Below are 72,089 nucleotides of genomic sequence, written 5' to 3'. Positions count from 1 at the left end.
AAATAGAAGGTAAAGAAGTACTGAAGAAGAGAAACTACAAAAGAATTGACTGATGTTTCGTGATCCCATTTTTTCATTATGGTGATAAAAAACAACGCTGTTTATGTGATTTCGTCTTCAGTGATTATTCTCTCTGTGTCCATAAATGATTCGCTCATTTTAAACCATCAACAGGGGTTCCTTTTATTCTAGTGTAAAGCAAGAGTAAATGTATGGGGTAACACGTCTGTCGGAAACCACCGTTGCGGGTGCTGCTGTTGCATGATAACGCACTTCTCCATATCGCAAATGTCGTAACGCAAAAGTTATGACAACGCAAGTGGAAGCACTGTACCACACGCCCAATAGTCCTGATCCCTCTCCATGAGACTGCTACAACTTGTCTTCCTTGTAACAGGCTTTAAAGCGCCGACGATTCCTGTTGGATGAAGATGTGCATGAGGCAGTTACGGATCTTTTCACACAGCAGGACACAGTTTTTAGCAAACGGGTATTTTCAGCGTAGTGCGTCGGTGATCAAGGAAATTATGACTGATTGGCAAACCGATTCTTTGCGACCTTTGAACGGAAGCTTTTTGATCGCTCCTCATATTATGACAAGCTCTTTCGTTCTTTTTCTTTTACTGCACATGGATCGGAAAAAATTACGTTACCACATCTACACATTGATTTGGCCCTAATAAAAATTTTGTCCTCATCTATCAGAAGCGGAACTCAAAGAGGGCATTCGAAAATGATGTTCAATTCTACTTTAAATCCACAACTCCTATGAGTGAAAAGTGAGTCTTACGTATGATTTAATGAAGTGGATAAAAAATTATTAGGCAAAGACAGAGAGCAACTCTGTAATTATGTCGTAGGAAACATGTCGAATAACTTTAAGAATTCACGCTTTTGGAAGAACCTCATACTTCCTTTTTGGACAGTGGACTTGATTTTTTTTCCTCTAAATTTGTGTGAATGCAATTCTCAAGACAAGAATTGGTCAATGACTATATCTAGGCTGCTGGAATACGAAAGTGATGCGAGACCACTGCTGGTCAAAAAATAAATAAATAAATAAATGGCTCTGAGCACTATGGCACTTAACTGCTGTGGTCATCAGTCCCCTAGAACTTAGAACTACTTAAACCTAACTAACCTAAGGACATCACACACATCCATGCACGAGGCAGGATTCGAACCTGTGACCGTAGCGGTCACGCGGTTCCAGACTCTAGCGCCTAGAACCACTCGGCCAATCCGGCCGGCTACTGTTGGTCACTTCATCTGATAGGTACAGCAGGCAAGACACCAAAGAAAAAAAATATCGCATTCTTTAAAGAGAAGAGAGAAAGAAAGAAAATATAAGCCAATAGACACACAACTGACAGTTATTGACAAGTTAACGCCGTAACCAAGATTGACAAATGGTACCAATCTGATAATCCATTATTTCCATGCCTAAGAATAACTTATTTTCTGTACTTTCAGGCCGGCCGCTGTGGCCGAACGGTTCTAGGCGTTTCAGTCCGGAACCGCGCTGCTGCTACGGTTGCAGGTTCGAATCCTGCTTCGGGCATGGATGTGTATGATGTCCTTAGGTTAGTTAGGTTTAATTAGTTGTAAGTCTTAGGGGACTGATGACATGTTAAGTCCCATTGCGCTTAGATCTATTTGATTTGAAGTACTTTCAGACGTGTCGCGACTATGCGCCAACGCTACACCCCCCAAATAGCTCGGTGTAGCTCGGTGGGTGGCCTACCACGACCCCTGCAGCGGGAGAGCGGCTGGAGGAGAGCTTTCAGCAAAAGTTCAATGCAGCATCAGATGGCCCCTTCGCCGCGGTGGTCGACAGCGTCATCCTCATACAGTGCGACAACAGCTGAACGCGCGTTGACATCTCTCAGATGCTCCACGATCGAGTCATCACTCTTCTACATGAGGGGCACTGGAGAGTGACGCGCCCCTAGTGCCTCGCCCACCAACATATCTATTGGTGGGTCATGGACTCTGTCACCACGTCCACGGTCGCTGCCTGCTCTACATGCCAAAGCAAACAGACCGCCCCGGCTCGTCGTTACTTTTCGTGGCCAGATACCTCCAACTCGTGGTCCCTAGTCCATCCCAACTTTCCCGGCACCATCATCGGTGCCTTATGGCTCGTGGATGTCGATTGCTTTTGTTACCCGTGTGTTCTCCACATCATCTGCACGCACCATTAAAGTGCTGATTCTTCCCTAAAAGGCCTTCCGAAAACCCTGGCAACTGATACTGTTCCTCAGTTTACATCTTTCGAATTTATAGCCTTTTGCATAATCAGTGACATGACTTCAGCCCACACTGTGCCACATCATCCAGCCTCTAACTATGTAGCGGAATGATCTGTCCGCACTTTCAAGGTACAGATGTCCAAACCTTGTAGTCACCACCTTTCTGATGACACCCTGACCCTTTTCGTAGCCTCATAGAGGGCCACGCCACAAGACGGCTCCTCTCTGGTCAAACGTTTCGCGGACATTCTCAGCTTTCCTCTCTTTCTATTCTGCATCATGATGAACAGACACCGCTCGCTCGACATGGCAATGTGAGAACGTTTGGACGTGGTCAACCCCGCTGCCGTCTCGCCGTCGTTACAACAATCCTGGCACTCACTATGATACGGATACAGCTGTAGGATGTGTGTTACTGAAGAAGTCATGTCAAGCAAGTGCGTCCATGTCGCGATCTCCTCGTGCCGTCAGGCATGTTAACTTCTGTTTCGGACACCCTGAGGCCGGCCATGACATGGACGAACCCACTCCTCCATTGCGCCTCCAACAGAGGATGATGCCATTCCAGCCGGACCAGCTGCCGACGCATCCAGCACCGCCATCGCCGATCCCGCCGAGATAGCTTGGCTGGTGGCCTAAAACTTGGCCCCTGCAGCAGGACAGTGGCTACGGTAGAGCAATCGGCAAAGTTAAACGGCCGACACCAGATGGCCCCCTTGGCGTGGAGGTCACTGGACAAGGAAGCACGCCCACCCCCGACTTCATTGGTGGAGAATGCAGCACTACATCATGCTTCCGCAAATACATGGTGCCGCCAATAGTAATTCCGTACGCACCCGCCGCCAGCGTACTCAGGGCTGCGCTGCCGGCTCCACAAGCAGCTTTGTCGCAGTCGACGCTCGCCGGCCAGGCAGCCGATGACTGCCAGACGCTCCGCCACTCGCTCCTAAAAAATGCTTCAAATGGCTGTGAGCACTATGGGACTTAACATCTGAGGTCATCAGTTCCCTAGAACATAGAACTACTTAAACCTAACTAACCTAAGGACATCACACACACCCATGCCCGAGGCAGGATTCGAACCTGCGACCGTAGCGGTCGCGCGGTTCCAGACTGAAGCGCCTAGAACCGCTCAGCCACACCGGCCGGCCCACTCGCTCCTCATCAGCCCACTCCGCCAGCCCTCTATTCTACTGGAAGTGCGGTATCTCACCTGTCAGTGGACTTGTCTCATGCTGTCTTAGCGAACTGTATGTTTACAAAGGCATTTTAAATGTGGCCTTTAGTTTTTTGGCAGTGTCGTTCGGACTTCTTGTACACCGAGGGAGGCAATATTTTGTTGAACAGACTTAATTTTTCACTGGACGTCTTTACCAAGAGACTGCACACCGAACAGGGATTCCTATTCAAGACAGTGATCCAAGAATTAATAAATTCCAACAATTGGAAGACACTATTTTGTTTCGTTTACAAATTTCCACATGAGGAACTTTTACCAACTCCATTTTCAATTTGTATGTTTTTGGCGCAGTTATAAACGTTTACTTACTGATTTGTGCCTCAAACATTCAAAACTGAAACTTATGAATAAAAAGTTTCGGATTTACTTGTGTTCTTGTTGGAGTGTCCTCTTCATGGGACACTTCAGTTTCTGTACATAAAAATAGCCATACCTACAGCTGAAGAATGGTGTGAGTACATGACCCCTTTGGAGTATGCCTAACGTAACTGGAACTTTACATACGGAGATCGCATCAGAGCAGGCCTGGAGGCCATACACTGGTAGTTTATCACTATCTTTAAGTCTCTGGTAAAGGTCGAATCATTGGACTGAAGTCATCTTAACGACATATCGCACAGACAGCTAGTTGCAGTGTAATGACTTTAGGACAAGTGGAGACGAGGTTAACTTAACAGTAGGCACGAATCGTTCCAGGATGACTACACTACAAGATCTTAGGATTTTTAGACTTGTCTGATGAATAGATGGATGACAACAGTTGAAATCCGGACGGAGGTCACAGACACAGAACAACAGTTGGGAGCAAATTACTAGAAGCCGGATTGTGATCCCCATTTTCCGTGTGTCGTTTACCGCTGACGTTGTAGCACAGACACGCGTTGAAGAGCCAGATCGATTGAAAGATTAAGGGGCTTTCTGTGGTGTATAGTGATGAGACTCGCTTCTCTTTAAGGGGCGTCAGATCGACACCAATGTGTGCGAGTCGACTTGGTGAAAGGTAACTAGAAGCAATGTTTCTCGAGACGCACTCTTCTCCAACACCTGCAACTATGGAGTGGGGAACTATCTTTGGTCATGACAACAGGACTGAAAGGCTGTTCAATCCTTGTCAGCACGTGGCACGTATGGTAAACTCTGTTGTCCTACACTTTATAACTAGGATAATCAAGGACCGTACATTGTATTTCACATCAAAAACGCGATAATTAGTCTAGTGATTTTTTGACGGCCTGTTGGATCGCTTAATTGTTTACTCATCGAGCATGTGTGGGATGTGTTGAGAAGACGTATACCTCTATACCAGCCTTTAGCATAGGATCTTCATAAACTGATACAGCATGTTTTTCAGGCGTGAGAAGAAATTTATCAAAATGATATTCAGAGTCTGTACCCTTCCATGTCAAACGAATACTAGAGTGTATTCGTGCACGTGGCAGTCACACCTAAAATTGGTGTTGATAATGGACATCACTTCACAATCCAGTGAAAGTTTAAGCATTTAAAACCATTTATGTGATGAACATTTCCACAAAATCAGATAAAAATCGGACTGCTACTTCACGTATTGGACTTTTAAATTTCGTTACTTTATTTATACTTCAATAAAAGTCTTGGTTTACACTTAAAAATGAAACTACTTTTCTTTGCTATTATGAGTTTTGTTAATTTTCTGTTTAATGAGAAAGTCACATATGGTATAAACCTGTGCCTGACAGAGGATATGCATTCAGTGCCCAGACACACTCAGGTTCACCTATTATCTAACATTTCTCTGGTCGGCGCACGGAAGACTACTTCTGAACATTACACCAACAACATCATAGTAGTTGCCTTACAATTCTCCTCCACTACTCTTGTGGCGAAGCGTAGTAAGCACCAACATTATGGTGCTGCAATCACCCACTGTGCGGAAAGCGACCGTAACAGGGAATGTTAAGCAAGGAGTAGCCACTTCGCCTCAGTGAATGCCCATTTGATTGCCAAATACGTGATTTGAATCTCCCGACTATTGAATTAGCGGAGAAGTTAAAATGGCTCTGAGCACTATGGGACTTAACATCTGGTGTCATCAGTCCCCTAGAACTTAGAACTACTTAAACGTAACTAACATAAGGACATCACACATCCATGCTAGGCAGACTGAAGCGCCTAGAACCGCTCGGCCGGCAGCTGATAAGTAAATATAACAGTTCGTGACTTGGAGACTCTCCTGAAATGTTGCAAAAATGATTCAGAGAATTTAGACAGTAGTATCAAAGCGCTCCGCACTGTTCTTTACATACTGTTTCCCTTTCTCTCTCTCCGAATAAAAAATTTTTCTCTTAAGATCCACGCTGCTTATTTCAAAACTGATGGTAATTAGGAATACAGTTTTATTCGGTTAGTAATTAATAGCTTTATTTGGATAAAGAGAGAGAGAGAGAGACAGAGAGGAGAGAGAGAGAGAGAGAGAGAGAGAGAGAGAGAGAGAGAGAGTGAGAGACAGACAGACAGACAGAGAGATGGATGAAAAAGCAATGTGTAACTAAACTTAAAATGCTCCCTAGAACTTATTGAGAAGAAATATTAATTTTTTATTACATTTATGACATACAAGTACCCTTGTTTATTGAGTGTCATCTCCTATGTGTTTTTAACATTCTTTGTGACAGGCTTTGTTATTGCGCAGGCACAGTTTCCACTTGACATTTAACCACCTTTGGAAAAAATTAAATGTTATCTTCTAACTCTGTAAGTGACCTTTGAATTACAACCTAATGTCAGTACAAAGGCAAATGTCACGAGCGAAAATTACAATTCGAGATTTAAAAAAAACTGTAATGCACGGTACAATCCCAGGAACAACAAATATAGTATTCATTTAATGGCTGTCTGCCGAGACTAAAAGAGAAAATTTTAATTTCACCAGCAGCGACATATTCGCGTATATGAACAGTGATCCAATACTGTCAAATATTTTTTATTCCAATCTTTGATCACAATATCAATTCTTTTGACGATGACCGGTTTCAGTCAGTAATGACTATCCTCCGATCTTTTCTACACCATGTCCTGAAGTGATTAGGCCGTAATGGCATCGTCAAAACATGTAAATATACTCAGCACAGCATCGTCACATAGATCTAAAATGACGTGTGGACGACGTGGCCTATATTCTACACCTTATTTTAGATCTGTGTGACGATGCTGTGCTTAGTATATTTTTATGTTTTGACAAATGCCATTACGGCCTAATCACTCTGGACATGGTGTAGAAAAGATCTGAGGATGATCATTACAGAGAAACCTTTCATCGTCAAAATAATTGATATTGTGATCAAAGACTGGAATAAAAAACATTAGAAAATTTTAGGAATAACACATTCTCAATTTAAGCACTATGAGTTCGCGGTTAATGTTTTAGCAATAGAGTGCTAGAACAAATAAGGACGACTTACATGTACCAGAAGTAGAGATCAATGGAACCACTACGGATAATATGTGAATTTCGTAGCGGTCCAGGTGTTTAACAACTTGAAGAGCCGCTATAAAATGCGGGGTTCTGTATGCGCGCTAGACGCCAGTACTCTATACACCTGCATACACACCCCGCAAGCCACCATACGTTCTGCACTGAATCACAAGTATCACTTCTCTAAGTTTTCTCAACAGTGTTTCGTGAAAAGAACTTCGTCTTTTCTCCAGGGATTCGTGTTTGACTTTACAGAGCATTTCCGTAATACTCTGTTGATTGAACCTACTGGTAAGAGATTTAGCAGCACGCCTCTGAATTACTGCTTTGACTTCCTTTAATACGGCCTGGTGGTATCCCAAACACTCGAGAAGTACTCAAGAATGGGTCGCACTAGTGTTCTGTACTCCGTTAACCCCGCTACCAATCTTACTCGCTCGTTCCATTACATGTTGCTTTCCAGTGTTATGCCTAGATATTTAATCGACATGACTGTGTTAAACAGCACACCACTGACACTGCATTCGAACAACAGAGAGTTGTTTTTCTTATTCACCTGAATCTACATGTGCTCTCAGGTCATTATAAACAGGAAACCTGCCTGATAACCTTGAAGTCCTGACCAAAACCCAGGTAACATCTTTCATTTCTTACTGACAAGCGTCGTTAACACCAGACGTTTGCACAATAACAATTTAGGTGGTTAAGGCTAATTTTAGACAATAAGGACAGGTGGCGGATAACACTGCTTTTCAAACAGGAGTTCTACTTAGACTGTAATAAACAGATGGAATCTTCAATTCTAAACTCAAATCAGGATCACTGATTGACAGACGTAATCGCACTGAAACATGTAGCAAAGACAGTTTAAGTAGGCAGAAGGAACACGGAATAAAACCGGCAGTCGTTGCTTGAGTAACTTAAAAATATATACCACAAGAAATTTAAGACACTAGATGATGAGACGAGCGAGAGAGTTATCGTCGAATAAAGACACAAAGGCCGCGTTATCTGAGAGAAGGCAGTGGTGACCTCGTGGATCGATGGCGATCATACTTTCGAGATGTAATTATTGTTCTAGCGGAAAAGAGTTCTCGTGATTATTGAGAAATATGATGGCTCGTGGAAAATCAATAGCTTTGCTTAAGGTTCGGATCTGTCAGCACTCAGTTAAACGTGCACTGACAATCGCCTAAACTGCAGGCCATATTGTGCTGACTACAACAATTGCAGATGTGTGTGAAGACAGGATTTTATCTCACAAAGACATGGTTTTACCAGAAATGACAATCTTGGAGATAATACGTAACTTTACTAGTACCACTATGTATCGACCGGTTAATATCAGCAGAAATCATTTGTGTTCTTACATTCCTTCCGTTGCACTCGAAACACACATAAAATTAATATTCAAACCTGTGCTCTCGTTCATCAATAAAGATTTGTCATTAACTTTAGATGCCTTGCATACTTCCACAATACTACCCTGTGACACTATCTTCTTGCCCATGCATCTGATGTCAAATAAGTATTTGCTCTATGCATGCGTGCGGACACAATATTATTTGGTGTTGATACTGAACTAGTTGCATTAGCTTCTTCCGTGACGTAGCCATTCTTAAAATTATGTATCGTTGTCATAATACCCAACAGTGTTTGTGGTTAATATGAAGAGTAATATGAAATGTGAATTTAATACGAACCGTGTTCACAAACACAACAGCAAAAGTAAAAATTTCCACATACACTATGCATTTTATATACTATAAAAGTTTCCGGCAGACTTCAAGGAACTGAAATCACCAGATAGTCAGAAACAAAGCAAAGCAAACCCTTACTAGCCCGTTCTACAATTTATCAAAATATTTGTAATCAGGGATGTAAATTCTGCAGAACTCTATGTTAGTATTAATCAGTAACAAACAGTGAATAGACGTGTCTCTTAAGTCACATAAATACATTGTGTGAAGTCTTAGATAAAAGCAGCAACGGTGTGGAATAAGAGGAGCCATACTGGATTGTTCCAAAGCAGCAGTTTTTGCCCTGATACGAGGATAATCCCAAAAGCAAGGCCTCCTATTTTTTATAAGTACGTAGACCTGTTTATTTCTACAATGGTTTACATCAACTTACAGATTTAACATTTAGCTATTTTTCGACATAATCACCATTTCGGTCCATGCATTTTTGTAGACGCTGTGGCAGTTTTTGTATGCCCATGTCATACCAGCTCGCCGCCATGCTGTTCAGAAAGTTATGAACCTCTTCCTTCACCTCGTCGTCGGAGCTGAATCGCTGGGACCACAATTAACGCTGACAGGTACTTTAGACTTTGAAAAAACTCAAACGGACAATTCAGAACCGGAGAAGAGGAATGTTGAGCAAGGGCGTGCACATTCTCCATTTCTGAAAAGCATGGCGGCGAGCTGGTATGACATGGGCGCACAAAAACTGCCACGGCGTCTACAAAAATGCATCGACAGAAATGGTGATTATGTCGAAGAATAGCTAAATGTTCAAACTGTAAGTTGATGTTAACCATTGTAGAAATAAACAGGTCTATGTACTTATAAAAAAATAGGAGACCTTACTTTTGGGAATACCCTTGTATATACATACATATACAAAGAAATAAAATTAATTCTCATGATTCTGAGTGTGACTAGATTAGCACTGATGCTGTGCTTCCGGCTGTTTTGCCGAGTTGTTACAGTAAATTTCCAGGAGGTGGTGCCACACATGATTTCTGCCTTACGCTACTGGTAAAATCTAAATTTAAACTACTAGTTTTGGTCGACTGATTTTCATCACATTATTAAAAGCGTTTACAGCCTCACATTCGACTCTGTGTGATATGAAGCCGTTGACAGCGTTAACGTCGACTGTTCATGTACCATGAAAGAGAACAGTGAGTGCACTGCCTAGCACAGTCTATGTATTGACTATGTAATTTATATTAAGACGTACTAACAGCGACAAATTCATGGTTTATTGCCTGGCGTCAGTGTATGATGCATAAAAGCTTTCAAGAACCTGATGATGGTCAGTCGACAGAAACTGGTTCTTTATTTAAAGATTTTATCAGCAGGTCACGGCGGTATTCGCAACATTTTCAGATTTTGTTGTTTCACTTTTATGCATAAAATGGAAGCAACAAGTCGGCAGAACACCTAGAAGCACACCATTAATCAACCACACCGAGAAAATCAGATTATCATTAGTCATGATTTCTTGTTACTGTACTTCACAGACGCAGCCCACAATGGGTACTTCTGCCTGTTAACATGCAGCGTATGCCAAGAGAGATGGTCAATATTCATGGATGTGGCAGGAATGATCATTAGAAGCAAAAAGACCGAATAAACATAGGCTCTAAATTGCGTATTTTAAGAGCTATGATGACCTGTTCTTCTTCGGTACTGTGAAACACGTCTCTTCTGCTGAACAAATGTTCATAGCTCTTTAGGTATGCATTTTAGAGCACATCTTCAGCAGACATTTTTGCTTCATTGTTAATTTACATTGACCGTTCCTCCTGGGACTCCCTGTATAATCTGACTTGTTACACATCGGTGAAGATTCTCCTTTGTAATGGGATTCACGGGAAGATATGTACGAATGAATGAACGCAGCGTTTGTTGTATCGGAAACTCGTGTAGAGGGAAACTAAGATATCAGACTGAGATCGCGTCCATGCATCCATCCAAGACACCGGCAGTCGTCTAAGTATGGTACAGATACAAAAGCAAAGCCCTTGAAGGCACGGGTCCCAGATTCAATTTCACTTTCGTACATCCTATGAGAACAAGGAAAATTTATTTATCAGCTATTGCACTATATTTTCGTCATAAAAACATATTGCATGTCTGTTGGCCAATTCGTCGGTGGCGCTTTAAATCCAGACCTTCTTCATCAAAAATGGTGTGCACTTGACTTCAGTGCACAACAATGGACTGCCTACACGGAAAGCATGGAACTAGAACTTTAGTCGCGGCTTTATCAACTATTATTGTATGGTACGCCCTATATAGATTACTGAACAATGACCGTATTGTCAGTTCTATACGTTTACAGAGACTGAGCGGAATTCACTCCCCCATTAAATCGGCAATCCGCACAGCACCCGCACCGAGCCGCACCTGATCAGAACGGCGGGTGCCAACGAATCTGCGCTGTGATGAAAAGAGCAATAAGACATTTCATTTCACTATGGCAACAAACCAATCACACACAATTTTGTAGCAAAGATGTAGTAACAAATCTACAATTCACAATTAAGTGCCTGGCAGAGAGTTCATCGAACCCTTCTCACACTACTTCTCTACCATTCCACTCTCGAATGGCGCGTGGGAAAAATGAACACCTACATCCTTCTCTTCGAGCTCTGATTTCTCTTATTTTTATTATAATGATTATTTCTCCCTACGTTAGTGGGCGTCAACAAAATATTTACTCATTCGGTAGAGAAAGTTGGTTACTGAAATTTCGTAAATACTCGTAGATCTCGCCGCAAAGAAAATCCTTTGTTTCAGTGACTGCCACCCCAACTCGCGTATCATGTCAGTAACACTCTCACCACTATTACGCGATAATACAAAACGAGCAGCTCTTCTTTGCACTTTTTCGATGTCCTCCGTCAATCCTACCTGTTAAGGATCTCATACCGCGCAGCAATATTCTAACAGAGGACGGACAAGTGTAATGTAGGGTGTCTCTTTAGTGGGTTTGTCGCATCTTGTAAGTGTTCTGCCAACGAAGCGCAGTCCTTGTTTCGCCTTCGCCACAATATTATCTATGTGGTCTTTCCTATTTAAGTTGCTCGTAATTGTAATACCTAGGTATTTAGTCGAATTGGCAGCCCTTAACAGCCCGAAACAGTAACACAAATACTCATTTACAAACGGTATCGATGCATTACCGTGAACATGAACAAAGGAAAGTTATTTATCACGTATAATTTTAAGACTACTCACCCACTAATGTGTTCCTAATGCTTTTAGACGAAACAGGTTCAGTTTTTACTCCATGGCCAGCGGTACATAGTACGTGATCTCTTCACGAGAGTACCTTAATTGATATCTTGTGTGAGGTTATTGTATCAGCGTTTAGATTGGTCGATTTTACATTTAACTCTTTACTAAGATTGTAACGGAAAGTGCCATTTGTTTCGAATCTTTCACTATCGTCGTGTGAATTAAACACTCAGTTTTAGATGTATCAGATGAATGTATGGGAAATGTATGTGCACAATACGCTTATGAGTACTTTACATTACTGGTAACTTGTTTTATATTAATATCTATTTGCCTAAAGATAGAGATTTCTGTCATTGATATTTCCTTAAATTCCTGCCTTTTTGCAGTTTCTTCAGATTTAATATGCAGTTCATAACCAATAAATTGTAGTTAGAGTCCACATCTGCCCCTGGAAATGTCTTACAGTTAAAAACTTGGTTCCGAAATCTCTGTGTTGCGATTACATAATGACTTTGAAACCTTCCAGTGTCTCCAGGTCTCTTCCACATATACAACCTTCTTTCAAGATTCTTTAATCAAGTGTTAACTATGTTTAAAGTATGCTCTGTGCAAAATTCTGCCAGGCGGCTGCCCCTTTCATTCCTTACCCCCAGTCCATTTTCACATACTACTTTTCCCTCTCTTCCTTTTCCTACTATCTAATATCATTCCCCCATGACTATTAAATTTTCGTCTCCCTCGGCTGTCTGAAGGAAGGATATGAACAGATTCTATAACATTGTGTATAGTCTGTCTGTAAACTCAAGAGCGAGCAGCGCTTTTGGTGGGGGAAGTGGCCTTTCCCGGAAGAACCCTGCCACTGGCCTACAGGGCAACCCAAAATCAGTTGCCCGTTACCTGTCCAGCGGTGCAGTTCGGCGTGCAGTGATATACGTCGTTTCTGTTCGTGGGATCTTAGTTGCCAATCTCAGTCAGTTAACTTTGTGTACTCACTGATATACTTCAGTATCCGGAAGTGATGTATAATCGCTCTGAATTACAAGAAAATGTGCAGAATACGAACAAGAGGAGATATTTGCAGAGAACGAGCGTTCGATCGTCTCTAACGTTATTACAGCGTGTGTTAAGGAGGCTACCACAAAAGAAACTGTTAGCTAATATTATCAGTCTCCAATCGTTTATGCAAACGTCAGCCTCGCCACAGTAGGACGCATAAGGAAGGAACGCGAAAACAAGTCTCATGCTTTACTGGAATAGTCGCAAAGGAAAACTAATAATTTAGGGAGGAAACCCATCGTTATAGACAGTTGCACAAAATTGGTCATTCGACAAACGATGGAGGACTTTTACATAAACCAAAAAATAGTGCCCACATTGCGGAAATTACTTACTGGCGTGAAACAAAAAATACAGTTTCCTTGCAGAAAGATGTTTTACAGAAGACATTGCGTGAAATGGGATTTGCCTGGAAACACTTTTCAGACATGTTTACCAAAACAGCGACAAAAAAAGCAGTGCAAATCGAGCTAACACAACACACGAAATTATACATTTCTGGTTACTTTTTAAACATTCTTCGTGTTGCAAGAATTGTTAAGTTTCAATGCAGCCCTTCAAAGAAAACTTCTATCTTTTAGTAGAAACACAAAGTAAGAAAAAGCCTTAAATTCTACAGACTGATTGCACTATATCCGGTTCGTCTTACGAATAGAGGAACATACATTCATATGAATAGGCATTTGGTTCTATGTTTGTAGTAGAATCCTGACTTCCGTTCTTATGTTAATATTATTTACTCCTTAAAAGTTTTGTTTCGAAGAAGCTATCGTCTTTTGTTTTCCTTATACTCTTAACGCATTTGTCTAAAAATAAACGCAGGCGGGACGTATCTGTAGACGACGTCGCCACAGATTTAAAGCGCGCGCCGCGGCAGGGAGTGTACTACGTTGTGAAACAGCCTGTAGAAGCGGCCTGTGACGTAGCGGGGTAGGCAGAGTGGGGACTCGCACGCTCGCTCTTCAGTTTACCGACAGACTATACAGTGTACAGTAGACGAACAATTCAACGTGGCATTTCATACTCTCGTAAGGGGGCGTCTGTGAGGTAATAATGTACCTGAGAATGACTGGCTTGGCCCGAGGCCTGACAAGAACCCAATGGTAGAGCTTTGGGATGACTCAGAACATCAACTCTCTCCGGACTTCAGCGTCCAACGTCGCTACTTCCTCTGGTTTCAGCTCTCGAGGAAGAATGAGCTGTCACTCATCGACAGACATTGGGACTCCTCACTGAAATCGTCCTCATGAGAGTTCGAGCCGCCATAGGAGAGGACGGTGGACACACGCCATATTAATGTCTGAATACTTTTGATCAGATAGTGTACGTTACTGACTGTAGGTGATGGAGCGGCCGTCAGCACCGGCCTGGTTGCCTGGGTATTACACGCAGGGCGGTCCTGAGAGAAAGTGACCCCCGTGACCACGGTGTTTTAGCGCGCGTCGCGTCCCGCCTGGGGCATCTTTCAGAAGGCGGGTCACGGAGCGACCCACACACAGCACAGACGCTGCCGCGCGCCCTCAGCCTTCCAATCCTGCAGTGACTTATAATAGGCCAGACGCCCTGCAGGCACGTCTTCTGCAGAGGAGCTCAGATCCGAGGTGGCACTTGCCGTTCACCACTGCCGCGTCCGATATTACTTCTGGAGCGGTGTTTAACCTTTCTCTCACTTGCGTATCATAGAGTTTTATGCTATCGTCTTCTACATTTGTTGGCACTCACGTTATATTACACGTTTTTTAATTATTTATTGCAGTATCATTGTCTCTCTTAAAGAGCGCCTCCGATGTGAGACATTAGTGGGATACCAATCGATTAATGTAATTGATTTTAGACACGATGAACAATGAAAACAAAATAGCCGCCACGTTAGCCGAGAGCGCTAATGTGCTGCTTCGTGGTCTCGGGTAGGCGCGCCGGCCCCGGATCGAATCCGTCCGGCCGATTAACGACGACGGTCGGTGTGCCGGCCAACTTGGATGTGGTTTTTAGGCGGTTTTCCACATCCCCTAGGTGAATACCGGGCTGGTCCCCACACCCTGACACAGTTACATGGCTCGCAGACATCTCGACACTTTCGCATTATTCCATGGATTACACTCGTCGCAGACAGCTGGGGTACACTAATTCCGTCCTGGGGGGTGCGGGGTGGCGGCAGGAAGGGCATCCGGCCACCCCTTAATCTAACATTGCCAAATCCGATTAACCATGCTGACCCTGTGTACCTGCGGGACAAAGACACAAGCGAAAGAAAGAAAGAAAGAACAATGGAAACAAAATCTTGCACTAGTATTTCATCTAAGCTTGGTGCTTCTAGCGCTATGGTTTCCTCCCTTACCTTTTTCATTAGCGTCGGTGAACCGACTATCGGTAAATCTCACGTATGTGACAGGACGTAGTGAACGGTATTTCAAAAAGATTCATACCATTTCACGAGACTATGTCTTCTAAATGAATTATAGCAAAAATTTGAGATACATTTTAACTCAGGCCAATAACTAGAAAGGTCTCATTTCCAAAAGAACCATCAAATTTGACAAGGCTATATTTTAAATGTTGCACACAGTACCTTGGGATACGTCTTATAAATACGTTTAGGATCAAACACTTCACTTCAGGCACCTTTCACAAATGTACAATGTACCCTACATCGGAAGCACGACAACCTCCTCACGATAGTCAAACTCGTCCCACACATCTGCGAGCCTCTCTCGAGTTAATGCATACACTGCTTTTGCTATGTGACGTCGTACTTTACCCAAATTTGCTAGAAGGGGCGGAAGGGAGGAGGGGGGTACAGATACACGAGGTGCTTGGCACACTGTGACACAAAGTGACCTTGAATGCCTGTGGCGCAATGCGTGACCCGTGCGTCCCTTGCGTTCCAGGACAACGGTTACGACGTACAGCTGCAACTGAATTGGATATGTTTTAACGGAGAACGCATACCACCAGTTGTTGCTGTGCTGTCCTCACCTCGACTCGACGCAAGGTGCGCAGTGGACAGGCGAGTGAGCGAGCGAGCTAACGGCACCAGGGGGACCACATGAACTGAAAACGAAAAATCTGCCTATGGAAATTGATAAATTAACCGTGATACAACATTAAACTTATTTATTTATGAATAAAATAAGTTTAAAAAGAACTGATTTGTTCTACGAGGCCTGTTCAGAAAGTAAGCTCCGATTGATTGCCAAATTGAAACCACAGTGAACATCAGAAATGTTTTACTTGTAACAATTAGCTACACCTTTCAGCTACTTCTCTACGTAGTCGCCGTTCTGACTTAGACTTTTGTCATAGCGTTGTACCAACTTTTCAATAGCCTCATCATAGAAGGCAGCCGCCAGTGCTTTCCGCCAATTCTCCACGCTGGCCTACACCTCGTTGTCTGTGTCAAAATGTTGTCTTCAAAGACAGCGGTTCATGTGACCAGAGATGAAACTCAGGGGGAGACAATTGCGGACTGTATTGTGGGTAATCTAACATTTCCATTTGAAAACGATGCAGGAGCATCTTCATTGCCCCTGCAGAAAGCGGCTGAGAATTGTCTTGAAGAAGAAACAGCACGACAGTTATGTAATGTTAGCTGCATAGCTTCAGGCCAAATTTCTCACCAGGCCCTCGTACTTGGCGGCAGACACTATTTTCTAGACATCTTTACGCACTCACTGCGAGCTCAGAAATGAGAAGAGCGACGTGATGCTAACTGGGGTTATACTAGAGACACTACCCAACACATCTGTGCAAAGCTTTATCGGATTTTCATAGTCGTTTCCATTTCCCGACCGATCGGAGCTTACTTTCTGAACGCCCCTCGTACATTCAACTTTAGAGAACTCGAAAAGAGTTATTGGAACTTCAAACAAATTAAAGTGAAATTTATGTTAAAGAAAACGTAAAGCATTACAATTAGCCCTCAACAACCAACATTTTATAATTTCTTGGAACACAATGAGTCTTTTCTGGAATTGTAAGACTACCGCAAGTTACTGTAGACTATCGTAAGTAAGCGAAGACTACGGTACTTTTCCGATGTTAGGCGTGTTTCATACCTGTCGCCATTACCTCATTTCAGACACTCTTTGCGTATGCGATAGGTGTCGTAGTAGATTCCCTTAGAAATCGGAACAATGAAACGTCTAGAATCTGAGTAAGGATATATAAAGAGGCGGGTAACCTACGGGACATTTTTGTTCCATATAATTATCCTCCTGTCTATTACTTAAAAATAAAAAGTATTTATAGCAAAACTGAAACTGCCAATGTTTAATCCAGGTTTTATTCGAAAATTGTTGATTTGTAACATGAAACAGAGGAGTTTTGTACTATAAAGTAATACAATTGCTGCGCGGAGTGGCCGCGTGGTTTGAGGCGCCATTTCACGGGATTGCGCGGCCTCTGCCACCGCAGGTTCGAGTCCTCCCTCGAGCCTGTCCGCGCGCGCGCGCGCGCGCGTGTGTGTGTGTGTGTGTGTGTGTGTGTGTGTGTGTGTGTGTGTGTGTGTGTGTTTCTTAGCATAAGTTACCTTAAGTAGTGTCTAGGGACCAATGACCTCAACAGTTTTGTCCCTTAGGGATTCACACACATTTGAACATTTTAATAAAGATTTATTCGCTGCAATACTTCCTCAAATGAAAAATGTTTTTGTTATTCATAAACAATTTCACAGTCATCAATAATAAGACGAAACTATTATCTTTGATCATGATGAAGAACGTTCTATTTAGTGCAAAATAACGACAATAATTGCATTTTTTAAAAATTTTCGTACATGTTATCTATACTTGCATCAAAAGTAATGGTTTTAAATATATAAAATCGCAGAAGTTATGCGCTCAACTAATTTTTATTACTTATAAAATGCAATCTATTTTATTTAAGGATATAAAATACACTATGGACTACCTATGAACGATGCGTTCCTCTAATTATGGGCAAAACCTACAAACAAATAAAAAGAAAGAGGAGTCGCTGGATCCCAGTTGCTCTCACAGATTCGTTTATGTTCCTCTTCCTGACAGTGCTATGAATTCTTGAAATAAACCTACCTCTCATTACGTCGTTTATGTACTGTAGCAAAACTACCGAACGGTAATTTTGGTAGAGCGCAAATCTACGAAACTCAGAATAATTTTTTTGAACAGAAGTAGTCTCCCTGCAAAGATTTCTACCTCCTACAACGGTAATGAAATAAAGTTGTACATAATTTTCTTTTAACCAGACAGTCTTAATGAATTTATTGTAGAAGAGGTTGGCTAGGTTTTCTTTGCTTCATATCTATCAAGCCCGGTGTGATCATGGTCGTCGCGTCTTCTGATTAATGATTACCGTATACACATTATGTGAACATAATAGAAGACAATAACTTAATTCTATCCACTGCTATCAATGGTGCTTCCGTGCCTATTACTTTTGTAGAATAAAAAAATCCGTTTTCCGCCATAAATCGTGATTTTTATTTCAGTGCATTATGCATTTAGAGCCCTGAGTCTCATCTTCAAATGCTTGATTGGTATACATCATTTTTTCGAGTTTAGGTTAATGTGCTGTTCAGATACCGTAGCCGGCCGTTGTGACCGAGCGGCTATAGGCGCTTCAGTCTGGATCCGAGCGACCGCTAGGGTCTCAGGTTCGCATCAAAAATGTACAAATGTGTGTGAAATCTTATGGGACTTAACTGCTATGGCGATCAGTCCCTAAGCTTATACACCACTTAACCTAAATTATCCTAAGGATAAACACACACACACCCATGCCCGAGGGAGGACTCAAACCTCCGACGGGCCAAGGTTCGAATCCTGCCCCGAGCATGGATCTGTGTGATGTCCTTAGGTTAGTTAGGTTTAAGAAGTTCTAAGTTCTAGGGGACTGATGACTTCAGAAGTTAAGTCCCATAGTGCTCAGAGGCATTTGAACCATTTGAGATTGTGTAGGTATTAGCGGGCCACGAAAGTAATGTCGTTTTCTTATATCATATTCAAACAGACAAATTTGTAAGAAGTTTTTGTTATCTATCTGTGATGTAGTCACCTTCATTGGCAAAAACCTTTGCCATCTAGTTCGCATATTTTCAGCGCCGGATTGACAAAAACCAATTGTTTTTGGGAAAAGTATCGAGAGATGGCATTTTGGACATCATCCACATTTTCAAAATTTTTGCCGCCTAGAAAATCTTGTAGCGGTCTGAATAAATGGAAATCCGATGGCGCAATATCAGGCGAGCATGGTGCCTGAGGCAATGCCTCCCACCGATAATTTTATCAATTTTTTCCACTGTTCGCCATGCACAGTGCGGTCTTGCATTATCGGATTGCACAGTAACACATTTTCTCTTGACAATAGCTGGACACGGTTCTATTAATGATTGCTTTATGCGATCAAATGTCCGCTGTTCATGGCCTCGCGGTAGCATTCTCGTTTCCCGAGCACGGGGTCCCGGGTTCGATTCCCGGACAGGCCAGGGATTTTCACTTGCCCTGAGATGACTGGACGTTATTGTGTCGTCTTATTCATCCTCATTATATTTGCCGGAAGGCAACGGCAGACCACCTTAATTCGGACCTTGCCTAGTACGGCGGTGTGGGTCTCCCGCATCGTTCCCCTACACTCTGTCAAGAAGCATGGCACTTCATTTCCATTCTCCTTCCATTGGATGAAATAGTTCATAGTAAAGGCCTGCATTCACAGTTTGTCCAGGTTTCTGCACTTTAAAATGAACGAACCTACACTACACCATACTCACAACAGCACCTTTTTGGGGCGTAAACCTGTCTTACCTGTAGTTCAGGGCGGTTCATTCGGAGTTACCGTGGACTTCCACGTTTTGAATTATTAAACAGTACCCTTTTGTCATTTCCAGCGATCAAGCGACCAAAATACGCTTCCGTACTGTACCCCAAAAGCAATAAGTTGCATGCGACGGATCGGTTAGCTTTGTTTGTTTCCACCAATCTGCTACACATGTTCCTGGACTGCCGACCAGGGCGCGTTAAGAGTGTTCAACTATACCTCGATTGTCTGACACGGGTTTGCTTCCCCATCTGCCTTTAACAAGTCATATTACTGTCCTTACCAAAGTCATATTTAGCAGTTAAGTTGGACATAAACAGCAACAAAAAAATGTATAGTGCAGAGTCTTTGGCACGACTCTGAAGTTCACAGTGAGCTGATAAATAACAAACGAATACCGGTTGTGCAAGAATGACATTTTCCGTTCCACCTAGTGTGGTTACATGGTTATGAAGTACATGTATACCCTTTTCTTCTTGCAGCACATTTGTAAACACAGTTCATAGCAAGTTAAAGAACATCAAAATGTAAAGGTGCTACCTTTCTACTTTCCCACATGTACAGATGTTATTTCAAAGATATACAATGATATTACACTATTAATTATAAGTAGATGTAATTTGTAAAATGACGAAAAGTATATGAATGTAAATATTTCTACTCATACCGTATTTCCAAATCTTGTAACCACTTGCATAACTGCTTCTCAAAATGTACCACTTCTTAAAATACTGATGAAATCTTAAAAGGAGCAGATTTAGAAAAAGGTCCACGTGGGGGATAGTTATCCAGACAAAACAGAGAGCACTGCGTTCGAGGATTTCGAGAGTGTGATATAACTTGAGTGGAGGAGATATTTAGGTGTCACTGCTATAGGAGGATAGTTGAGATGCATAATTCACATGTTCGATCATTTTGTAGTTGTAGGTTATTGTGTTTTTGTTGTTTGTTTGTATGTTTGTTTTATTTTTCCTCCAGCGGTTGTACGCTATTTAGCCATCGACAACACACGTTTACATACATGTTTATGGAATTTAAGCACAAACTGTAAAGTTTTTTCACAGCTAATGTTTAACAAATGGAATGATAAACAAGCTAGTGGTGTCCCTCATGTATATAAAAGGCAATGTTCTGAGCGACTGACTGACTCACCATCGCCGAGCCCAAAACGTTAAGGATAGAAACTTGAAATCTGTAAAAGGCGTAGATCTTATGCTGTGGACATCGTGTAAGAAGGGATTGTCTGAAATTTCACTACTAAGGGGATGAAATAGGGGATGGAAGACATTTTTGAAAGTATGCCACTATTAAGGGAATTTTGAAGCTAGAGCTGCGAAAACCGTTATTTGGATTCTCTGTCAGAAAATAAAAAATACTTGTTATAGAATATTTGGAAATTCAGCTGCTAAGGGCGTAATACAGCGATTTAAAGTTTTTTAAACAAAAATTACTGAAGAACTACTAAAATATTTTTAAGGCTATATCTATTAAAACTGCTGTTTTACTTCTCGATTGTTGTTGCTGTGGTCTTCAGTCCAGAGACTGGTTTGATGCAGCTCTCCATGCTACTCTATCTTCTCGGTTAGAGATAAAAAAAACTTGTTTCAGTTTTTCTGGAAGTTCAACCCCTAAGGCAATGCAGTTGGGGATGAAAATTTTTAGAAAATATTTCGTTATATTACAAAATTCTTCAGCTAAATTTATGAAAGTAGGTATTTCACTTCTCGGTTAGACATAATGTAATATTTCTTAGGGCATGAAAGATACTGTGGAAGTATCTCCACAAGAATGAAAAACGCATGATTAACAAAAACTTTTGACTCCAGTTACCAGAATCGCCTTTTAATCAGAAGTACATCACGAAAGACAATGCGTATATGGCTTATCAGCGTGAAAACCTTAGAAGGTGTTGCAATTTGTGAACAATATAAAAATTCGATTAAATAAAAACGAAACAAAAATCCGTATAGGCCATACAGTATACGGAAGCAAAGCAGCGGGCGCTAAGTTAGTTTGTGTTATAAATTCAGATTACTTCTTAGATTTAGTAATAAGTGATACAGGTGAATGAAAATTTGAGAGCTACAGATTTTCCCTATAATACTTTTAAGGAAATTGACAGTCACTTGACACAGCAGAAAGTCTTTAGGAACCATAAGCAAAGACGCTAATTGAGAGAGGAGGTGACGCATGATCATCAAATTCCTCGGAAATTCCGATCGTTCATCGAAAAATTTGGAAAACGACAACATGACGTCGTTTAAATCAGCTTCTGACTCGTAATCACACTCACATGTAGGGGAATCTTACATGTTGATTCTGTGCAGATGTACAGGAAAACGAGGCATTGTTAAAGGGGAGTTGAACGATCGCGGAAATCTTAGATTGGTCCAAATGCATCCTCGTAAACCACGGCCTTGTAGGAATTTGAGGCTGTAGCGGCCGGTCGCAGGTTCGAATCCTGCCTCGGACATTAGATTAGATTAGATTAGTACTTGTTTTATAGATCATGAATACGACACTTCGTAATGATGTGGTACGTGTCAGATTAATAAAAGGTGTCTATACAAGATATTACATTAGACAAAATATTACATGACCCTCAATTTTTTTATTTTATTTTATTTTATTTTATTTTATTTTATTTTTTTTTTTTTTTTTGCATGTTGGGAAACTACCTACTTACTATATCCAAAAATTCATCTGATGAGTAGAAGGAGTTGCCATTAAGAAATTCTTTTAATTTCCTTTTAAATGCTATATGGCTATATCTCAGACTTTTGATGCTATTAGGTAAGTGACCAAAGACTTTTGTGGCAGCATAATTTACCCCCTTCTGAACCAAAGTTAGATTTAACCTTGAGTAGCGAAGATCATCCTTTCTCCTAGTGTTGTAGCCATGTACATTGCTATTACTTTTGAATTCGTTCGGATTGTTAACAACAAATTTCATAAGCGAATATCTGCAGGATGATCTTGGATGAGCTCCTGCAATTACTCTGATTACACGCTTTTGTGCAATGAACACTCTTTTACTCAATGATGAGTTACCCCAGAATATGACGCCATACGAAAGCAGAGAATGAAAATAGGCGTGGTAAGCTAATTTACTCAGATATATATCGCCAAAACTTGCAATGACCCTAATATCATAAGTAGCTGAACTCAAACGTTTCAGCACATCCTCAGTGTGTGTTTTCCAGTTCAACCCCAGGTGTGATAGCTATACATGTATCATCGGCAAAAAGTACCAGCTTTGCGTCGTCGTGAATATAGAATGGCAAGCCATTAATATATATTAAGAACACCAGAGGACGCAAGGCCGAACCTTGCGGCACCCCATTCTTGATTGTTCCCCAGTTTGAGAAATCACCAGTTTTTTGCGTATTATGTGAACTGTTTATTTCAACTTTCTGCACTCTTCCAGTTAGGTATGATTTAAACCATTTCAGCACTGTCCCATTCATACCACAGTACTTGAGCTTATCTAGAAGTATTCCATGATTTACTCAATCAAAAACCTTTGATAGATCATAAAAAATCCCAACGGGTGACTTCCGGTTACTCAGCGCTATTTCATTTTTCATTAGTGAAAGTATATATAGCATTTTCCGTTGAAAAACCCTTCTGGAAACCAAACTGACATTTTGTTAAAACTTTATTTTTACAAGGGTGTGAAGCTACTCTACAATACATTACTTTTTCAAGAATTTTGGATAAGGCAGTCAGAAGAGAGATTGGGCGGTAGTTGTTGACATCAGACGTATCTCCTTTTTTATGCAGTGGTATAACAATGGCATACTTCAGTCTATCTGTGAAAATACCCTGCTTCAGAGAGCTATTACATGTGTGGCTAAGAATCCCACTTATTTCTTGGGAACAAGCTTTTATTATCCTGCTGGAAATGCCATCAATCCCATGCGAGCTTTTATTCTTGAGAGAGTTTATTATCTTCCTAATTTCAGATGGAGAGGTGGATGGAATTTCAATTGTATCAAATGGTGTGGGTAAGGCCTCTTCCATTAACTGCCTTGCTTCTTCTAACGAACATTTCGATCCTATTTTCTCTACAACATTTAAAAAATGATTATTCAAAATGTTTTCAACTTTCGGCTTGTTGTTTATCAAGTTTCCATTCACTTTTATGGTGATGCCGTCATCCTGTACTCTTGGTTGTCCTGTCTCTCTTGTAATAATATTCCACATTGTTTTGATTTTGTTATTCGAGGTATTAATCTCAGACATGATGCACATGCTAAGGACTTTTTGATAGCCTTTCTTAATTTGGCACAGTAGTTTTTATAATATTTGGCTGTTCCTGGGTCATTACTCTTTCTTGTTGTTAGATACAGTTCCCTTTTGTGGTCACAAGATATTTTTATTCCTTTAGTAAGCCAAGGTTTTTTGCATAGTTTCTTATAATTAGATTTAACTACTTTCTTGGGGAAACAGTTTTCAAATTCTCTTACAAGTGTACCATGAAATAAGTTATATTTTAAATTAGCATCGGGTTCCTTGTACACCTCATCCCACTCTAACTGCTGAAGATTTTCTCTGAAATTTCAATTGTTGAGTCATTAATTGAACGCACAACTTTGGAGGACAGTTTTGAATTATTGAATGGAGCTATGTCATATACTGTATCTAGCTGAGCATCATCATCAGAAAGCCCATTCTCAACAGGACAAGAATTTATGTTTTTAAACCTATCTTAATCTATAAAAGTGTTATCTATCAATGTGCTGCTGTCCTGTACTGCCTGAGTGGGAAAATTAATGACAGGTGTCAAATTGAAAGAACCGAGCAAGACTTCCAGGTCATTCTTCCTATTACACTCTTTCAATGAATCAACATTGAAGTACCCACAAATAATAATTTGCTTTTCCCTATCTGATAGATAGCACAACAAGGCATCCAAGTTTTCCAGGAACAAATGAAAGTATCCTGAAGGGGACCTATATACTGTTACAATTATAAAAGAGCCCTCCTTCAGTTTAAGTTGACAGGCACATGCTTCTATATGATGCTCTAGACAAAACTTTTTTTGCATGGATGTGTGTGATGTCCTTAGGTTAGTTAGGATTAAGTAGTTCTATGTTCTAGGGGACTGATGACCTCAGAAGTTAAGTCCCATAGTGCTCAGAGCCATTTGCTGTAGCGGCGCATAATATCCACCTTTTTATGTTGGTACACATTCCACATCTCCTGGCATTGCTGTTTTCCGTGGCACTTGACTTCACGTAAGTAGTCTGTGTACGGCAATTTGGAATCGAGAGCAGTTCCTGTATATGCAGCTTGCTCCGCTGACACATCAACTTCATGCTCTCTTGATGTTGGTTAGATGGTAGATGGAGCTCTTACGTAAGATACAGGAAAAGTGCTAGGAAGAGTGCTAGTGTGCGTATAGCAAACATCACAAAAAAAAAAACACGAAATGAACAGCCTGGCTGGCTAGAGATATGACTCCACTGTTGCAGCAACAAGAGATGGGGCTCTTACGTCAGATATAGGAAAAGTGCTAGGAAGACTGCTAGTGTGCGTATAGCAAAGATCACCAAAAAAAAACACGAAATGAACAGCCTGGCTGGCTAGAAATATGACTCCACTGTTGAAGCAACAATCAATAATTGCACTGCATAAATCATGACAAATGCAACGAACAATATACGTTTCAGGAATCAGATGTTCCTATCAGTATAAAAATTGCATCTTAAATCACGCCTTATCTCATTCACGTCTTTCTTCTTCGGAAAGCGGAAAATTTAGTGGGCGACAGCCCCTTGACAACTGACACTTTGTTCAGGTCCAGTGCGAAATTCGTTTGACGTAGAGCGCCGCAGCACGAACGACGACCTCTAGGCTTTCGAAACTATCCAGTCCGCAGAAGGTGGAATTCCAGTACAAAGTGAAGTATAACGAAACATATTTCCAAAAATATTCATTTAGCGAGTTCCACTGTATCACCTTCTTTAAAAGGCAGATTGTGATTGTCTGCCGGCCGGTGTGGTCTTGCGGTTCTAGGCGCTTCAGTTTGGAACCGCGTGACCACTACGGTCGCAGGTTCTAATCCTGCCTCGGGCATGGATGTGTGTGATGTCCTTATGTTAGTTAGGTTTAAGTAGTTCTAAGTTCTAGGGGACTGATGATCACAGATGTTAAGTCCCATAGTGCTCAGAGCCATTTGAACCATTGTGATTGTCTTGTTCAGAAACTTAGACAATAGACAACAGCATCGGACTGACAGTTTTGGGTAATTCCCAGTATTCTCCAGGGCATACGTCTAGTGGCATAGACTGATGGGCAACTTTCAACAATAAAGGTAATCAATGTAGGCATTCCACGAGTAACAGTTCTGGCATCACAAAAATTGTTTAGCATTTTTGTAAACGACATGCTCCGAAATGTTTTTTGTCACTGATAACGCTGTGCTTACAATTAAGACCTTCTTCATTAATCACCACGTCGTCGGAGGCACGTTAAACTCTTCCCCCACCCCCCTTTTCTTTTAGGAGGAGTAGCCAGAGCTTAACCTGTTATCTTTATGGCGTAATATAAACCCAGAACAACAAATGTCATAAAAAGGGGCATCGAACCGGGAAATTTACTGGCCCGTTTAGGGGCATACTAACAGTTCATCACGACATTAAAATCTTTCAAAATTCACCATATCAATAAGGCTACCTATTAACTGCAATAACGAAGACGCAGGTATGTCCAGGAACAAGTACTCTAGTTATTAAGCAAAGAGCTCAGTGTTTAAGCCAGTGTGAAACAGTACATTGGCAAACCAGTCCGTCATTGTTAATGGGTGTTTTCTGTTTTTATGGATGACACGAGCAGGGAAACAAGAGAGCGAGAAAGAAAGACAGGGAAACCGTGTGATTGAACATAGCCTACTCCTCCAAAAAAAAAAAAAGGGGGGGGGGGGAAGAGTATAACGTGCCTTTGACTACGTGGTGATTAATGACGAAGGTCATGTTCGGTTTGGGTGAAAGTAATTGAATTGAGCGGTTTCCCCTTCAAAGAAACGAAACCGACCTTTGCCTTTAGTGACTTAGAGAAAGCACGGGAAACCTCATTTCAGTATGTACTCGCCCTGAATAAGACCAAAGGGAGAGCAGAACGTCCATTTTCGATGGTCGGGTAAACGTCAGCTGGAGAGCTCACTCCTTCACTTCAGCAGACAGCGTGGAGGGCGTAACGGACTAACCTAGCACATAGTCTCAGCAGAACATTCTCTTCCCCTTGCTGGCAAAATTTCTGTCACTAAAAGAATTCGAAACGTCTGCATCCCGGTCGAGCGCCATCGATCTCGCTTTTAGCAAAAATCTGTTCTTCCGCTATGTAATACTTTCACCTAGATACGTTATGTTAAAGTTATGTTAATTTACTAAATAAATTTAATGCATATGTCGATTAAACAAACGAGGACGGCTATTCTGCACAACAGAGTAAATCATTTTCGACTTATCGGGTACGAGTGTAATGCAATTTCTCTGACTGTGTAGTCACAAACAGGAAAGCAGTATTACAAAGGGAGAAGACGACTTCTTCATAAGTGGTTTTTAACCCAAGTACTACCAGCGGAAAATTTTTATATCGTAAAAAAAGCGACTATGTTCCTGGTTATTTAAAAACCTGTGACTGAAAAGTAAGGTGCCAGTTGCCTCTTTCTACCTTCCTCAGCACCTTTAAAAATTTTCCCAGGAGTTTTGACATGCTAACATATTCGAGCTGTTGTTAAAGCCGGCCGGTGTGGCCGTGCGGTTCTAAGCGCTTCAGTTTGGAACCGCCTGACCGCTACGGTCGCAGGTTCGAATCCTGCTTCAGGAATGGATGTGTGTGATGTCCTTAGGTTAGTTAGGTTTAAGTAGTTCTACGTTCTAGGGGACTTATGACCTCAGAAGTTAAGTCCCGTAGTGCTCAGAGCCATTTTTGTTGTTGTTAACATGCCATTCACCTGAAACTCCAAAAACGCTCACACTCACAAGTCCCTCACTGTAAGTCGCTCATATTCATCCATCTCCACTTGCCCTTTCCCAATCACTCATTCAGCCCATCTCATTGTCATTATCTCTTTGTGCCTCTCTCTATCATTGTCTCCTGTGTCACAGCTGCAATCCCCTGTCCTACTGTTACAGTCTCCTCTCATTGTCACTGTCTCCCCTCGCTCTCTGTTACTGCTAATATCTCATCCCTTCCTTTCAAATATCTCATTCCTTCCTTTCAACTGCTACTGCCTCTTCTGACTGTCACTTTCATTCCTGTTGTCATTATTATATACTCTGTGTCTCATTATCACCGGCTCTCATCACCCACTTCGGGTTTCTCCTTCCCCCTTTCCCTTTATTTATGTGTTAAAAGAATTTTGCACGTGCTTCAATACCACAACATGGGGTCCACACATGGTAACGGAGACACTTTACAGCATATTTCTCCGTGGCAAGCCACATTATAAACTACGTTTTCCTCTAACAACAGATTCTGCGGCGCGATTTTATTTGTAGTAGGTAAATCTGAACCTCTATATGTAGGAAATGGATAAAGATAAGAAGAAAATTTTCGAGATTGTTCGAGACCGTGATCTTAAGAATACATAGGAAAAATTGCAGCCATTTGCTGTGCAGCCACGGCTGGGTTTTGGTACCCAAAAAAAAAAAATATTTTCTCGATACAAATTTTTCAAAAGTGGGATATGGTTTTTTTATATAAATGCGTAGTTAATATATATAGTTAAAACGTGAGCAATTAATTGCGGTTATTTATTTTTTAGACTCCGCCTCATACCGGAGTTTACGTGTAAAGCACGATAACTTTAAACCTTTGTATCTCGGAAACGGAATGAATCTTAGGAACACATCTTAGGAACAATCTTCAGCCATTTGCTGTGCGCAGCTGTCCTTGTGTTTTGGTCTGCGTCTGACGACGAAAGTATAGAAAAAGAAGACCTTTTTGTAGAGTCTCCGGAGGGAGCAGCCATGAACTAATAGCGCCTCATTAAGTGCCCTCAAACCCACAATAGACCACATCAAATGCGAAAAGAACCAATCGATTTTCTCCATTTGCCAAAGTAGGAGGAAGTGGTAATGCTCATACTTTGATCCTGTACTGTACGATAGTGACACTAAACCATCCTTCTGATGCGCATACCAAAGGACCCTGGGCCAAGGGATATTCAAAACACTGCACCCTACTTTTTTATCACGAATAGAATACGACGTATGAGCATAAAAAATTCCATTTTTATGCTTGGCGTTTTGTAACGTAATAGTTTCGCATGTTGACGTATGCATACCGATTTCACAGTTGCAACGTTACAAGGAATTATAATTAATAGTAATGAAAGATACCGCCTCCCCACTGAGTTGTTATCGCGTCTGACTGGGCAAGCAGAGGACTATGGTTCATTTCGCGGTACTACCAGGGACATTTTTATGGAGGGAGGACTGGAAAGCGATAGACTAATGCTAACTGAAAATATACCAAGACAGTGACGTTATGCGGACTGCATGAAATTAGGTGAAACGCCTGAGCAGGACTTCATACGTGCCGGGAGACTGTGTGCTCAAATCTGAAGAGTGAGCGAAAGGACACAGGAACGCTAGAGACACCGCACAACGCAAATGCGCATAACGTCACTGTCTTGGTATATTTCCTTTTACATGACAATTCTCGACGGCATACCGCAGGTGCAGCGAAGACGCCCCTGCCGGGTTTGCGATGGGAAGTGTTTGATCACCCACCATACAGCCCCGATACATCTTCCTCTGATTTTCATATCGATACTCACATAAACAGCTAGCTATGAGGACTGCATTTTGGCGCAAACAACGAGCTGCAGACCGGCACAGGGAATCGGAGGTAATCACAGGCGTTTGTCTACAATGAGAAAGGAGGGTATTGGAACGTTGATACGACGCAGCAAAAATGTGGACGTCGGTTCGGCGTCTGTGTCAGGTAGTAGCTGTAAGGTGTAGATAAATGTTGCAAATGAAACATTTCTGATTTTCACTGTGGCATTTTGCAAACGATCGGAGCTTGATAAAAAAGAAAAAAACTAGCCGCTCATTGATTCCTAAGGTATGCAATTCTCATCATTAGACTCGTACTACTCGTGATGAGGGTGCAGACAGGCAGGGTCCGGTCAGTGTAAAGCCAAATCACACCAGACGACGGCCACGTGCGGAAGCGACGTTATTGGCGCATTAATACTCGGGAATTAATTACCGTACTTCGGCCGGGACGAAATAATTTGGTGGCGGCGATTCGTCCGCCAGCGCGGGGGTGTCCTCGTTAACACCCACGCCAGACGCAGAAGCACCAACAGGGGTCAGTAATTACGCGGTCCTTTATGGGGGGAGGGTGGGCGATTCTGGAAGGGGAGGGCAAGGGAAGGCCGCAGGGTGAGAGAGCACACGGTCCAGAAGACAGACGGCGCCGCCCGACTCGAAAACACGGCGGCGGTTTTCCAGATCAGGTCGCCGACCACCGGGCGCCGGACACACGGCCTCCCCCACTGAAGTTGCTGCTGCTGCTGCTGCTCCCAGCGAAAAAGAAAAAAGGTTCGGGTGACAGAGAAGCCGCAGCGGCAAAATCCCGGCGCCCGACGTTCCACCGCCGTCCTAAGTACACAACTTTCTGGAAGGCTCTCTCTCTACTCCCATCAGCTGTCTTCCCAACAGCAAACACTAGCATAAAGATTGTCCTTCCTCTTGCCCTACTCAACTTTTCCACTATGGTCTCCATTGTGCAAGGCAGTGTGAGTTATTTTGCAGCGCTACGAAATTTAAAGACAGAAAAACAGTCCCGTAAAGTAAAGTTCGTTGTAACAGATCCAAGAGATAACATCACATATGAACTCGACGTTCAGAGTTGGGCGATTTTTACTGATATCAGATCTCTGGTGTAGCCAGGTATTGTCGCTTGGTCACGTGCAAAAAAATTCTACAGCAGAGAGTTACAGGTCTATCTCTGAACCACTCTTAACCACGCAATAGACAAAGCGAAAAGAACGTCATAGTAGCAGAAGTTTGTTCGCGAATTTCGGAATCTCAGAAAATGTTTACTGGACGGTCTGTAGCGCTGGAAACACGCCAAACTACGAAAGAGAAAATCGATGGCCACCTTCATTGCGGCACTCCAGGCAGGACAGCCATCCACTGTCAACGAACTTTCATTTTCGGATTATAACTATACCAGACGTCGGACCTAGAGCGTCATAGCGGTGTATGTTATTCCAGAATCATATCTCCGCACCTCTTAAGATTCAACCCCGAAAACAAACGGGAACTACACACTGGGCATACGAAATTTACTTACGTTGTTTTCACCATAAAACTTCTCAAGCTCGACTTTAATTCCTACGACAAATTTTATACCGCTTTCTGAACGAGAAAGTAATTTTAAGCATTTCTGAAATATAAGATAATCACAACATGAAACTTAATTCATACCTCTAAGGAAATGAAAAGAAAACGACGCGACGAACAGGATTAAGTTTGACCGAACAAGTAAAACATAAATGCAGGTGAGACGAGGTACTGGCAGAAGTACAGTTTTGAGGACGGGACGTGAGTCGGGTATCTCAGATGGTAGAGCACTTGCCCGCTAAAGGCAAAGGTCCCGAGCTCGAGTCTCGGTCCGGCACACAGTTTTAATCTGCCAGGAAGTTTAATAAACGCAGGTGACTACTAATAATTACATCGAGTAGACATTCGTTCATCTGTCTTACTATACTATAGATATGTTACAGTAGATCAAGTAAAATCTGAACGACGAATGGGAGCTGGTGCCCAGGCAAATTGTGCTAATCGATTACTTCCTTTCGAAAAAAGATTTTAATTGGGCTGGAATTAATGCTCAGCTAATGGCACCATTTGCATGTGCACCGTTTGAAAAATAGTGTTTCAAATGGCTCTGAGCACTATGGGACATAACAACTGAGATCATCAGACCCCTAGAACTTAAACCTAACTAACCTAAGTACATCACACACATCCATGCCCGAGGTAGGATTCGAACCTGCGACCGTAGCGGTCGCACGGTTCCAGACTGAAGTGCCTTGAACCGCTCGGCCACTCCGGCCGTCTCCACCGTTTGAATTTGACTTGCAAGAGCATCAAAAAGAACACGTTTTCTTGGACGTTTTTGAAGCGCGCCATTTCTATAATTTAAACTTCTACAATTCGGTTCAAACCTTGCACGAAGTTAGGTAAATGTATGAAATCTAAAGGAGTTTTGTCTGGATACAGTAGTTTAAAGTCGGGCTAGACGTAGCATTCGTCCCTACGTGAATTAAATGTGTGGAAACAGTTAAAACGAACCAAATAAATAAAAAACCCATTCTTGCAATAAAATTAAAAGCTCATTTTCAAAAATCTGGCTTCATTCGGATTTTTGTGCAGAAGTTTTTACGCGCTACTATGTTTCGAACTTCTGCGAGTCCGTTCAAATTTTGTTGTTTTGTAAAAACATTCTCTGTTGCCGCGATATAAGAAACACAGTTCGAAAGACAATGAAAATATTTATACCGGATCAATCGTATCCGATTCAACAAAAATCGACGTCGGTTGCCAAGTTATGGCGGTCCGATGTCAATATTACGCTATTGTAAAAGCTGGGAATCAGAATGAAAAATGCTCCTGTCATACCACAAAAAAGACGAATATGTCCTGGTCAGAGTTAGGGATGTAAAAGAAGGGAACTACATTTCTGCCATATCTGGCAGCTTCAAAGGCATTTAAATCAAAATATATTCCACTTTTTTTTTACGAGTTAGCTAAACCTACTTCCCCAGTGGAGTGGGCTCTCTTAGCTGTTAGGCGCTGGCGCACCTGCATCGTGTAATTTGTAGACTGAAGTCCGTGATCCCAAGCCCAAAATCCAGAAGATTCGCCAGCCATAGTAAACAATATATAATATCATATGGCTGACGAGCATACATGTAATAACTAACAAAAGTTTCCTGGGGGTATAAAATTTCTGGGAGTGGGTTTGTTCCTGGGGGGACGCTAAAAAAGGTATTGATTTCTGTGTTGGAGGTTTGATTTTTTCCCCGAGGGAAGCATTTCTCCCCAAAGCCACACCCTATTACAGGTGTAAGAACAAATAGACAATAATTTATGTGCTTCTAGAGAGTGGGATGCATCTAAGTATCCGAGAGTGTGAGAGCATCTGCAATAGGAAGTATCCCGGAGTGAGGATGCAGGCATTCTAAACTTCAATAAGATGTTGTGTCCTATGGCGGCCATGACTAATATCGTGATGGATGACATGATGGCACATGTCATGTTATACGAATGGAATCATGTATCATGTTACTGTACTTGACGCAATGCATTATATTACGTGACCTGGGTACGAATGTGAACAAGTAAAAATGCGCGAATATGTCAAGAAGTTTTAAATTAAATGTCTTTGAGGCTACCAGGTAATTCGAAAAGGTAGTTCTCTTCATTTACATCCAAAAGCCTCCTCGGGACATATTCGCCTTTTATGTGCTATGATAAGAGCTTTTTTCGTTCTGATTAGAAATATAAATTTGTAAATGAGCGTTCAATATATAACTCTTTAGGTTTATCGTGAATAAATCAAAGGCATTATCGCGAAAACTAATAGAAAATTTAGATCTCGCACTGTTTGCAGTGCCATACCACAGTAACACTAATTTACTCCTCAAACTGGCAATAATTTTATATTCTGAGAAACAAATGACAGGCGGGATTTTGGTTAAGGCTGTGCACTACACAATCATTTTATCAGTATGCCGCATTCACTTCTATAATGACGTTAGCCGTTTATCCCACATCTCATAGGCAGAAATGTCGATAGACCCCGCGTTCCACTTCGTAAATGAGCTGCAAAACTGAAATTTTGTGGTACAAGAATCAGTCACCGCTGCTGCCGCTGTACCGCGGATGTAAATGTTAGAAACGTTAAACAGTCCTCAGCACAGCTTCCGGAGTTTAGTGGCTCGTAAAACGTACCTCTATATTTCTTTATCCCTTTCGTTGTGGTTTTTACGTCTCTGACGTTAAGCTCAGTCTGCGCCAACGATTCGTTCATTACGAGTAATATTTACTCTGCCACGGTGGTCTGTGGTCCGACAGTATCTAATTATAATGCAACTCAGAGCCACAGGAGATCTTGCAACATCCCCGATTAATTTATGTAAACGTTCTTTCATTCATCGAACAAGCCGAATATGATAGCACGAGGCAAAACCATTCAATATAGCTCCGGACAGCAAACCGATTGTAGGTAGTACATCATTCATTTTTCCCTATTTTGAACATGACGTGCACATTTGTACTTAAATACTTTGCCGATAGTAGGGTAACGCGTGAGGAGAGAAAATATGTCAGCGATTTTTTCATTTATTGCGACAGCGTCGATCTCATTTTCTACTTCGATTGATGTTAATTATTTCTTATGTTCCCTGTTACGTTTACGTTACTCTTGCAGCGTAATAGATCTCCATATACTAATGAATTTTTCCTACCGTTTTATTCACCCGAGATACATTACTTGCTACTGCGTCCTTATTCTAATCACGAAATTTGTAAATACCTGTCACATGTTAGCGTTCCAAAGGATAAAAATTCTACGTTACTCCTGCAATGCATCTCACTTTTTTTTATTCTGGAGAGGGAATTTCCTGAAATCTGTCACATTAGATCGGTTTCTGGCGTCCATCCATATATTGGTTCCAAACAGATATAGTAAACAAAACAGGACACGACAAAGTATTACACTATCGTAACTTTCACATGATGAAGTGGAACACGAGCAGCAAAAGCAGTGAGATGATCTGACATGAGCCCACTACACCAGTGTCATCCGGCGGCTTCATACTGACACAGCTGTGCACACTATCCACACATCAAGCGAAGGCAAAATCCCGAAAAAATCTTTTTCTCACGTTATAAGTAGCACACAATGAGCGTCCCAATAAATTCCATGTAACAGATTGGAAGTGGACTTTACATTTATTTTTGTATGTCCATCCTTGTGGCTGGAGGTCTAGGGGACTACGGACGTTTATTATTGTAAGAAAATGAAACACCTACAGCCATCCTTGTGATGTCATTTAGTGTATAGATACCAGTTTCGTCGTTTCAATGCACCACCTTCAGGCCTTAGCTGATGGTGAAGAAGTTACCATGATCCATATGTACGATTCATCAGTGGCCACCATAACTTAAAAATGGTTCAAATGTCTCTGAGCACTATGGGACTTAATTTCTGAGGTCATCAGTCCCCTAGAACTTAGAACTACTTAAACCTAACTAACCTAAAGACATCACACACATCCATGCCCGAGGCAGGATTCGAACCTGCGACCGTAGCCGTCGCGCGGCTCCACACTGTAGCGCCAAAACCGCTCGGCCACATCGGCCGGCTGAAATATGTCAAAGACATATCTCAATCTTTCACTAAACTTTTATGTGATTGTTTCCTCATATAACATGCCGTCATTAACATGAGTGCTTATTGCACAATGTACTCACGAAGTTAATTTTTACGTTATGGAACTGTGAATTTATGACAGTAATGAGACGTTCAATTGCCTCTTAAGTGAACGTAAGACATGTGACGTAAATGGTCTGAAATTATTTTGTAACTTAGAAGTATAAAAACTAACAGTGAACAATGGTGTGCGAAAAAGTGTGGTTTGAAAAACGTAAGAAGTGCATAATGTTGCAGAACAACTAAAAGTTAGACCACAACTACGTGTCTAAAGACGAAAAACATAAAGGATGTGCTAAAAGACGGCATTTCCCGATGTAAGCGAGAAATCAAGCGAAAATCATCACCACTGATGATACTTTACCTCAATAAAGCGAAATGTTTCTCGTGAAAAAGATCCGCATTTTGTGGTTGCAGCGACAGAACGAAAATACCTTCAAGAATTGTAAAGCAACTACGGACAACATGGCCGCACAAATGAATAATTTAGTGATGTCCGTACATTAAGAAGCATATTGTCTATTAAGCGTTAATCTGTACGTCCGGCTTGATAACAGGCAACTATAACTTATGAAAATGTCGGCCAAACATCCCAAAACGAAGCCAACAAGAAACACCTGTACGACAACGGCCCAGGAAAATCCGAACAGTTCTGTAACGTGCGGAAATTTAGAGGCCAGCAAACAGCACTTTTTCTTCGCCAAGCGAAAAAATATTATATTGAATTTTTAGGAGGAATAACTTTTCATTTACACCGCTGTCGAAGTCAATCTAGGATGACATCAGAACTTGATTCCTTAATGTGTATCCGTTCTGAGGAACCAGACGAACAAAGCGATTGTCATAATGTTTTGTATGTCTGAACTGGTCCCAGACATGCTCTTAATCTACATACAGGTCACAAACGTACAAAAGGTAAATAACAATTTTCCATCAGCTCGCTCTTCATCACTGCGAGTTTCCGGAGGGAATCGTTACTTTGACAATAAGACCAACTGTTCTGCGCGCTAATATCCTGATGGTCTCTAGCTTCTCACCACACTATTGTAGCTTCCTATAGAATGGATTCGTTCCGCGACGTTTTTGTTTCTTTTGAAGGGCTAAAGTTGGACACCATCGCAATAGAAATTCTGAATAATGAAACGCAAACTATGCGGAAAACATTGTCTACTTACTTTTATCACTGCGTTTCATTGTTTCCGTCCAGATGCAAACACGATGCTAATATGACATTCTTCGCATATTTTCGATGGAAAGCGGTCACTAATGTGAAACATGCAGTGACAGGCACACGTAGAAAGTGTCAAAATTTAGGAAATATTTGTTTTTGTTGTTCCTGATTGTTTATTTTATATTTGACGGTGAAACAGTCCCGAAATGCGTCAAAATGGAGGCCGCTAGTAATTTATCTGTTCAACAAAGAAAGGACTGTGCGGTACAGGATATACACTACTGGCCATTAAAATTGCTACACCACGAAGATGACTTGCTATAGACGCGAAATTTAACCGATAGGAAGAAGATGCGGTGATATGCAAATGGTTAGCTTTTCAGAGCATTCACACAAGGTTGGCGCCGTTGGCGACACGTACAACGTGCTGACATGAGGAAAGTTTCCAACCGATTTCTCATACACAAACAGCACTTGACCGGCGTTGCCAGGTGAAACGTTGTTGTGATGCCTCGTGTAAGGAGGAGAAATGTGTACCATCACGTTTCCGACTTTGATAAAGATCGGATTGTAGCCTATCGCGACTGCGGTTTATCGTATCCCGACATTGCTGATCGCGTTGGTCGAGATCCAATGAATGTTAGCAGAATATGGAATCAGTGGGTTCAGAAGGGTAATACGGAACGCCTTGCTGGATCCCAACGGCCTCGTATCACTAGCAGTCGAGATGACAGGCATCTTATCCGCATGGCTGTAACGGATCGTGCAGCCACGTCGCGATGCCTGCGTCAACGTATGGGGACGTTTGCAAGACAACAACCATCTGCACGAACAGTTCGACGACATTTGTAGCAGCATGGACTATCAGCTCGGAGACCACGGCTGCGGTTACCCTTGACGCTGCATCACAGACAGGAGCGCCTGCGATGGTGTACTCAAAGACGAACCTGGGTGCACGAATGGCAAAACGCCATTTCTTCGGAGGAATTCAGGTTCTGTTTACAGCATCATGACGGTCGCATCCGTGTTTGGCGACATCGCGGTGAATGCACATTGGAAGCGTGTATTCGTCATCGCCATACTGGCGTATCACACGGCGTGATGGTATGGGGTGCTATTGGTTACACGTCTCGGTCATCTCTTGTTCACATTGACGGCACTTTGAACAGTGGACGTTACATTTCAGATGTGTTATGACCCGTCGCTCTAGCCTTCATTCGATCCCTGCGAAAACCTACATTTCAGCAGGATAATGCACGACCCCATGTTGCAGGTCCTTACGGGCCTTTCTGGATACAGAGAATGTTCGACTGCTGCCCTGGCCAGCACATTCTCCAGATCTCTCACCAATTGAAAACGTCTGGTCAATGGTGACCGAGCAACTGGCTCGTCAGAATACGCCAGTCACAACTCTTGATGAACTGTGGTATCGTGTTGAACCTGCATGGGCAGCTGTACCTGTACACGCCATCCAAGCTCTGTTTGAGTCAATGCCCAGGCATATCAAGGCCATTCCCTCCTGCGGGTCCGGGGGTTAGAATAGGCCCGAGGTATATCTGCCTGTCGTAAGAGGCGACTAAAAGGAGTCCCTCCCCCTCAAGTGGGTAGTTAGCGCCTGCGTCCGGAGACGGACGGTTCCACGACCTATATTTGCGGTCATTTTGGTTTTTCCTTTCTTCTGGTTTCTTTCTTCCTTTGGTTGGTTCCTTTCTTTGGTTGGTTCCTTTCTTTGTTCTTCTCCATCTCACTGTCTTACATACTATTTCCCTTGCCTTCTTCTCCTTGCCTTCTTCTCCTTGCCTTCTCTGGTCTCCGCCTCGGCGTTTGAGACAGTCTGTCCTTTCTCTCCCTCTCTCCCTTCTTTTTCCTCTTCTTTCTTCCTTCCTCCCTGTGCGTGCCTGAAGGCCGACCCACGCGTTCGCACGCGTAGCCGGTGACGGGGTAACGCGTAATTCCCCGCCCTAGGTAGACAAGTAAGGCACGCACGTACCCTCTGGTAAAGGTCAGGCCCAGGGAGGGGTGATTGCCTAAGCTGACACCTTCCGACTATGCCGATTGGTCCCTATGTCCCTTTCTCGGGAGGTGTGACCTGAGGTGTAAACATTCACCTAAGGCGGGAGTGCCCTCTGAGAGGGTCCCCACAAGGAAGGAGCGCGCCATCGGAGACGCTGGCAGTCATGGGGGATTCCTCCGCAATGGATTTCTATTCTTCTTCTTCTCTCTCGACTTCTGCCCAAAAACGGAAACTTGACCAGCCCCCAGTGACACAAGTACTACCGCCTGCCCCATAGTTCCTTGTAGTTTCTCGATCTGAGGGCGGAAAGGATTTTTCCTCTGTCAACCCTTTCGTTATCCAGAACGGCGTAGATGCCATAGCCGGATCTGTCAAGTCTTGTACCAGGTTGCGTAACGGTACCTTGTTACTAGAAACTGAGAGCGCCTTTCAGGCACAAAAACTGCTTCGGGCCACACTCCTGTACACTTTCCCTGACCGGGTGGAGGCTCACCGCACTTTAAATTCGTCTCGTGGTGTGGTATATACTAGATCACTCGACGGATTGACTGACGAGGAGATTCAGTCTTTCCTCGCAGAGCAGGACGTGATGGCTGTCCATAGGGTCATGAAAAAGGTCAACAATGACCTTGTACCGACCTGGACACTTTTCTTGACCTTTGATAGTGTTCAGCTGCCGTCGTGCATCAAAGCGGGCTACGAGGTTATTTCTGTTCGCCCCTATGTCCCGACACCTACGCGCTGCTATGAGTGTCAGCGTTTTAATCACACTCGCCAGTCTTGTTCCAATGCGGCTAAATGTGTCACTTGTGGCAGGGATGCCCATAAGGGTGGCTGTCAACCTCCGTCTCCTCGTTGTGTGAACTGTCAGGGTGACCATGCAGCGACCTCCCGCGATTGTCCCATCTACAAGGAAGAACGCTGTATACAGAAGATTCGGGTCAAAGAGAAAGTGTCCACCTCGGCTGCTCGCAAGCTATTTGCTAGTAGGAAGCCCACGCTGCTCCCAGCGGGGAAGTACAGTACTGTCCTCGCCTCTCCTCGGACTACCAGGGAGGTGGCGACCCAGACATGCGATCTGACCTTCAGCACTACGGTCGTCCTTTCGGCCAGTGCTAAGATCGCCCGGTCGACGTCTCCTCTTCCTCCCGTCACCCCTCAGACACAAGCACCTTCATCAGCTTCTGCCAAGACGAAGACCCAGAAGTCAAATGCACGGGCCTTCAAGAAGGAACCGTCCCGTGCAGACTTCCTACGTACCTCGAACTCCCAGCCATCGACCATTACTTCCACTAAACGACCTTCCAAGAAGGCTCATAGGAAGCACAGTTCTCCTTCTCCGCCACGGCGCATTTCTTCTCCTGCGCCACCCAGCGGTTGCCGCCCAGGCCGTCATCCGTTTCGCCTGGCCGCACCGCTGGTAGCCGAACATCTGGCCGTTCACCGGCGGAGGAAGCTCCCCCTCCCGGCCATCTTAACAAGATGGCCAATGAACCTATTGAACCAATGTACGATGACTGTCCGCCTACTGATAGCGGCGGCAGTGCTCGCTCGAAGCCAGGCCCTCAGCGGCCTTCGAGGTGACCCCTTCTTGCATCTTCTTTCTCTTTTTCTTCTCACGATGGCACTTATTCACTGGAATATTCGCAGCATTCGCTCCAACTGAGAGGACTTGAAGTTGCTGCTCCGCTTGCACCGTCCGCTCGTCGTAGCCCTCTAGGAAACGAAGCTACGCCCATGCGATCAAATTGCCTTGGCACACTACACCTCTGTGCGGTTTGACCTACCCCTTGTGGCAGGTATCCGGTTCATGGAGGGGATATGTTGCTGGTCCGGGATGATATTTACTACGATCCCATCACATTGCACACCGGCCTGCAGGTAGTTGCCGTCTGAATTACTCTCCCCACTTTTACATTTTCCATTTGTACCGTTTACACTCCATTGTCGTCTGCCGTTACCAGGGCAGACATGATGCAGATTATTGCTCAGCTACCTGCACCATTTTTGTTAACTGGAGACTTCAATGCCCACCATCCCCTTTGGGGCTCTCCAGCATCCTGCCCGAGAGGCTCCCTGTTAGCAGACCTTTTCAACCAGCTCAATCTTGTCTGCCTCAATAATGGCACCCCTACTTTTCTTTCGGACACATCTCACACCTATTCCCATTTAGACCTCTCTATATGTACTACCCAACTTGCACGCCGGTTTGAGTGGTATGCACTTTCTGACACACATTCGAGTGACCACTTCCCGTGTGTTATCCATCTCCTGCATCATACCCCCTCTCCGTGCTCAACTAGTTGGAACATCTCCAAAGCAGACTGGGGGCTCTTCTCTTCCAGGGCGACTTTTCAGGATCAGACCTTCACAAGCTGCGATAGTCAGGTCGCACAACTCACGGAAGTCATTCTCACTGCTGCTGAATATTCCATCCCTCACACTACTTCTTCTCCCCTTCGCGTACCGGTCCCCTGGTGGACCGCAGCATGTAGAGATGCTTTACGTGCTCGTCGACGTGCTTTACGCACTTTTAAACGCCACCCTACAGTGGCGAATTGTATCAATTATAAACGATTACGTGCTCAGTGTCGTCGTATTATTAAAGAAAGCAAGAAAGCCAGCTGGGCTGCTTTCACAAGCACCTTCAACAGTTTTACTCCTTCTTCTGTTGTCTGGGGTAGCCTGCGCCGGCTATCTGGCACTAAGGTCCACTCACCAGTTTCTGGCTTGACGGTCGCGAATGACGTCCTTGTGGCCCGTGATGATGTCTCCAACGCCTTCGGCCGCTTTTTCGCAGAGGTTTCGAGCTCCGCTCATTACCACCCTGCCTTCCTCCCCCGAAAACAAGCAGAGGAGGCTAGGCCACCTAACTTCCGCTCCTCGAATCGTGAAACTTATAATGCCCCATTCACCATGCGGGAACTCGAAAATGCACTTGCCCGGTCACGGTCCTCCGCTCCAGGGCCTGATTTTATTCATACTCAGATGCAGAACCTTTCTCCTGCGGGTAAAGGTTTCCTTCTTCGTACTTATAATCGCATCTGGATTGAGGGACATCTTCCCGCATGCTGGCGCGAGTCTATTGTTGTACCGATTCCCAAGCCGGGGAAGGACAAGCACTTGCCTTCCAGTTATCGACCCATCTCGCTTACCAGCTGTGTCTGTAAGGTGATGGAGCGAATGGTTAACTCTCGTTTGGTTTGGCTGCTGGAATATCGACGCCTACTAACCAATGTACAATGTGGATTTCGTAGGCGCCACTCTGCTGTTGACCATCTGGTTACCTTGTCGACCTTCATTATGAATAACTTCTTGCGGAAGCGCCCGACCGCGGCTGTGTTCTTTGATTTGGAGAAGGCTTACGATACCTGTTGGAGGGCGGACATTCTCCGCACCATGCATACATGGGGCCTTCGCGGTCGCCTCCCTCTTATTATTCGTTCCTTTTTAATTGATCGACAGTTCAGGGAACGCGTGGGTTCTGTCCTGTCAGACACCTTTCGCCAGGAGAATGGGGTGCCACAGGGCTCAGTTTTGAGCGTCGCTCTCTTCGCCATAGCGATCAATCCAATAATGGATTGCCTCCCAGCTGATGTATCAGGCTCCCTTTTCGTGGACGATTTTACCCTCTATTGCAGCGCGCAGCGTACATGTTTCCTGGAGCGCTGTCTTCAGCGTTCTCTTGACCGTCTTTACTCCTGGACTGTCGCCAAAGACTTCCGTTTTTCTGCCGAGAAGACGGTCTGTATTAACTTCTGACTCTACAAAGAGTTTCTCCCTCCGCCCTTACGACTCGGTTCCGTTGCTCTCCCATTCGTGGAGACAACAAAATTTTTAGGTCTTACATTTGACAGGAAACTTAGCTGGTCTCCACATGTGTCACATTTGGCTGCCCGTTGTACCCGCTCTCTAAATGTCCTCCGTGTTCTCAGTGGTATGTCGTGGGGAGCGGATCGAACCGTCCTACTTCGCCTATATCGGTCGATCTTCCGCTCCAAGCTGGATTATGGGAGCTTCCTATACTCCTCTGCACGGCCGTCCATCTTACGCCGCCTCAACTCCATACAACATCGGGCTTTACGTCTTGCGATCGGAGCGTTTTATACTAGTCCCGTCGAGAGTCTTCATGCTGAAGCCGATGAATTGCCACTCACCTACTGGCGCGATATACTGCTTTGTCGGTATGCCTGTCGGCTACTGTCAATGCCCGACCACCCGTCTTATCGATCCTTTTTTGACGACTCTCTCTACCGTCAATACGGGTTGTATGTCTCTGCCCTGCTACCCACTGGGGTTCGCTTTCGTCGCCTCCTTCAACACCTTTGTTTTTCACTCCCTGCAACCTTTAGAGTGGGCGAGAGACACACGCCACCTTGGCTACAGGCTCAGGTTCGCGTTCACCTTGACCTCAGCTCGCTCCCAAAGGAGGTTACCCCTGGTTCGGTATACCACTCCCGTTTTGTCGAACTTCGTTCGAAGTTCATTAATATGACTTTCATATATACAGATGGCTCTAAGACCAATGACGGCGTCGGGTGTTCTTTTATTGTCGGGGCACAAAGTTTCAAATACCGGCTCCATGGCCATTGTTCGGTCTTCACAGCTGAGCTCTTTGCCCTCTACCAGGCTATTCTTTACATCTGCCGCCACCGACGTTCTGCTTATGTCATCTGCTCCGATTCCCTGAGCGCCATCCAGAGCCTCAGTGATCCGTATCCGGTTCACCCTTTCGTGCACCGGATCCAACGCTCTCTTCAGTAGCTGGTGGACGACGGTTCTCCGGTTAGCTTTATGTGGGTTCCTGGCCATGTCGGTATCCCTGGGAACGAAGCTGCAGATGCCGCGGCCAAGGCTGCGGTCCTCCAGCCTCGGACAGCTTCTTGTTGTGTCCCTTCATCAGATTGTAGCAGGGTCATTTGTCGGCGCATTTTATCGCTGTGGCATGCCGATTGGTCTGCACTTACGGACAACAAACTTCGTGCCTTGAAACCTCTTCCCGCAGCTTGGACGTCCTCCTCACGCCCTTCTCGGCGGGAGGAGGTCGTTTTGGCCCGGTTACGAATTGGACACTGCCGGTTCAGCCATCGCCATCTGCTGACAGCTGTGCCGGCGCCGTTCTGCCCATGTGGGCAATTGCTGACGGTCCGCCACATTTTAACGTCCAGTCCGGATTTTAATACACTGCGTCTTGATCTTGGCCTGCCATGTACTCCGGATGCCATTTTAGCGGATGACCCAGGAGCAGCTTCTCGCGTTCTTCGTTTTATCAACTTAACAAACCTGTCTCAGGACATTTGATTATGCTGTTTTTTTAATCCTATGCCTGTCAATCTGTCCTGTATCGTGTTTTCCCTTTTAGTTGCTGTTTTAAACTTGTGCCTCGAGGTGCATTCCTAACGTAGTCTGGGCGCTAATGACCATTGTAGTTGTGCGCACTAAAACAAAAAAAAAAAACAAAAAAAAATAATCAAGGCCGTTATTACGGCCAGAGGTGGTTGCTCTGGGTACTGGCTTCTCAGGATCAATGCAACCAAATTGCGTGAAAATGGAATCACATATCAGTTCTAGTATAAGATATTTGTCCAATGAATACCCATTTATCATGTGCATTTCTTCTTGGTGTAGCAATTTTAATGGCCAGTAGTCTATAACTTATAATCATGTTGTGGAAAATTATAACCACGAAGGAGAAGCGATGCCAAGACCTAACTAAATAATTTTCTACAAGAGTCACTAAATTTTCATAATGCTCATCGCTGGATGTAAGCGCAGTAGAAGCACTGTTAAAAAAAAAAAGGGAAATAATATGGACATTTGTTTGAGGCCTCACAGATTGTGTGTTGGGTGTAGGGTTCGGTGTTACCAGCAAATTTTGATAGCTGCGTTGCAAAACTAAACTAACGCTCCGGCCACGCGGGGTAGCCGCGCGTCCAGAGGCGTCTTGTCCCAGTCCGGGAGGCTCCCACCGTCGGAGGTTCGAGTCCTCCCTCGGGCATGGGTGTGTGTGTTATCCACAGCGTAAGTCAGGTTAAGCTAGATTAATTAATTTGTACGCCTAGGACCGATGACCTCAGCAGTTTGGTCCTATAGTCCTTACCACAAATTTTCAATTTATCAACTCACGCACTATTAATCGAAAACATTTTCCACACAAAGAATGAGCAATCAATTTACCTAGTACATTTATAGCTACATCAATTCTTTTCGTATCACTGAGACCAATGAAACACGGGTACTTTCCCGATTTTATTTGAGAACGCGCCGCATTACTTTGTTTATACTCGCCTTGGAATGTTACCTATAGAACATAGCACTGTGTGTCTGTGTACTAGCTCCGTCGCATCTAGTCTTGCTTGCTTGATGCTATGATGCCTCGCTGCATGGAATTTCTACGGATTCACTTCAATTAGAGTTCTTGAAATATAGTAAATATATTTCGCAGAGGCTGGCGTTTTTTTTTTTTTTTTTTTTTTTTTTTTTTTTTTTTTTTTTTTTTTTACAGCACGGCTCACGCGTGACACTGCACAGTAGGTGGTAGGTAAAATGGATCTGAACACTATGGGAATACTTAACATCTGAGGTCATCAGTCCCCTAGAACATAGAACAACTTAAACCTAACTAACCTAAGGAAATCACACACATCCAAGCCCGAGGAAGGATTCGAACCTACGACCGTAGCGGTCGCACAGTTCCAGACTGAAGCGCCTACAACCGCTCGGCCACTTCACAGTAGTGTTCTTTTGCGTACATACCTGATACATTCGACTAACTCAGGTTGATACTAAGCCGCACTTGTGCGATAGTGCAGTTCAGGTCGTCGACGCATTTGGACAGGAGTCTACGTCGTCTAAGAACTGCCGTCTCTTGAATCCCACCATTAACCCGAAACGAATTATACGGTGTTCTCGCGATATTACGTCATCGTAACATCTCGAACCACTCCGGCCAGGTAATGCGGCGTGTGTTCGAGAAATACATGGTTTCAGTTGTGACTTCATGTCCTCGTAGCGTTCCTAGGAAAATGCATTGCTTGACTTTTTCTTCAGACCACGTAAAGAAAGATCCCAGTCACTACGCCAGATTTGTATCGTGTCAAGGTACGACTGAAAAATGATTTGGTTTTCTATAGATAATATTTTGTCACGTATAATGTTACACGGACAGTAATTGTCTTATTGCCTTTTCCTTTACTTTAAGTAACCTCTGTACCTGTATATACGGTGGCGATAGCTTCTATTGCTTAAATTCCTCAGCCTATTCGTAAATCATGACAGATATCTATTACAAACATACCTTTTACCGAACGACTGACTAATTCAATCGAATGTATTTGAAAATCATGCAACGCAGAATGTCCATGGATACCTTCATTATATGCTTTCCCTAAAGTACAATGTACGTGAAGAGTGTCCCAGTTTCACATTACTTACGGGATATGAGTGCAATAGCAACTGGCCACGACTGCGCAAGTGTAACACTGAGTAGCTAGGACCAGGCGACTTGTCTGGCGCAGCATTTGTATATCATGTACACACATACCACCTTAGTGAATGTGTCTGTCTATAATTAAAAACCGTATCAAAATCCCTACAATAGTTCTTGAGACTAGTCTCCAAATACGTACAGAAATGCAAAGGTGAACTTTAATTGGCATGAATTCTGGTGAAAGAAGTTTCGCTGCCCCATGAAGTTACCGCGGTTGTTTACTTCATTGCTTCTCCTACGAGACACCGCCTTTTCGTTAGCTGACCACCCCGTAGCTCGCATCACTGCCACGAGATGTCACTCCAAACGGAAATTAAATATACAGATAACAATACATGTATTACACATTTAACATTACTTGGTGGTTATGAATTATATATACAAACGTTTCTCGTCAATCACTCTATTTATTAGTGAAAACTACCAATCCCTGCAGTAGTTCCTGAAATTAGCCGTAACGAATATACAGAAAACGAGATCTGGGAGTTTAATTTAGTAATATGTGTACAAAACGCAGCGGGAGACTGTAATATTTATAAATCAACAAGAACAATTTTTTCCATTACTGTCAAACCCAAAATACGTTGTGCGACTATTGATATAATCGGCGCATAAATTCCTTCGGTCAGGAAACCTTGTAAGCATGTAAAGATTTCCCACATAATGGGTAATTTCTCTCGAAGGCAGACATTTAATTACACGCATAATTAACTTTATCCTCAATCAGAAGAGGTCTCCAGCGTTGTAATAAGCAACGTGATCTACATCTGTGGCACTATACTCTTGTGGTCTGCCGGCCATGTGGCCGAGCGGTTCTAGGCACTTCAGTCCGGAACCGCGCTGCTGCTACGGTCGCAGCTCGGGCATGGATGCGTGTGATGTCCTAGGTTAGTTAGGTTTCAGTAGTAATAAGTCTAGGGGACTGATGACCTCAGATGTTAAGTCCCATAGTGCTTAGTGCCATTTGAACCATCTTGTGGTCTGGCCTGCTGCCCTCCTCCGAAATAATTGCACAACTGTTCTCCTAAATAGTCTCACGCGAACGGAAGATAGATGACTGACGCATAAATGAATTATGGGGGAGGGCGGAGACAATTTTCACACCACTACATGAACAAAGCAGTGACAGTGAGGTTTTAGTTTACGAAACTACGGTTTGGAAATGAGCGTTTGGCGTCATTGGCCGGTAGGCCCCTTACGGGGCAGGTACGACCACCTTGGTGCAGGTCTTATTACATTCGACGCCACTTTGGGCGATATGCGCGCCGGATGGGGATGAAATGATATGAAGACAACACAACACCCAGCCCGCGAGAGAAGAAAACTTCCGACCCAGCGGAGAATCAAACCCCGGCCCGTAGGACGGCAATCCGTCACGCTGACCATTCAGCTATCGGGGCGAACGAAGCTACGGTGTCCAGTCACATTAATGTGACCACTTGACAGAAGCCTGAATAGCCACCTTTGCAGCGCAGACCGTGAAGCATGAGAGACAATGAGGTTCTGGAAGGTACCAACATCGATGTGGAGCCATTCCATCTGTATTGCAGTGGGCAGCTGCGCAGGATTTCGCGGTTGAGGATCCATGGCGCGAAAAGCCAGATCGAGGTTGTCCCACAGATTCTAGATTGCATTTAAATCCATGGAGTACGGTAAATTCATTCTCGTGCTCTTCGAACCACGCATTACACTGTGATCTGTATGACGCGATGCATTGTCCTGTTTGCAGTTGCCAACTTGCCTTGCCGTGGAAAAACAACTTGTATGTAGAGGTGGACATGGTCGCCAAGCATAGATTCACATTTGTGTTGATTCATTCTGTCTTCAGATCACCCAGGGAATGACACCAAAACATTCCGCAGTCCATAATGCTCCCTCCTCCGGACTGGACCCTTCCCACGATTGTTTCAGGGTGTTTGATTTCAGTCCAATGCAGCACAAAACCCAATTCATCTGTTAGGGTCACCTGTCGCTACTCAGTGGATGTCCAGTTGTGCATCTGGCGTGGAAATCCCAGCCTTCGTCGCCAATGAACAGCAAACAGCATGTATGCATGAACCAGGCGCCAGCCGCGGAGGCCCATACACAGCAACGTTCGCTGAACAGACGTTAGGAGACGCTGTTGGTTGTCCATTGTTTCTTCCGTGTCGTCAATTACTCAACGATTGCAATTTTATTAGACCGTACACATCTCCACAGTTATCGTTCATCACTGTCATATATGCTACACCCCATGGCGCACCACAACTGCCTCGGCGCGTCTTTTGGAAGACTCTGTTTTTGCCATTCATGGTGTACTTTAACCACGGTGGCACACGAGCAGTTTACAAACTTAGCAGTTTAGAAAATGCTTCCACCTTTGGCTCGAAAACTAATGATCATGCCGTTATGGACTTCAGATAAATCGCTATGCTGTTTTCCGCATCCCACGGACATGCTTCTATATACTCCACTGATAGTACTTCCATCTGCCAATTGTGAATGGTTATTGCACGTTGACGTCGAATATAAGCGTTGGTAACAATAATGAGACTCGACCATTTAATTACAGCAAAGTCTTCAGAGCTCATTCGACACTTACAACAAAGGGTGTTGTATAAGAGATCGCATCCGGAATAGTGACTGGATTTTGTAGTGCTATAGTAACGAGCCCCCGCATGAACCATTGACCTTGCCGTTGCTGGGGAGGCTTGTGTGCCTCAGTAATACACATAGCCGTGCCGTAGATGCAACCACAACGGAGGGGTATCTGTTGAGAGGCCAGACAAACGTGTGGCTACTGAAGAGGGGCAGCAGCCTTTTCAGTAGTTGCAGGGGCAACAGTCTGGATGACTGAGTGATCTGGCCTTGTAACACTAGCCAAACTGGCATTGCTGTTCTGGTACTGCGAACGGCTGAAAGCAAGGGGAAACTACAGCCGTAATATTTTCCCGAGGGCATGCAGCTTCACTGTGTGATTAAATAATGATGGCGTCCTCTTGGGTAAAATATTCCGGAGGTAAAATAGTCCCCCATTCGGATCTCCAGGTGGGGACTACTCAGGAGGACGTTGTTATCAGAAGGTATTATATTGCGTGAAGAGTTTGACAGAGCACTGAAAGACCTGAGTCGAAAAAAGGCCCCCGGAGTAGACGACATTCCATTAGAACTACTGACAGCCTTGGGAGAGCCAGTCCTGACAAAACTCTCCCATCTGGTGAGCAAGATGTATGAGACAGGCGAAATACCCTCAGACTTCAAGAAGAATATAATAATCCCAATCCCAAAGAAAGCAGGTGTCGACAGATGTGAAAATTACCGAACTATCAATTTAATAAGTCACAGCTGCAAAATATAAACGCGAATTCTTTACAGACGAATGGAAAAACTGATAGAAGCCGACCTCGGGGAAGATCAGTTTGGATTCCGTAGAAATGTTGGAACACGTGAGGCAATACTGACCCTACGACTTATCTTAGAGGAAAGATTAAGGAAAGGCAAACCTAGGTTTCTAGGATTTGTAGACTTAGAGAATGCTTTTGACAATGTTGATTGGAATACTCTCTTTCAAATTCTGAAGGTGGCAGGGATAAAATACAGAGAGCAGAAGGCTATTTACAATTTGTACAGAAAGCAGATGGCAGTTATAAGGGTCGAAGGGTATGAAAGGGAAGCAGTGGTTGGAAAGGGCATGAGACAGGGTTCTAGCCTATCCCCGATGTTATTCAATCTGTATATTGAGCAAGCAGTAAAGGAAAAAAAAGAAAAGTTCGGAGTAGGTATTAAAATCCATGGAGAAGAAATAAAAACTTTGAGGTTCGCCGATGACATTGTAATTCTGTCAGAGACTGTAAAAGACTTGGAAGAGCAGTTGAACGGAATGGACAGTGTCTTGAAAGGAGGGTATAAGATGAACATAAACAAAAGCAAAACGAGGATAATGGGATGCAGTCGAATTAAGTCAGGTGATGCTAAGGGACTTAGATTAGGAAATGCGACACTTAACGTAGTAAAGGAGTTTTGCTATTTGGGGAGCAAAATAACTGATGATGGTCGAAGTAGAGAGGATATAAAATGTAGACTGACAATGGCAAGGAAAGCGTTTCTGAGGAAGAAAATTTTTTTAACATCGTGTGTCAGGAAGTGTCAGGCAGTCGTTTCTGAAAGTATTTGTATGGAGTGTAGCCATGTATGGAAGTGAAACGTGGACGATAAATAGCTTAGACAAGAAGAGAATAGAAGCTTTCGAAATGTGGTGTTACAGAAGAATGCTGAAGATTAGATGGGTAGATCACATAACTAATGAGGAGGTATTGAATAGAATTGGGGATAAGAGGAGCTTGTGGCACAACTTGACTAGAAGAAGGGATCGGTTGGTAGGACATGTTCTGAGACATCGAGGGATCACCAATCTGGTACTGGAGGGCAGCGTGGAGGGTAAAAATCGTAGAGGGAGACCAAGAGATGAATACACTAAGCAGATTCAGAAGAATGTGGGCTGCAGTAGGAACTGGGAGATGAAGAAGCTTGCACAGGATAGAGTAGCATGGAGAGCTGCATCAAACCAGTCTCAGGACTGAAGACCACAACAACAACAACAACATAGTATCGAGGATGTGTCAGTAGCGTGTTTCTGAGTGTAATTCAAAGTACACGCTTTCAGAGCATTACGGCCTCAATAAACAGGCACGAACTGAAGTCATTATCTAGAGCAAAAATATGAAAAGAACATTCTTCATATGGCCCTTTGATGAAAGGTGATATAAGAGAGGATACGGCTGTCCAAAAATCTGTAACACATACCATGTCTAAAATAGTATGCACATCTTGAAAGGATGGACGATAGTCGATAGCCTAACAAAGCCTGGCAGTGGACCTCAGCGGAACGAAGAAAGCGTGGACGACCGATATGCAACTGACGTCCAGACGTCCAGGACGCGATCGATGCCATAGGACCTCAAGAAGGATTCTGGTGTCATCGGAAGAAGTGGAATATGGAGAGCGAGAAGCGGTCCCAGACGTAGAATTCTCACAAGATTATTATGATGACAGTGATTATGATATAAGGTCAGTATTAGCAAGAAACTTAGAGAGTGACTAAACTATAGGCTGTAATTCAGAAAGAGGAATTGTAGCATCCAAAATCAGCCAATAATGATTTTGGATACTGGTTATTAACAAAAAGGAATTTGGAAAATCTAAACACAGGCTTTCACACTGAATGGTAGTGCACGATGGTGTGGAAGTTCAAGATAAATTAAAGCTGTGTGCCAGGCTGGTACTAGAAGCTAAACCCTTGAATTTAGTGAGTGACGCTATTATCAACCAAATAAAGAAAAGTAGTGTGGCTCCAAGGACAGGGAACGGGTTCAGCCGCCTAATCTTCGCTCTCCGTGCACAGTGTCACGTTTCATTCTTGGAATGTTACAGTAGTGTTGTATGTATATACGTTGAGCGCAGATTAAGTGATTATTGTTGGTGCGTATAAATTAGTGTCATGTACATTTTTGTTGCATGATGGTCAGAGAAGGAAGTGCGTAAAACTCGCTGACACCAGGGGAAGAGTTGGTATTTAATCCATGACATCGGCGAAAAGTGTGGAGATCAAGAACTATACGTTACCACCGCTCCTCCCCTGGCCTGCTAAATATTGGCGATGAAAGTTTAGTCCACCACCATAATTCGAGTCGGCTACCTCCGAGTAGAGTTCCATAAAACAAACGTGCGTCAGCGAGCTCATAAGAGGTGGGTGTCTCTCATACTGAGCAGGCCGGAGTGGCCGTGCGGTTCTGGGCGCTACAGTCTGGAACCGAGCGACCGCTACGGTCGCAGGTTCGAATCCTGCTTCGGGCATGGATGCGTGTGACGTCCTTAGGTTAGTTAGGTTTAATTAGTTCTAAGTTCTAGGCGCCTGATGACCTCAGAACTTGAGTCGCATAGTGCTCAGAGCCATTTGAACCATTTTTCTCTCATACTGAGGTATAGATACAGGAAGACCACGACACGCGTCAGAGCTTCCATCTGCCAACCTAAGGAGTTTCTGGGAAGTCTTTATGCAAAACCTATTTTCGACTGGCAGAATGACATTCTCATAGCATTCCTAAATCATTGTCTCTTCAAACAGGTACTAACAACAGACAATCAGAGGTTCCGAAGAGGGTCATCAATCCTGCTTTGATAGAGAAGAATAACATATCTCCTTCACACTATTGCATTCAGTTCGATTAAAAATCAGAAGGAGATGTCTTAGGCATAGATAAAGCAGTACCATCAAAGTACGAAAGTGGAATCGCTTGCTAACAACACGTTTTCATCCAGCCCAGTTCACCGTTCACTCGCTGGAGGACGGTAGTAAGTCCAGCGCTCGCTGGCTAACCTTTTAACCAACTCAGCAGTCCGGAGCTTGGCTGACGGTGTCGGAACAACGTTGACCTCCCTACCGCGAGAAGGGGAAAGAAGAAGCCAAAACACTGAGAGTGATAATTATTAACAAAAACTAATAACTATTAAAGATACAGTACTGAGCGAAACTCTGTTTACTTGTCATGCCATAAAAGTATATTGACATCAATATATCACTTACAACGAAAACATCTTATGTTGGTACCAGGGAACGATTATCTCCGAATGTTTATGGGAGTATGTAGGAACTGTAGCTCGAAGTACGAATAATGTTAAGTGAGCTAGGCGGTGATAAAGGAAGACACGAAATCTTTTTAGAGGTCTGCGACCAAGATGCACTTAATACAAAACTCTGTGGATCGCACTTTATTTCTTTATGCTGATAACGCGTTTTAACAGACTTATCATCATATTAAAAGCATAAGTGATGAAATACCACGCTGTACCATGTCAAATAGTACATAATCCTACCAAATATACGTTTTATACTTGGTACGATAACCTGCTATTTGACATGGTATAGTGTACTGACTCTTCACTAAAGTTCTTAATGTAATCATGACAGTTTTATTATACTTGGTATGATTATGTTGTATTCCATGTGATACATTGTATAGATTCTTCACTTCTCTTTATCATCTGATGATGGCAGTTATGTGCTGTTTGACGCGATGCAATGTAATGACTCTTCACTTACATTTTTCATCTGTATAACAGACATAGTCCTGACAAATTATCAGAGCAGTATTGTTTATTACGTGTCGTACTAATAAGTGTTCCAACCGGTAACAAGTCAAGCAGCAGCATCAGGCCTCATTGTACTCAAATGCAACTTGCCGCTGTGCCCCTACATCATTCGATGAAGGCTGTATGTTATTGTGAGTGAAGATTTAAATATGGCTGAGGTTGAAAAGGTGAACGCAGAGATTTGAATTCGAGTTAAGATGGGGCAGACAGTTTCAGTTTGTCAAAAATTATCATTTCAGTGAATTCTACGATATTTGCTTCAAAAAGTCTGTACAGATTGCACATTCCACATTTACGCAACTGTTTTAAGCGACGCTACAGATAAAGTAAAAAAGGGCACAATCTAAACAACGTTTTATGGTATCGATAATCATCTATATAACGTACAGGAATATTTATTATGACACCATTGTCTCTAAGGCGTTGTAAAATACCAAAAACTTTTGAATGCATTTTAAAAAGTACCGCTCTAAGATAGTCTCTAGGGAACAGCCTATTAACAACAGCCGCAAATGAGTTTCTGATGCTCACATTTCGTGGCAAGCGAAAAAAAGTATGAAAGGGTGAACACCCCAGCTCTGGAAGCCATTTACGAAGGTTCTGCGGGAGAACAATGCTTTGGCAAAACTTTCTCGGTAAAAGGCTCTGGCTAGCACTTGCTCTAAGCCACTTAACATAGACAATGTTCTTAAGTCCCAGATGGCAAAATTCTGAGCGAGAGCAGTAGCTCATTATCGTCTGGAAGGGAATCTTGCAAGTGCTTGTATAGAGATTCTCCTTCATTTCTGAGCACTCCTTCAGGGCGCCAATAAATAAATGCAAAGAAAGCATCTAGAAACGTTAAGCAACATTTTCATTCTAGTCTTAGAAAATTGTGGGTGCTAAGACCTCTGAAGAAGATTACTGAACGATTACTGTAATTATGGAACAGTCAGTACCAGATCCGCGAGGGACTGCGCCAGTATAGCGGGAGAAAAATCTCATTTGCTGCCAACACAGGAGCTAGAGTGCCAAATTTGTTAGATTCATTTATTAATGTTTAATAAAGGATAATTCATATTTTACTGTCCAATAGCAAGTTTTAACAACTTTTTTCCTGATCTGATGTTTGTAACAATTTTCGTTAACATTTGTATAATGATACTGAGACGAAGCGTTTCGTGCACCTTCGGCTCCGGCCAAAAGTGGCACCGAAGCGAAGTGATTCTAGTCTGGTCTGGATCGAGGAGTTGAACGTCATGGTTCGCGTGACGACCCCACGAACATGATCTCGTATACGAGCGGCATAATAGTATTTAAATAACGCGACTCTATGTGCAAATCAGAGAAGAGTATAACAGTGAATATAATATTTGTGACCGTGTTCCTTACGTGACTTTAAAAGTTACGGGATTGTGACTGATTCTAACATGAACTGTGAAACGTGTGACTTTGTAATCGAATGTAAGCAAAACGTATTGTTAGCAGTTTATAGCTTTGTGTGCCTCTTGAGTTGTAAATAAAACAGAAAAGCTGTTGCTCTTCCTAATTTCCAACTTATCAGATTATTTAGTGGACTCGAGAGCCTTAGCCACGCCACTAGTTATATTACCTCCTCTCTCCACGAGCACCTAAATCTCTACCTGACCTCTGCATGTTGCCTGGGTGATCGTCAAGAGTACAAGATATCAGAGAATTTCCGTGTTCTACTTTAAAACTACGCAACAAGATTAGGTCCCTCGGATGTCTTGATTTTCCAGTAAAAATGGAGACAGTTACATCTCAGGGTGGTTGGGTGGTTGGTTTGGAGGAGGAGACCAACCAGTGAGGTCATCGGTCCCATCGGATTGCGGAAGGATGGGGAAGGGAGTCGACCGTTTCCTTGTGGAGGAGCCATCTCGGCATTTACCTGAAGTGATTTAGGGAAATTACGGAAAGGCTAAATCAGGATGGCCGGAAGCAGGTTTGAACTGTCTGCCTTCCGAATACGAGTCCAGTGCGCCGTCCGACCCCGGTATCTGAGTGGTGCCGGCACGGTAGCTCAGCGTGTTCGGTCAGAGAGCCGGTTGGCCTCTGTAATAAAAAAAAATGAGTGGAAGGATCAAAAAACGAACTTGAACGGATGTCATGTGACGTCCGCAACGATTAAACACAGCGATCAACAACGAAAAAAAAAAAGTGGTGAGCGCAATAGAATGTCACTCCTATGGGCACGGGTTCGATTCCTGGCTGGGTCGGAGATTTTTCGCCGCTCAGGGACTGGGTGTTGTGTTGTCCTAATCATCATCATTTCATCCCCATCGAAGTCCAAGCCGCCGAAGTGGCATCAAATCGAAAGACTTGCACCCGGCGAACGGTCTACCCGACGGGAGGCCCTAGTCACACGACATTTACATTTTACCACTGCGCCACCTCGCTCGGTACTTAAATGTCATTTGCGGCGACATGGAGGAGAGTAAGCGAAGGCAGAATTATTGATCTGGAAATAGACTATCATCATCACACTGACTAGACGGGAAATCCATGACCCCTCCCCTCCCCCCAGTGAACGTTCATTGATATTTCTCAACCTCTACCACTACCGTCCATTTTGCTTTCTTACCGTCGTACTAATGATTTCACAATGCGTTAAGTGCAGCTGATTTTAAGCAGTAGTGTCCGACAATCGCAAATGGATTCACGACCTATTTACATGTCTTTTATCTTTCGACTCTTTTACGCAGTACACAATGAAATAGGGGGGCCAGCCTCACTCAAATCCAACAAGATATTGGCTGTTAGCAGAAACTGAGAGAGGCAAATTACAATTGGGACACCTTTTTATGTTACGTAAAATTTTTATATTATTTATGACTGGAAATTAATAACACTGCAATCATGTTTCTTTCTTGAGTAATGAGACTACCTTCTGTATTTCTTTTACCTTAACCACCCTATGGTTTAAGGTATTAACGTAACAGAGCAGGGTGAAGAACCACCAATCAGAATGTTCTCTGAGCACGGGCCCAATGGTGGAAGTAATTGTTGGCCCATGTCAGGATAAGGCAGAAGGATTACAGAGGTGGAAGGTCCCCAGAGTGTGTATGGGCAAGACATGAGATGGCGAGAGCTGAAAGAGGGGAGTCGCCAGTTTGGCGCTGATGGCCGAAAGTAGCAGCTGTGACGAGACCATTCGCAGACGACTTACGATGCTGCCTTAATGGACATTCTGTTTACGGGTTAATTCAGCAACACCTGGGCTGGAAGGATTAGGTAGGTATTAGTGTCAAAAGTAAAGATGGCCTATGGTTTGCAGTTGTACAGAAAGACCAGTGTACCGCCACTATGTTGTAAAACTGCCTATGTAGATTCAAAGACTTGTGGAAACACTCTGTTTCTTTTTTTTTTTTTACCTATTATTAAGGCTACAGCTCTATTTCCTTTAGCTACGATGTTAACTAAGAATGTATGTCTTTGATATAAAAAAGAAGTGGAACCTCATCATGCTCCTAAATAATGATTCTGTTCAGTTATTAACATTCTCCGGGAAAATTTTGCAGGTAACGATCACAAAGTAGATACGGAGCTATCTGGTGTCAGCTCGCCGAAATCAGTGCTACGAAGACGACACGAGTTGCGAAAGCCCCGTAGCTATTAAAGAGAGTGTGACAAATGATGCTAAGTTACCTGCCCAGATCTCTCCCCCAAGGAACGACGTTAATTAAACTGTGCGCAACAAGTTTAGTAAAAGCTAATTTTCAGCCTGGCGTGGATCAACGTGCGGGGGTTATCAACAGTTCCCTTAATTATGCACAGGGATGAGTATCTATGAAATTAATTCCAAAGTTCCGATAAATTCCTGAGTCTATTAGTACAAGTTTGTTTGGTCAAAAACATTGCCAAGTAATTCAGTAGAAGTTATTCGAGATGCAACGACAATAATGAAAACGAAATTAGAAAAAATTGACGTGGCTTATGGTTGGCAACGTTCAGGAAGTTCAGCTCTCTAACATATTAAATTTTCACTGACTCAGATCCATGACTGGACATCAGTAATTCCATTGATGCTCGGCATATAAATGACGTTGCTGTGCAACTTTGCCAGCGCTAGCGGCCACGTAGAGCCTAACAATTACTGACGGCTACTAAAATCACCGCGACCTATAGGGCCGGTGCTGCCCGTAAATCTGCGAATGCGCTGGTTGCAGGAGGTGTCGATGGCTCGCTAAGCGGGGCTGTGTGGGCGTCGCTGCTGCACCGCCCTCGCAACAGTTCTGACCCGGGAGTCTGCTCGCCAAGGCTCCGCTTGGGGCGTCGTGACCGGGTAGCGTCCCAACTCGGGGCGGAACCCGAAGTGTGTCCGTCGAGTGTAAGACACGAAGTGGCTCTGCTGGAAACAGAAGACTCAGTGTCCCGCCTGCTAGTTGAGTGTGATGTCACCCTACTCAGAGTAAAATACGAAGTGATGTTAAAAGCGCAGAGCGCTTCATTTCTGCCGACGTTTCCCACGTCTTAAGCAGCATCTGTCAATCACAATATAACATTTTTGTTCCTCTGATGAAAAATTTAAGCAATGCCGCTACATTTTCACCACCGTAGGAGAAATGTGGCCCTACCAGTCAAGTCACCTCTTCCAGAAACTTGCGCCTAAAAATTTTATGTCACGATACTACAAAGAATCCAGACGGCTTACATTTGGCACATTTGAGAAATTTTTTCTAGCATGGGAATATAAGAACAGAAACAAGAAAACGGAAAACTTTTGTGATAGATGCTCAACAGATGGCCGAAGCATGTGCCGTCATTCGGTGTCTTTTAGAGAGCTTTCGAGATCGGTACCTCCCCTAGAAAATTTTCTCTTAACAAAGGCTGTAAATATTGGCCATGTCATTTGCCAAATACTCTTTCCACCAGGAAAACTTTTCGCAAACGTTCTTAGTAGAAAAATGTTGTACAGTACCCCTGGCTGACAAAGTCTCTCCAGGAATGCAATAGACGATAGTGCGCAGCTGCCTGCAATATGCATCCTCCCCCGCCCTGAGTCCAGCACCAGCGGCCAACGCAAACCAGCGGGGGCTGGAGCGGATCTTCTGCTGCGCTGCTCTTACCGTTTTGCAGCTGCCACAGCCCGCATACAGCACCTTAACGCGTACCCAGTACATGCAATGGAATATTTCCAACTGGAGAGATGGAAGAAAAAGGAAGAAATCACTTACGCAATCACTGTTGCTGTATTAAAATTGAAAAGAAAGTGCGTTTCTGCTGTCTTGCGGACTTCGACTGGATTCATCTTGATATTCAGTTTATTTGGATATCAAAATGACTATAATTTCCATAATAACGTGTCACAGGAATGAAAAGAGGCGAAACCGTCTGCCTTGACGGTTTTCAAAGTATGTGAATTTCCTAACAACACAGAACTACGGCCAGAATAGCTTTAAATGATAAACTGTAAATGTTGACCTTATATTTTTCACTTAAGTAACTCTGTGGCTCTGAGCACTATGGGACTTAACTTCTGAGGTCATCAGTCCCCTAGAACTTAGAACTACTTAAACCTAACCAACCTAAGGACATCACACACAACCATGCCCGAGGTAGGGTTCGAACCTGCGACCGTAGCAGTCGCGTAGTTCCGGACTGCAGTGCCTAGAGCCGCTCGTCCACCGCGACCGCCTTAAGTAACTCTGTCACTGTTGTTATTTGCCACTGGAGTACAGATAATTAACGGCAGTTTTCTCACAGTAGTCACTTAGTATTGCAATCATTTTCATTAACACGTTTTGAGTATACGTTATCCAGTTACATTTATGTGACCACCCCTCAAGTGCGTGAATAACCACCTTTCGCAGAGCGGGACATGGAGGAAGAGAGTGAACGAGGTGCTGGAAGGAACCGACAGGGAGATGGAGCCATGCCGACTCCAGTGCCGTGGTCAGCTGCGCCAGGTTCCTCAGTTTCGCTGTGATGCGAACAACTCGATCGAGGTTGTCACACGCATTCGCCGTTGGCCTTAAATCCAGTAAGTTTGGTGGCCAGCGAAGTATGGTGAATTCATTGTAGTGCTCTCTGTACCACACACCTACAGTGCTGGTAAATATCATCGCCGAAGAAAAACTGCATCAACGGTGGATATGATCCTCAAGGGCAGATGCGTACCTAATGATCCATTGTGCCATCCAGAAAGGCGAGGTTATCCAGGGACTGTCACTAAAACACTCTCCAAACCATAACTCTCCCTCCTCCGGTCTGTACCCTCACGACGATTGTTGTTCCATACACGCCAAAGGCTATCTGCCCGATGGAGCGTGCAAATTCGAGCAGTTAGCATGAGGGCATGAAGCAGGTGCCCAAAGAGGAGGCCTATACGCACCGAAGATCGCTGAACAGTCGAGGAGACGCTATAGTACATCTGGGCGGTCAGCTGCTAAACAGTTGCACGTCTATTCGCCTTTAAACATCTTCACAGCCGCCTTTCAGCACTGTCATCTACGGATCGTGTTGCGCCACAGTTACCTCGGAGCCCGTTTCGAATAGTGTCGCGTCCCAAGCGTGGGTATTGCGAGGGATTGAGCGACACGGTTCGTGGATGGGATTTAGCCGGTTGACCTTAGTGAGAGGGAGACTTTTTGATCTGGCTAAGATGTAGAAATCCCTGATGTGAAGGTACAAGGCTAGGAAGCGGGTAGAATTAAAGTTTCAAGCTGTTGTTTAAAAGCACGACATGTTTCAACTCGCCGTTCCTTTTGATTGTCAGTCAGAACCCGAGGAACAAACTAGGCGGCAACCCTTTCCATTCCCAACTCTTCTGTTACAATTTACTGAAGAGGACTCAAAAATAACCCACTAATCCGTCAGAGTTGGTCACTTGTCTGTCCACGGTCTGTGAGCACAAGCTCCATAATTTTTTCAATATCTTCGTCGATTCGGGTAGTTGATGGGCGTCCAGAACGAGATTTTTCATCAATCGACATGTCACCATTTTCAAATCGAGTAAAGCACTCGTACACTTGAGTTTTTCCCATTGCGTCATCTTTGTAAGCTGTTTTAAACACTGGAACTGTTTCAGCATCATTTTTATCGAGCAGAAAACAAAATTTCACAGCTGTACGTTGTTCACTTAAACTTGCCATAGTAAAAAAAAAAAAACAAGAACAAAACAGCGCTAGCCAAACAATCACTGGAGATGAACAGAACAATCCAGGTCGACAACACAGGTGGCACTGCACTGCCAATGAGTTGCGCTGTACACGCCCAGCGGCAAGAATGCGTATAACACAAATTGCGCCCACGGCGATGTTGTTAGGTTTTTCTTTTTGGGTACCCTCTCATAAACAGTAGTATTTATAAATGTATATTTGTTAGAATTCCATGTTGTGTCTTTTTGCAATTTTCTTTTAATTTTATAATTAAACATTTATTAATTGAATCTTTCTTATTTAACTACCACGATGATGACGTGCCACCGACGCGAAATTTAATAGACAGGAAGAAGATGCTGTGATATGCAAAGGATTAGCTTTTCAGACCATTCACACAAGGTTGGCGCCGGTGGCGACACCTACAACGTGCTAACATGAGGAAAGTTTCCAACCGATTTCTCAACACAAACAGCAGTTGACCGGCGTTGCCTGGTGAAACGTTGTTGTGATGCCTCGTGTAAGGAGGATAAATGCGTACCATCACGTTTCCGACTTTGATAAAGGTCGGATTGTAGCCTATTGCGATTGCGGTTTATCGTATCGCGACATTGCTGCTCGCGTTGGTCGAGATCCAATGACTGTTAGCAGAATATGGAATCGGTGGGTTCAGGAGGGTAATACGGAATGCCGTGCTGGATCCCAACGGACTCGTATCACTAGCAGTCGAGATGACAGGCATCATATCCGCATGGCTGTAACGCATCGTGCAGCAACGTCTCGATCCCTGAGTCAACAGATGGGAACGTTTGCAAGACAACAACCATCTGCACGAACAGTTCGACGATGTTTGCAGGAGCAAGGACTATCAGCTCGGAGACCATGGCTGCGGTTACCCTTGACGCTGCCTCACACAGGAGAGCCAGGATACTGGCGTATCACACGGCGTGATGGTATGGGGTGCCATTGGTTACACGTCTCGGTCACCTATTGCTCGCATTGACGGCACTTTGAACAGTGGACTTTACATTTCAGATGTGTTACGACCCGTGGCTCTACCCTTCATTCGATCCCTGCGAAACCCTACATTTCTGCAGGATAATGCACGACCGCATGTTGCAGGTCCTGTACGGGCCTTTCTGGATACAGAAAATGTTCGACTGCTGCCCTTGACAGTACATTCTCCAGATCTCTCAGCAATTGACCAATTGAAAACGTCTGGTCAATGGTGGCCGAACAACTGGCTCGTCACAATACACCAGTCACTACTCTTGATGAACTGTGGTATCGTGTTGAAGCTGCATGGGCAACTGTACCTGTACACGCCATCCAAGCTCTGTTTGACTCAATGCCCAGGCGTATCAAGGCCGTTATTACGGCCAGAGGTGGTTATTCTGGGTAATGATTTCTCTGGATCTATGCACCCAAATTGCGTGAAAATGTAATCATATGTCAGTTCTAGTATAATATGTCCAATGAATACCTGTTTATCATCTGTATTTCTTCTTGGTGTAGCAATTTTAATGGCCAGTGGTGTAGTATTAGTCCCTATTCTCATCCTGAATACATTAGGCAAGGAATAGATATAAGGGAAGGATCAATTACATTTCTCTTTCATGCAAAGAATACCTCAGTGTTGGTGCGAAAAACAAAGCCAGTCATATAGCGGTAAATCTACTACTAAACTTCATGGAAGACCTTTGCAGACTGTGTGCCTGTACGTTGTAAAAATGTAATGAAATGCTAGAGGATCATTTAATAAAGTTCTCATGTGTCTAATTATTTCCCTTTTCTTTCTCTCCACTGGGCAATTAAAGGATCATTTACGGAGTTAATTGCGATTTTCGGCTCCAGACCACAGCGTGTGAGGGTTGTTTGATTGTGTTATAAGGTATGCTATAACGGCAGAGAGAGTTGCCTGTATTCGGGTCGCCAGCCAGCCAGCCAGCCTGCCGGACAGAACGAGAGCAAGTACAGGAGCTGGAGTGGGGGGGGGGGGGGGGGGGGTGAGGCTGGCTGGCAGAACTCGCCCGGAATGCTGGCGGCGAGGCGTCCCGCGCTGTCGATAGAGACACGGGTTGGGCGCGGGCGGCGGCACGGCCGGCCCTCAGGGGTCCGATTCATCTGCGACAGCCGGAATGCGACGCGGCGCGCCGTCCCCGCCACCAGAGCCAGCTACTGGCCGCGTCTCTGTCCTGGCCGCATCACTGCTACGCGCCGCCCCAGTATACGAAATTATGTTCTTCTCGCATCGTAACCACAGCCGCAAAAACCCCAGACCTGGAAGTACTTGCGGGCAAAATAAAACAGCACTTTTTTACTGTCACTTCTAACAATTGTAGTTTCGTTCATCACCCCTAAAACTGTCCTCGTCGTGAAGAACGCCAACTGAAGTTTTCAACGTGTCGGGGGCTCGTGCAGAAATCAGTTTGTACGAGGTCTGTTCATAGAATTCCGGAACTTTGTCCACAAATTTTTCTACGCTCACCTTGTTGGGCGTGGCCTCCTCCACAATCGATACGTAGCTCCCAACGCCATTTACACCTCTGGAAGCAGTCTAGGTACGCCTCTTGGCGGATCGCGTGAAGAGCAGTCCGCCAATTTTCTTTTATCTCGTCTCTCGTTGTAAATCTAGTCCTTTCAACGGGGTTTTCAGCTTTGGAAAGAAAAGTCCGCAGGGACCAGGTCTAGAGAGTTGGGAGGATAGGCACCACAGTGATTTTGTTTGTTTGCAACAGTCACGCACCAACAGGGTTGAACGTGTGGGTGCGTTATCGTGATGCAAGCGCCAAGAATTGTTTGGCCACATTTCAGGCCGCTTCTGTTGTAACCACGATAGGAACGGTCGTAGAGTTGCCGCTAATGAAAACGCGGTGGGACCGAACGGGAGCGGCCCGCGAACAAACAAGACAGACGAAAAGGGAATGGAAGGACAGGCACGACGACAGACAACCGAGCAAGACTCCAAGATTGACAACAAAGTATTAAGCAATGGGGTCACAAGAGAACCTCACGAAATCAAAAACAACACCCACTCGTAGACGGGTTATCTTTGGTGCCCTGTTATTACTTCCCGGTTGTCGTCAGTCGTTGGGTCAGTTGGAACGTGCCAGGAGTGCAGTTTGGACATGCCAGTCGCGGAGTTGGAATGCGGCACTAGTTCAGTCGGGTTGCATCAGCAGTGAGGTCCGCATGTCCATGGCTCGCCCGACCGTTGCTGCCACACATCACTAGAGCCGGGGACGTGAAACGGCTCGCCGATCGCTTATGAGTTGGCTCTGTGTGTGAATCGACTCCCGATTTGTCTTCGTGATTGCACAGCCACTGCTTAGTGTCGTTGAAATCTTCGTGCAAGTGTTTGTCAAACTGTGTCTGTAGCTGGTGTCAATTCCACTGACAACTTGTTTTAAATGTGGACGGCGTACTGGCAGTGAGTCGGTCGGTTTGTGAGCATCAGACAGAAATCTTCGCGTGGCGCATTGGGCCGGGCCCACTGGCGGTCTCTACGCGCAGTCGGAGTGTGTGGGAGCTGTTTCAATTGCTAAGGGGTTCGTGGCTCACCGGCCCATGACATAAAAGTTGAGTCGTGATTGAATTACCCAAACCAGACTGTTCACATTGTGCCGTTGGTTTTCATGGTTGGCTGTTGGGGGTATTCCCGTGAGCAACAGCGAGTGTTCGAGTTGGCGAAAGTTTGGCCACCATCCGGTGGAGTTTAACTGTATTTTGGTTATTTGAAGTCCAAGCGCAGCAGTGGAATTTTCTGCCTTGTGGCCGTTAGCGTTCCGGTTACCTGCACTGGTCGCTGACGTAAAATTCTGCAGTGTCCTTTACTCACCGTGTTGTCGCTGTCCAACACGTATGTGTAGTTTTGGCAGCTTGTGCATACTCTGTTGTGGGCGGCTACGCCTTCTACGTTTTGCCTTTGGAGTTCCTTGTGCACTGGTCGGGTGGAAAGCAAGTCGTCTTGTCGGTGGGTCCGTTGACTGTAACTTGGTTGTGTGACCGGTGGATCAGACGTAGTTGGGCCGACTGCCTGTCTCCCGTAAGCGAACGTTAATATTTCAAGTGCAGACCGACTCCCGGAAACTTCTGAGCGCCGCTGGCTGTACTGCCTTTTCTTGTTGGTGTTCGTGTGTGTATTTTAACGGCTTATAGCCGATGGTTTGAATTTGTATATTTTTAGTTGGGTTTTAAATAACGGGCCATCAGCTGCTTTAAAATTGAAAGTTCCTTACTTATCAAGTCTTGCACTGTTTGGCCTGCGGCCTCATTTAAAATATTTTTTGGATAAAGTTTTGGGCCTTCTGTCTTTTGAAAATTTATTGTAGTCGTGTTTTTCAATAATGGGCCTTCAGCCGCTTTAAAATTAAATTCCTTTCTTGTTAAACCTTAGATTGTTTGGTCCTTCAGCCTGTGTAAAATATTGTTTGAAGATAAAGCTTTGGGCCTTCTGCCTGCTAAAAATTATTTTCGTTGTTTTAAGTAATCGGTCTTCAGCCGCTTTTAAATTAAAGTTCTTGTACTTCAAGTATCAGACTGTGTGGGGCCTTCAGCCTAGTTGAAGATAAAGCCTTCTGCCTTGTATTTTTTTTAAAATTAATTTTACCTGCTGTCTTAAATCATGGGCCTTCAGCCGCCTTTAAATTAAGCCTACAGCCAAGTTATAGAACTTACTTACGTGAGACCTTCTGCCTTCCAAATATTCTGAGTCTGAATTTTAAGTTAATGTCTTTCAACCGTTTTTTTTTTAATTTAAGTGGTTGTGCCCTTAAGGCATAAAATAGTGTAGCCTATTCAGCCGATAACTAAGTTCAAAAATTTTTGCTGTATTGCTTGGACAACTAAATAAAGTTATATATGTTTTACTGTAACTGACATCCCGATTTTGGCCCCTTTTCACAATTCCAAGTACCTGTTCTGTCCTGCGGACCTAAGCATGGAGTTTCACACACGTCTTCACAATCTGTCACATGATCCATCCTGGCCAGACATGTTTAGGTGGCGACCACTACATTCACAAGGGACTTCGCGCCCACCACGATGTCATGGCGCTGGTGGCAGCCTACCGCCTCCGAGGCGCCGTTGAGTTTGTTCACGACTTCCATTGTACTGGCCACAGCTTCTAGCAAGCGTCGGTAGGGAGGATCCTACATTTAATCCATGGGGAGCAATCCCAAATTACGGTCAGTCGCTGGACTGAACACGTCACTCTTGGACTGTCGGTGCAACTGGGATACAATTAATGAGGACTCTCATTCGCGGCGACCTTCGAACACGGCCGTCGTCAACGAAGACGTGAGTTTCCGATGTCGTGGCTTCGCTGACGACGTGGTGCTCTTGGTGCGATTGGGCGACAAAACACAAGCAACGCTTCAGCGGTTGTGTAGCTACGGAGTGGTGTCAGGCAGCGTCGCCACCATGTGCAAGAAATCTGAGATGGTTGTCGGAAGAGGCCTTCTCCGCCCGGCCGTGATCACCTTCAAGAAAATTCCCACAGTGAACGCATTGCGAGTGCAGTTTTCCAGTATAGTTCGACGAACTGTAATGGCCACATATCGCCAGACACTACAACGAACCCATGTGCTGCTCTGTGACAGCAAATTCCGCCGCATGGATATGATTCTGCAGACGCGTTACGTCAACACTTACAAAAAAATGGTTCAAATGGCTCTGAGCACTATGGGACTCAACTTGTGAGGTCATCAGTCCCCTAGAACTTAGAACTACTTAAACCTGACTAACCTAAGGACATCACACACATCCATGCCCAAGGCAGGATTCGAACCTGCGACCGTAGCGGTCTCGCGGTTCCAGACTGTAGCGCCTAGAACCGCACGGCCACTCTGGCCGGCCAACACTTACCTAGCGTGCAAATTTAATTATTTTGCACACATCCTTCCCTTAACGGTCACGACAGCCATAGTTTCCAGGCGGTGTACAGACACTTCGTGAATGCAGGTCAGATATTCAAATTCCACTACACTAGTTTAAGGAGGCCACCGCAGGCGAGGTGTCTGGGGTTGACTCATGCCTACAACCGTGTGTGGGCGCTTTATTTGCGGACGACGCAGACTTGCGTCAACTGCGGCCAGCGCCAGTTTGATGGGGACTGCTTCAGATCGTCGCGCCCCGAGATCTTCGAGTGCTGGTGGCACCATCTCTTGCCCACATCGCAGGTTTCTGGGTCGAACTGAGCTGCATGACTGAGGATCGGCGACGAGGGCGCTGAGCACGAGAGTCTATTACCGCCTCTATCAAGCGCAACAGCAGCGCAACAGTGTCGAACAGCATCACCCTACAATCGCTTTTTGAATGATTTCTTGAAGCCTTCAGCTGGCATTCTCTTTATTTCCTCACACATACCGCTTGACTTGTGTTGCAACGGGTATCTGCTGGGATCTTCTGCAACGTATGCTGGCGCTGCTGTTGGCGACAGCCAGAGTCTGTCACGCCGAACGAAATCGTATGCAAAGATGCTATTTACTTTCCCACGCTATGAACTGCATGAAGGGTACAGCGCTGTACGACGTTTTGCAAGACGTGCCCAAAGGCGCTCTCAACAGACACGACTAGCCAATTATATAGGCGCGTTATTTGAGGATCCTCTTGCCCAATGGGACGTTCCGATTACAAGAAGGCACACCTTAAGACGGCTCACGGACCATGATTAATCCTCCGAGGAAACAATGTAGAGAGAGTCCTTCTTCCATTAATTTGCGAGAAGACGACTCGGAGCTTCAGATGGCGGTAGTAGGATTCGGTGGATAGGGAAAAAATTAAATTAGTTCAAATAAAGATCTCTTGATGCTGTGAGACTCCTTTCCTTCCCTGGTTGCGGGAGGGCGGGAACGGAACATTGTAGCCAGGCCTCGGAAGGCAACCCCTGCCACCTTTGCCCCCCCCCCCCCTCCCCTCCCCCCCCCCCGACTCTCTTCTCGGGCTTAGATAAAAAAAGAAGGAAAAAAAGTCACTACTGTCTCCGCTTATAGTCCCCATGCAGCTGACATGAATTTCTACCCTTTCCTTTCTTTTCTGCCCTCCCTCCCCCTCCTTTAATTAGCGTAATACAAAAGTTTTACTTAAAAGTAGCTGTACCGTGAAGCAGTAGTTGTTAGTGGGTGGAATGCGTGCTATGTCTCGCTAGACGAAATACGATGGCATGCAGTTGGAAGCTAATTTGAGAAACAGTGAAAAGCTAGGCAAGGTCACGCGTCCGTCTCACGTAAGTGGTACAGTTACCTTCGACAGGACTCAGACTGCTTCACGGGGTTTCATTTGGACGGCAATCATACGCAGCATAAGTCATTACTGACCCCTGAATTTACATTAGAACCTAGATGGTTTACCCAAATCAAATATGGCGAGTGCTGGGATGGTTCCTTTGAACAGGACTCGATGGATTTCCTACGCTACTTTTCACCAGTCCGAATTTGTGTTCCGTCCCTTACGATCTAGTTGTCATCAGAACGTGAAGTCCCATTCGTCCTTCATCCGTGCTTTCTTTCTGTCGCAGAGAAGATACGTATCATATCAAAGGAAGTCCGCCTAGGCTGCCATTTACCCATGGGTTTTAGTAAGAGCGATTCGCCATTCTATGTGTGACAGGAAACATACAAGCATGTTTAAAACACAGAATTCATTAGCGAAGATAATACCACAATGAATTACACAATTTGGAAACTGCAGCTGGCAGTCCTCTTCGCAGACTGGGCATATGCCCTACCCAGTAATTTAAAATCTCACAGGACAAATACACCAGCTCTATCAGCTAGAAACGAACAATAATGTTTCAAAATACCGGGAAAAGTCCTCAATCGCATCAAGGTCATTTATCTAAAATTAGGTATTTGTTTAAAATCTAGCTTTGTATGTTAACGAATGTAAAGACTAGAGCAGCGCAACTCGTTTAGGAAACAATTCCGTGTAATAGGTAGCTGTGACTAGGAGATAAGCAACAGTTTTAAATGAGGAGCTACTTGCCAAACTATTAAACATCCGCTCGAAACAAGATACACTATGTGATCAAAAATATCCGGACACCCCCAAAAACATACGTTTTTCATATTAGGTGCACGGTACTGCCACCTACTGCCAGGTACTCCACATCAACAACCTCAGTAGTCAATACACATAGTCGGAGAGCAGAATGGCGCGCTCCACGGAACTCACGGATTTCGAACATGGTCAGGTCACTGGGTTTCACTTGTGTCATACGGCTGTACGCGAGATTTTCATACTCCGAAACATTCCCAAGTCCACTGTTTCCAATGTGACAGTGAGGTGTAAACGTGAAGGGACACGTACAGCACAAAAGCGTACAGGCCGACCTAGTCCGTTGACTGAGAGAGACCGCCGACAGTTGAAGAGGTTCGTAATGTGTAATAGGCAGGCATCTACCCAGACCATCACACAGGAATTCCAGACTGCATTAGGATCCAGTGCAAGTACTATGACAGTTAGGTGGGAGGTGATAAAGCTTGGATTCATGGTCGAGCGGCTGCTCACAAGCCACACATCAAGCCGGTAAATGCCAAACGAAGCCTCGCTTGGTGTAAGGAGCTTAAACATTGGACGACTGAACAGTGGAAAAACGTTGTGTGGATTGACGAATCACGGTACACAATGTGGCCATCCGATGGCAGGGTGTGGGTATGGAGAATGCCCGGTGAACGTATCTGCCAGTGTGTGTAGTTCCAACAGTAAAATTCGGAAACGGTGGTGTTATGGTGTTTTTCATGGAGGGGCTTGTACCCGTGGTTGTTTTGCGTGGCAATATGGCAGCACACGTCTACATTGATGTTTTAAGCATCTTCTTGCTTCCTACTGTTTAAGAGCAATTTGGGGATGGTGATTGCATATTTCGACACGATCGAGCACCTGTTCATAATGCACGGCCTGTGGCGGAGTGGTTACATGACAATAACATCCCTGTAATGGACTGGCCTGCACAGAGTACTGACCTGAATCCTATAGCACACCTTTGGGAGGTTTTGGAAAGCGGAATCCGTGCGAGACCTCACCGACCAACATCGATACCTCTCCTCAGTGCAGCACTCCGTGAAGAATGGGCTGCAATTCCCCGATACAATTCCCCGATAAACCTTCCAGCACCTGATTGAACTTATGTCTGAGAGAATGGAAGCTGTCATCAATGCTAGGGGTGGGCCAGCACCATATTAAATCCCAGCATTACAGATGGAGGGCGCCACGAACTTGTAAGTCATTTTCAGCCAGGTGTCCCGATAGTTTTGATCACATAGTGTGTGTTAAGGCACGAAGTTCTTACAAGTCATATTTCCTAGAATAGCAGTCGCTTCGCTGTCGTATTTCTTCCATTGCTCATCGTCGACGTGTAAACATGCTGTTTCAGCGAAGTAATTAAAACGCAACGGAGTGCAACGGTATTCACTCTTTAGAAGAGCCACGCGTGGTCATGCTACATTATTTTCGGTTTATCCGCGTTACATTACACCTATATCAAAATCCACAATGACCACATTATCAGACGATGCAACAGAAATGACTTAGCAACCAGGTCTTTGCCACGCATGCATTAGCGTAGCGCAGAAAGTTTGTTGTGGGTGACAGAGTTAAGACGGACGTTGAAATATAGAACATGTAACTTTACCCGTGGTTTTCTCCAGTTTGGAAGAATACAAAAAGTTATGCCATTAGCATAGTTTCTAGTGTCAAAAACAATAGTAATTTCCTGTCAGGTAGGATTGTTTCATTGACGGCTTGTGCTTCTGTAGTCTGAGGGTTAGTTAATTGTGGTGTTGTCAGGAGAACGAGATCTCTAATCAAAGTTGGAACCTCACGAAGGAAGTATGGACTGTCGCTGACTGTTTCAACAAGGAATTGGAAGCGTAGACGTAGACAGGCTCTCAAGGGGTTCCATACGCTACCGACGTTGGATGGTTACTTACGCCAGAGCGCAGTGTCACTCCGCCTACTTTATATTGATTCACAGCATCGAGCTGCACTAGAAGTCAGGAGTATGTATCAAAGGTTACAGTCAATAGAACATTGATGTAAGACTATCATTCTGTATAAAACAAAGTGTTACAGTTAAATGACAGCTACAGTAACAAATACATGTCATCTAAGTGGGCAAGCACTGTTTCTCAAGTTATTGAACTACAGACACTGTATTTGTGTTGTAGTATTTGTTCGACCTCCTCCTGATGTACAACTAGACTTGCTACAACGCCACTACATTAACGTTCGCCTCCGTAGGTGAGTGGTCCAGGATGGAACCTGTAACGGCGACAAACAAGCGACGTTGCACTCAGGATGGTGATGGTAAGGATTTCGCTGTGCCTTTTGTGCCAACCTCCTCCGCCTCGATTGTGTCCCCAGCTCATCTCGATGCTACGATATCTTCCGTGCGTAGTTCGGTGAGCACCGAAGAAGTTACTCCAGCATCCCTCCTAATCACGAAGTGGCTCCTTCTGAGCTACCTGTGTGTGGAAAGTTAGCTGAGTCCCCCCCCCCCCCCCCTTTCGTTTTTTGTCCTCCGTTACAGTCTGAGATGATGCAATGTTCTCCCTGCTCCTTCGTCTTCAATCGCCGACGGTTTTTTTCTGCATTTGCCAACTACAACAACTCCCGAGGAGAATAAAATTAGCGACCAAGTATCACATGTTGCATTGGTAGTTCCACAGAATGCTTTCACCTTATTGACCGGAACTGGATTACATGACCCTTGTTCTGACGGGCAGGAAGCTGTGCTTATGACCCCTGCCACACCTCCGACTGCATAGGCCGCAATCCCACGTGGCCAACAGAAACAGTGTATGCAACCTGACCGTGCGGTGGCACGTAAGAAATCTAAGAAAAAAGGTTGTTATGACGTGGGCTCTGGTCCCCCGATGTCTGATTCGTCTGTCGATTCCGCAATGGACGTTGACTTTCAGCTGTCTACCTAATGAAACTCGGGGGTTCCGTACATCCACGACCAGCTGTGATCCATGACCCAAGCCTACACGTTCCTTTCCTTAAACGTTAATCATGTGGAATCAGAAGTGTAATTGGCTTCGCTGCGTCAGTTCGTTTAAGATTCTCCTTACCTGGCGTTCGTATGACCTTTAATGTAGCCCCCGAATATTCTACAGGGACCGCCTTATTCTTTCGCGAAGGCATTCCTATTGCTGAGGTGGAAATGTTGGATTGTGGCCGGGGCATATGTTGTCAGCTTTTTAATCTTACCTTGGTTCTTTTATATGCCCCGTTCTGGCACCGGTCGCGCAGTGGGTCGTTCGCGTTTTTATAAAGAGGATACTGTCTATCTCTTGCGTAAGTCTTCCGGGTATTCTGTTGGGTGGTGATTTTAACTGTGTAATGCGTCCTGCAGTTCAATCTCCCAGTTTTAATTTATCTCGTGAATTACATGAATTGGTCCGCTCCCTACACCTGAAAGACGTCCGGATGTGTAAATACCTGACGTTAGTTAAATTTACCCTCTTTACTGCGACTTCTAGTAGCAGGTTAGATAGGTTTCACTTATGAGACTGCCTGAGCGATAGTATTCCTAATGTTGAAGTCATCCCAGCTTCCTTTACGGATCACTGTGCTGTGGCGACAACTCTCAATCTTGAACGGCAACCAGTCAAATTGTTTCGCCCTCCGTGGATGTTAAACGTTGCTCACCTAGCTGACCCCTCTCTCGATGACGTGATGCGAGTAGTGTGGGAGCGTACTCTACGGTCCACTGGGAAATACTCTTCCACCCTTGACTGGTGGACGCAGCCAGCAAAACTGAGGCTCAGGCAAACTTTGATACTTTTCTGTGCCCTCAGAGCGTGAGACTTTCGAAGAACTTATGAATACTACTATCCCATACTGCGTGAACTTTATGCTGCTTCGGATCACGCCCCTCTGCGAATTGCGGATATTAGGCGTGTAAAAGCACAATTGTTAACCTTGAAGGGAATACAAATGGAAGGTTTG

Source organism: Schistocerca serialis, chromosome 1 (assembly GCF_023864345.2).
Source record: "Schistocerca serialis cubense isolate TAMUIC-IGC-003099 chromosome 1, iqSchSeri2.2, whole genome shotgun sequence".
Taxonomy (NCBI): Eukaryota; Metazoa; Arthropoda; class Insecta; order Orthoptera; family Acrididae; genus Schistocerca; species Schistocerca serialis.
The sequence above is the reverse complement of the archived record's forward strand: the minus strand, read 5'-3'. Positions refer to the sequence as shown.